This window comes from Triticum urartu, chromosome 1A (genome assembly GCF_056163025.1).
Source record: "Triticum urartu cultivar PI428250 chromosome 1A, HENAU_Tu73, whole genome shotgun sequence".
NCBI lineage: Eukaryota > Viridiplantae > Streptophyta > Magnoliopsida > Poales > Poaceae > Triticum > Triticum urartu.
Window position 1 is genome coordinate 189679698 of NC_141873.1, and position 72089 is coordinate 189751786.

Genomic DNA, 72089 nt, shown 5'->3' on the forward strand with positions numbered 1-72089 from the left:
CCTTGGTTTTACCATTTTCCACCTAGCCTCTTTTTCCCTTGGGTTTCCGGAGCCCGAGGGTCATCTTATTTGAACCCCCCGGGCCAGTGCTCCTCTGAGTGTTGGTCCACCTTGTCAGCCACCGGTGGCCACCAGGGGCAACTCTGGGTTGGCCTACCGGAAGTTTGGACAATCTGAGTGTGCCCTGAGAACGAGATATGTGCAGCTCCTATAGGGATTTGTCGGCACATTCGGGCGGTGTTGCTGGATTTGTTTTAACTTGTCGAAGTGTCTTGAAGAACCGGGATACCGAGTCTGATCGGAACGTCTCGGGTGGAGGTCTATTCCTTCGTTGACCGTGAGAGCTTGTCATGAGCTAAGTTGGGACTCCCCTGCAGGGATTTGAACTTTCGAAAGCCGTGCCTGCGATTATGGGCAGATGGGAATTTGTTAATGTCCGGTTGTAGATAACTTGAACCTTAACTTAATTAAAATGAATCAACTGTGTGAGTTATCGTGATGGTCTCTTCTCGGCGGAGTCCGGGAAGTGAACACGGTGTTGGAGTTATGCTTGCGTAGGTTGTTCTCTAGTTACTCGCTCGCGCTTTGCCTCCTCTTCTCGCTCTCTTTTGCGAACAGGATAGCCACCATATATGCTAGTCGCTTGCTGCAGCTCCACATATTTTTCCCTTACCTTACCTATAAGCTTGAATAGTCTTGATCGCGAGGGTGCGAGATTGCTGAGTCCCTGTGACTCACAAATTACTTCCAAACCAGATGCAGGGCCAGATGACTCCGTTCCAGATGACGCACTTGAGCTCAAGTGGGAGTTCGACGAGGACTCTCAACGATACTACGTGTCTTTCCCTGATGATCAGTAGTGGTGCCCAGTTGGGGTGATCGGGACCGTGTCGCATGTTGGATTATCTTTTATTTTGGCGCCGTAGTCGGTCCATGAGTGTTTGAATGTTGTAATGCTATTTATGTACTTGATTGACGTGGCGAGTGTAAGCCAACTATGTTTCTCCCCTTTTATTATCTATATTACATGGGATGTTGTGAAGGTTGCCTAACTTGCGACATTGCTTTCAATGCGGTTATGCCTCTAAGTCATGCCTCGACACGTGGGAGCTATAGCCGCATCGAGGGCGTTACAAGTTGGTAATTAGAGCCTTCCCCGACCTTAGGAGCCCCCATTGCTTGATCATTTTTAGCAGCCGTTGTTGAGTCTAGAAAAAATGTTTTGAGTCATTTAGGAATTATATATCGGAGAGTTTAGGAATTATTTTTACTTCCCAGTCTCCTCATCGCTCTCGTAAGGCATCCTGACGTATAGTTTTGACTCTTCTCTTCTCAAATTTCACAAAAAAAAATTTAGGATCACGCGGGTATCTTGGAATCGTTTAGATGGTTTTGTGACGAGAACATTGTTCTTGGTGCCTCCTGTCTTTAGGGGTTGTGGCAGTGTCCCGGGGAGTTGAGCTCCGAGGTGTTGTCGTCACAATTTTATCATTGCAATTCCGGAATACCTGAGTTTACTACGCCGACATCGAAAATCTCTTTTATGCAGTTCGTTGGTGAGATAACCTCGATGCCACCCAGTACTAGGGCGGGAGTTCGGGAGTATCGCCATAACTTGTATAACGGATGCTTTTCGAAGGTTGAGGTAGATGGTTTCCGAAGTTTTCTCGGTTATGTGTTGAAGGATGGATACAGCTGGATGTAGGATTTGCTAGATTTGGGTGAGATATTATGCTTCCCCTGTATCCCCAACACCTGATTGCATAACCGGAAAGGTTCGGGAGTTTCATAGGTGGGAATTCTTGTAGCTCTAGTTCTTCTTCCACGGATATTTGGTTTGAGATTGGGATTTCTTACCGAGTATTCGTTCTTGATCCGTACCTTGTTGATTTATTCCTCTACCTAAATTCTAAGTGGCTTCTCAATTTATCGATATGTGACCATTTCAAGAGGAATGCATTCGTTCATTTTGTTCGGATGTGAAGACTATATGTTGCAATTTTCATTCCGTTTGATTCAGCTTCATTTTGTCTGTCAATGTGCTAACGGTTGTCACCCTCTTCAGGATGGCTTCCGCTAAGAGCACCAATCAGAATCAGAATCAGGATCCACCACCACCTCCACCTCCTCCGGAGGCATGGCAAGCTGTGATGGCCGCAACCAATGCAAACACACAGTTGATCATGCAAATTCTTCAAGAGCGCAATCAAGCGAATCAAGGCAACCAAGGCAACAATCAGAATCATTTTGCTACACTCAACCAGTTCCTTGCTAACAAGCCAAAGACTTTCAGCAATTGTGTTGAGGCAACTGATGCTGACGATTGGCTCGTGGATCTGTGCAAGCATTTCGAGTGCAGTAACGTTAGGCCTGAGGACTTTTTCAAGTTCGCTTCCTTCCAACTCAAAGATCAAGCTACAGAATGGTTCCAGCAGTACAAGGATTCCAGAGGAGGCCGTGTGATTACCTGGGATGAATTCCGTCAAGACTTCAAAGCTCATCATATCGCTCAGAGCGTAGTTGAAAGCAAGCGTGAGGAATTCCGCAACCTGAAGCAAGGCTCTTTGTCTGTCTATGACTACAACAAGTTGTTTCAGAAGCTCGCCCGCTTTGCTAAGCAGGACGTCCCTGATGAGAAGAGCATGATATACCAGTTCAGGGGTGGACTCAGAGAAGAAATCCAGCTAGCTCTTGTTCTCTTTGAGCCCTTGAGGTACGATGAGTTCTACAACATGGCATTGAAGCAAGAGGCTGCTCAACTGAGGTGTGATGCTTCCAAGAAGCGAGTCAGAGACACTACTCCTTCTTCCTCTACTCAAGTGGCCAAGCAGCAGAAGTATTGGCTTCCTTCTCCTCCGTTTCGTCAGCCGTATCAGCAGAAGAGCAAAGGTGGTAGTGGATCTTCCCACCCACCCAACCCTGGCTTTCAGAACAAGACTTCGTCTCAAGCTCCAAGATCGAGTGCTCCGTATCACCGTCCGCTTTCAGAGGTCACGTGCAACAAGTGCCAACAGAAGGTTCACTATGCCAATAAATGCTTCAATCAGAGGCGTCTCCCTCCTCCTCCTCCTCCTCCTGTGAGATCGGCAAGTACAGCTGTGGTCAAGCATAACCCCAAGCACGCCAAGGTCAACTTGATGAACGCAGCTCAGGCAGAGGACTCGTCAGATGTCATCATGGGTAACCTTCCTATTAACGATGTTCCTGCAAAAGTTCTTTTTGACACTGGTGCATCGCATTGTTTCATCTCGAAACCTTTTGCATCTAAGCATGAGTTGACTTCCCAAGTTATGCATAAACCGTTAGCAGTTGTCTCTCCGGGTAAATGTTTGCTCGCTAACCACGAGGTTCCGGATATTTCTATCATGATGGGTGATTTCAAGTTTCTGGCTTCTCCAATGGTTCTTGGTAACTCGAATATTGATCTTATTCTCGGGATGGATTGGCTTTCTAAGCACAAGGCTCAGCTTGATTGTGCAGCCAGGCAGATTCAATTGACTCATTCGTCTGAGGATGTAATTGTCTTTGCCGCTCGGGATAATACCATCTGTCTGTTTTCTCTCAATGATAAGGGTGAACTGGATGCTATCTCACAGATTCCAGTCATTTGCGAATATCAAGACGTCTTTCCAGAAGAGCTTCCAGGAATGCCTCCGCGCCGGCCAGTTGAATTCGTCATCGATCTTGAGCCTGGCACGGAACCAGTGTGCAAGCGTCCTTACAAGCTCGGACCTGAAGAGTTGAAGGAGCTGAAGAAGTAACTCAATATTCAAGAGAGAATGGGTCTCATCCGGCCTAGTTCTTCTCCGTGGGGTTGTGGTGTTCTCTTTGTGAATAAGAAGGATGGAACGGACCGACTTTGTGTTGATTACCGTCCATTGAACAAGAAGACCATCAAGAACAAATACCCACTTCCCAACATCAACGAGCTGTTCGAACAACTCAAAGGCGCCCAAGTATTCTCCAAGATTGATCTCCGTATGGGTTATCATCAGATTCGAATCCGTGAGAAAGATATTCCCAAGACGGCTTTTAGGACAAGCTATGGTTCATATGAATACACTGTCATGTCTTTTGGCCTCATCAACACTCCTCCGACGTTCTCTCGCATGATGAACTTCATCTTCAATGCCTACACCAATGACTTCGTTTTGGTCTATCTCGACGACATTCTGGTTTTCTCGAAGAATAAGGAAGATCATGACAAGCACTTGCGTTTGGTACTCGATAAGCTCAGGGAACACCAGTTCTACGCCAAGTTCTCCAAGTGCGAATTTTGGCTTATGAGATTCTTTATCTTGGTCATATCATCTCTGCCAAGGGGATTGCGGTGAATCCTGAGAAGGTGTCTGCAATTGTGAATTGGGAACCACCTCAGAACGTGAAGCAACTCCGTAGCTTCCTCGGTCTCGCAAGCTAGTGTCGAAGATTCGTTGAAAACTTGTCTAAGATCGCGAAGCCTCTCTCAAATCTTCTCCAGAAGCACGTCAAGTACGTTTGGTCTCCGGAGTGTGACATTGCTTTCAACACTTTGAAAGACAAATTGATCATTGCTCCAGTTCTGGCTCCGCCTGATGAATCCAAACCGTACGAGGTCTTTTGTGATGCCTCTCTCCAAGGTCTTGGCGCAGTGTTGATGCAAGAGAAGAAAGTTGTGGCTTATACCTCTCGCCAGTTCAAGCCCAATGAGAAGAACTACCCCACTCATGACCTCGAGTTGGCAGCAGTTGTGCATGCTCTTTTGACTTGGAGACATCTCTTATTGGGAAGAAAAGTGGACATTTTCGCTGATCACAAGAGTCTCAAGTACATCTTCACTCAGCCTAATCTCAACCTCAGGCAAACTCGATGGGTCGAAATGATTCAAGAGTATAATCCGAGTGTCGAGTATACTCCAGGCAAGGGCAATGTGATTGCTGACGCATTGAGCAGGAAGGCTTATTGCAACAGTCTGATTCTCAAGCCTTATCAACCCGAGCTTTGTGAAGCTTTCCGCAAACTTAATCTGCAAGTTGTTCCTCAAGGTTTCCTCGCCAACCTTCAAGTCTCTCCTACCTTGGAAGACCAGATTCGCCAAGCTCAACTTCTTGATGCTATGGTGAAAAAGTTGAAGATTGGGATTGCCAAGAGTCAACCCAAGTACAAGTGCTACCGCCTTGATGACAAGGATACTCTCTTCTTCGAGGATCGTATTGTTGTGCCTAAAGGTGACCTTCGTAAAGTGAACATGAACGAGGCTCATGATTATCTCCTCTCCATCCACCCGGGGAGCACGAAGATGTATCAGGACCTCAAGCAGGCTTATTGGTGGACTCGAATGAAACGCGAGATTGCTCAATTCGTGAATGAATGTGATGTCTGCAGAAGAGTCAAGGCAGAACACCAAAGGCCAGCTGGTCTCCTCCAACCTCTTGCCATTCCAAAATGGAAGTTTGACCACATTGAGATGGACTTCGTTACTGGGTTTCCAAAGTCCAAGCGTGGCAATGACGCTATATTCGTTGTCATTGACAAACTCAGTAAAGTGGCTCACTTTCTGCCTATCAAAGAGTCAATCACGGCAGCTCAATTGGCGGAACTCTATACCTCTCGGATTGTCTCTCTGCACGGTATTCCACAAGTGATCTCTTCAGACCATGGCAGCATCTTTACCTCCAAGTTTTGGGATTCTTTTCAGAAGGCCATGGGCACCAACATCCGCTTCAGCACAGCTTTCCATCCTCAAACTAGTGGTCAAGTCGAGCGTGTCAATCAGATTCTTGAAGATATGCTCAGGGCTTGTGTGATCTCCTTCGGCATGAAGTGGGAGGATTGTCTTCCATATGCTGAATTCTCCTACAACAACAGTTTTCAAGCAAGTTTGGGCAAGGCCCCATTTGAAATTCTGTATGGCAGGAAGTGCCATACCCCTCTCAACTGGTCCGAAACCGGTGAACGTCAGCTTCTCGGAAATGACTTAATCACAGAGGCAGAGGAAATGTGCAAAGTCATTCGAGATAACCTCAAAGCAGCCCAATCCCACCAGAAGAGCTACTATGATAGTAAGCACCGTGATTTGGCTTTCGAGATCGGAGATCATGTTTACCTCCATGTCTCTCCTATGAAAGGTACTTGCCGCTTCGGTATTAAAGGGAAGCTTGCCCCCAGATACGTGGGACCTTTCAAGATTGTCAGCAAGAGAGGCGATCTCGCCTATCAACTCGAGCTTCCTTCAAACTTTGCAAATGTTCATGACGTGTTCCATGTCTCTCAGCTTCGAAAGTGCTTCAAGACTCCTGACCGCACCATCAACTTCGAGGACATTGAGCTCCAAGAAGATCTCTCTTATCATGAGCACCCCATTGCTATTCTTGAAGAGACTGAACGCAAGACTCGCAACAAGTCAATCAAATTCCTCAAAGTCAAGTGGTCACACCATTCCGACCGTGAAGCTACCTGGGAACGTGAGGATCACCTCCGTTCTGAGAACCTGACGTTCTTTCAGTCCTAGATCTCGGGACGAGATCCTTTCGTAGTGGTGGAGTGTTGTAACACCCCGGATGTAATTTACCCAATATGTAATCCAACTCTTGCCGTTTCCGGCCTTAAGTTATTTTATTTTCTCGGGTTCGGGTTTTTGTCTCCGTGTGTTGTTATCATTGTCATGCATCTCATATCATGTCATCATGTGCATTGCATTTGCATACGTGTTCATCTCATGCAGTTGAGCATTTTCCCCGTTGTCCGTTTTGCATTCCGGCGCTTCGTTCTCCTCCGGTGGCCAGTTCTACCTTTCTTTCGTGTGTGGGGATTAAACATTTCCGGATTGGACCAAGACTTGCCAAGCGGCCTTGGTTTACTACCAGTAGACCGCCTGTCAAGTTTCGTACCATTTGGACTTCGTTTGTTACTCCAACGGTTAACCGAGGGACCGAAAAGGCCTCGTGTGTGTTGCAGCCCAACACCCCTCCAAGTTGGCCCAAAACCTACCAAAACCCTCTCCATCATCTAGAGCGTTCGATCACGATCGCGTGGCCGAAAACCGCACCTCATTTGGACACTCCAACTCCCTCTATGCCTATTTAAAGATCCCCCCGAAAATCTCCTTCTTCTCCCCCGTGAAACCCAAAAAATTCGCATCGCCCGCGCCGGACATGTCCGTTCCGGCCAGACATTTCGCCGCCGCCGCCCTTGTCCAATAAGGGCGCGCCATGTGTCTCGGGCCGTTCCCCACTTCCTCGCGCCGCCGCCCGGCCCGCCAGGCCCGCGGGAGGCCCTCCCGGGCCCATCGACCGCGCCGCCCCGCGCCTCCTTCTCCTCCGACGCCGTCCTCCGCATCCTCCATCGCCGGCCGGATCTCGCCCCGGCCGCCGCAGCAGCTCGCTGGAGCCAGGAGCCAGGCGCCAGTGCCGCTCCGCGCCCCTCGCTGCCATTGCCGGCCGGAGCCGTCGCCCTCGCTGGATCAGGACGAGAGGGGGCCGGATCCGCCCCTTCCCGGCCTTCCCCTCGACTTCCCTCGCTGGAGCCGCCGCCACCTCGCCGGAGTTCTACCTCGGTTCGCGCGCCAGCGTGAAACCCTAGATCTGAGAAGGGTTGACCTCCCTCTTTTTCCCCAAGTCCCTAGTTATTTTGGCTATGTTCATCATGTTGTATCTCCTCGTCCGTAGATCCGTTTTGGGCATATAGCATATCAAAATGTTCGTCCCAGAGAGCACATCATTTCATCTCATTGAATCATTTTCATTTGAGTTCATATTGATGCCCGAAATGCTGGTAGAAGAATGTTATTTGAGATAATTGTCAAATCTGCTGCTCCAATTAGATATTTGTCATTTTTTCCATGATTAATGTGTGCATGATATGCCCCTGAGCTCTTCATGAGTTTAGTTATAAGTTTTGCCATCTATCCAGAGGTGAAACCCATGTATTTTTGTGATCTGTGTGGTGACTAGCACAAGCTTGCAAAGTGGTGCATTCGTTAATGCTGATTTGAGGGACTTAGCATTTCCACTAAGTTCTTGATCTGTTTATGTCAATATGCCATATGTTCATGTTGTTTCCTAGTGATCCATGCATCTTTTGAGGATGATCAGTAAGTATGTTTTGTTAATTTTGTAGTGCTCTATCCATCCATGTCTTTGTTTGCAATTACGGAGCACCCTAGCTTGAGTCAATCGACCTCTACTTTTGCTATTTCGTGAATCTGGGCAGATTGTCTACTTGTTAGCGATTTTGCCGGGGATGTTGTAGTTGATCCGTGCATGCTATGTTATTGTTCTTGCCATGTCTAGCTTTTATTTTGTGTATTCTTGATGGATGTATGCTTAGATTGTCATGACTTGCTCTGTAGTGAGTGCATCGAGCTCGTAAACATGCCTACTTGATATCTGTTTCCGCATGCTTCAGTTTTCACTAAGTCTGAGAACTGATTATGTTTTTGCCATGTTCACATGCTTGCAAATGTATTTTCTGATCGCTTTTGGCTCAAGGTCAGTAAGGTACTTTTGTTAATCTCTTTGAGTAGCTCCATGACATGCTTTACTTTTCCATGTTCAGGTCCTGTAGCATATTGTTTTCATGCTCCAAAGAGTGCTATCTGATCTGAAATTTCAGACAAGTGTTAATTTCACTAAGTCTGAAATCTGTTTGTCAAATGCATTTTTGCCATGCTTGTTTGAACCTGTTAATGGATGAATTGGCCGTAGCTCAGTGCTAGTCTTTTGTTAAGCATCATGAATGGATCCCTGCCATGTATTTTGTTGCCATGTTTCGGTGCTGTAGCATGTTCATCTTGTTGCATTTAGATGGCTACTTGCTGGAAATCGCAGACCGGTGTCATTTTTGAATTGCTCGCCATTTCCAAACCGTAACTCCGATTCCGGTGTTCTTTAAATTGTTTTCAAGCAATTTCATCTCATATTTCCAGTGGCACACTTGGATTTCCAGGTTGAGGCCAGGTTCATTCATTCCTTGTCAAATCTTGCATATGCATCACATATTGCATCCCGCATAGCATACCATCTTTGCATCATGTTGTTTGAGTTTGCACGTGGTTGATTGTGTCCTTGTTGCTTGTTTGTATTGTTTGGGTAGAGCCAGGAGACGAGTTGACTAACGAGGAGCCCGTTGAGTTTGCTTTCGAGGATCCAGTCAACTTTGACAACTTTGCAGGCAAGATGATCATACCCTCGAAATCACTACTATCTTTGCTTTGCTAGATGCTCGCTCTTTTGCTATGCCTATGCTACGATGCCTACCACTTGCTTATCATGCCTCCCAAATTGCCATGTCAAAACTCTAACCCACCATGTCCTAGCAAACCGTTGATTGGCTATGTTACCGCTTTGCTCAGCCCCTCTTATAGCGTTGCTAGTTGCAGGTGAAGATTGGAGACCGTTCCTTGTTGGAACATTATTTACTTATTGGGATATCATTATATTGCCTTGTTATCTTAATGCATCTATATACTTGGTAAAGGGTGGAAGGCTCGGCCTCTCGCCTAGTGTTTTGTTCCACTCTTGCCGCCCTAGTTTCCGTCATATCGGTGTTATGTTCCCGGATTTTGCGTTCCTTACGTGGTTGGGTTATAATGGGAACCCCTTGATAGTTCGCCTTGATTAAAGCCTTTCCAGCAATGCCCAACCTTGGTTTTACCATTTTCCACCTAGCCTCTTTTCCCTTGGGTTTCCGGAGCCCGAGGGTCATCTTATTTGAACCCCCCTGGGCCAGTGCTCCTCTGAGTGTTGTTCCACCTTGTCAGCCGCCGGTGGCCACCAGGGGCAACTCTGGGTTGGCCTACCGGAAGTTTGGACAATCTGAGTGTGCCCTGAGAACGAGATATGTGCAGCTCCTATCGGGATTTGTCGGCACATTCGGGCGGTGTTGCTGGATTTGTTTTAACTTGTCGAAGTGTCTTGAAGAACCGAGATACCGAGTCTGATCGGAACGTCTCGGGAGGAGGTCTATTCCTTCGTTGACCGTGAGAGCTTGTCATGGGCTAAGTTGGGACTCCCCTACAGGGATTTGAACTTTCGAAAGCCGTGCCCGCGGTTATGGGCAGATGGGAATTTGTTAATGTCCGGTTGTAGATAACTTGAACCTTAACTTAATTAAAATGAATCAACTGTGTGAGTTACCGTGATGGTCTCTTCTCGGCGGAGTCCGGGAAGTGAACACGGTGTTGGAGTTATGCTTGCGCAGGTTGTTCTCTAGTTACTCGCTCGCGCTTTGCCTCCTCTTCTCGCTCTCTTTTGCGAACAGGATAGCCACCATATATGCTAGTCGCTTGCTGCAGCTCCACATATTTTTCCCTTACCTTACCTATAAGCTTGAATAGTCTTGATCGCGAGGGTGCGAGATTGCTGAGTCCCTGTGACTCACAAATTACTTCCAAACCAGATGCAGGGCCAGATGACTCCGTTCGAGATGACACACTTGAGCTCAAGTGGGAGTTCGACGAGGATTCTCAACAATACTACGTGTCTTTCCCTGATGATCAGTAGTGGTGCCCAGTTGGGGTGATCGGGACCGTGTCGCATGTTGGGTTATCTTTTATTTTGGCGCCGTAGTCGGTCCATGAGTGTTTGAATGTTGTAATGCTATTTATGTACTTGATTGACGTGGCGAGTGTAAGCCAACTATGTTTCTCCCCTTTTATTATCTATATTACATGGGATGTTGTGAAGATTGCCTAACTTGTGACATTGCTTTCAATGCGGTTATGCCTCTAAGTCGTGCCTCGACACATGGGAGCTATAGCCGCATCGAGGGCGTTACAACCCTAGATCTGGAATTCGGAGGCGCAAGTCCCGAATCTGCAACATTTTCATGCCTTGTTCATCATGCCATATCTTCGTGCTCGGTGCTCCAAATCATGCATATGATATATCAAAATGTTCGCCTCGTGATGCTATTCATGTTACTTTCATTTGCATGCGTGTTACTGCACATATTGGTGCCATTATCCTCGTTGCAGAAGTGCTATATGATGTTAACTGCTGTCTGTTAACAGAACTTGATGATTTGTCATTTTTGTTGCATTTTGTGTGTGCATCCTCTGAGCATGATGTCTACCTGTTTTATGATCTCCATCATGCCATCTTTACAGGGGTTCAAGTCTTGTATTTTTTTGATTGATGTGGTGACTAGCCCAAGCATGCAAAGTAGGCTTCATAATGTTGCTGATTTCAGCCACATAGTGTTTTTGCTAAGTCATTTTCCTGTTACATTTTGATGCCATGTAAACTTGTTGCTACCATGAGATCCATGCACATTTTGAGATAGTTCAGTAAGAATGTTTTGTAGATGTGGTATTGCTCTAATCATTCATGCCTCTGGTTGCAATTATGGAGTAATCTAGCATGTCTTTTCCTTGCTCTACTTTTGCTAAATATTGTTCCTGGCAGATTGTTAACAGGATATTCAACATTGCCATGTGTTTTGCTAGTGATGCATGTATCCTATGAGCTTGATCTTGCCATGCTTAGCTTCTTGGATATGTCTACTTCATGTTGCTTGTGCATTGCACCGTGTTTGATTTTTGTTCCGCTGATTGTTTTCTTGCTTTGGGTAGAGCTGGGAGACGAGTACGTGAATGAGGAACCTGTTGAGTACGCTAACGAGGATCAAGCTTTCGACAACTCTGAGTACATTGCAGGAAAGATGACCATACCCTCGATATCACTTCTATCTTTGCTTGCTAGTTATTCATTATATCGCTATGTCGCGCTACCTACCACTTGTTATATCATGCCACCCATATTGCCATGTCAAGCCTCTAACCCACCTTCCTAGCAAACCGTTGTTTGGCTAAGTTACCGCTTTTGCTCAGCCCCTCTTATAGCGTTGCTTGTTGCAGGTGCCTTGCAGGTTGTTCCATGTTGGAACATGGATATGTTGGGATATCACAATATCTCTTATTAATTTAATGCATCTATAGACTTGGTAAAGGGTGGAAGGCTCGGCCTTATGCCTGGTGTTTTGTTCCATTGTTGCCAACCTAGTTTTCGTCATACCGGTGTTATGTTCCTTGATTTTGCGTTCCTTACGAGGTTGGAGTTATGGGACCCCCTTGACAGTTCACCTTGAATAAAACTCCTCCAACAAGGCCCAACCTTTGTTTTACATTTGCCTAACAACCTAAGCCTTTTTCCCTTGGGTTCTGCAGACCCGAGGGTCATCCTTATTTTACCCCCTGGGCCAGTGCTCCTCTGAGTGTTGGTCCGAACTGGGGAATGTCCGGCACCCCCTGGGCAACCAGGGTCTATGCCAACCCAACTTCTTGCGCATCTGGTGTGCCCTGAGAACGAGATATGTGCAGCGCCTATCAGGATTTGTCGGCACATTCGGGCGGCTTTGCTGGTCTTGTTTTAACATTGTCGAAATGTCTTGTAACCACGATTCCGAGACTGATCGGGTCTTTCCGGGAGAAGGAATATCATTCGTTGATCGTGAGAGCTTGTGATGGGCTAAGTTGGGACACCCCTGCAGGGTATAAACTTTCGAGAGTCGTGCCCGAGGTTATGTGGCAGATGGGAATTTGTTAATATCCGGTAGTAGAGAACTTGACACTTGACTTAATTAAAATGAATCAACTGCGTGTGTATCCGTGATGGTCTCTTTTCAGCAGAGTCCGGGAAGTGAACACGGTTTTGGGTTATGTTTGAACGTAAGTAGTTTTAGGATCACTTCTTGATCACTATAGTTTCACGCCATTGAGTAGCTTCTCTTCTTAATCTTATTTGCGTATGTTAGCCACCAAATTTGCTTAGCGCTTGCTGCTGCTCCACCTCATTACCTTATCCTACCCATAAGCTTAAATAGTCTTGATCTCGCGGGTGTGAGATTGCTGAGTCCTTGTGACTCACGGATACTTCCAAACAGTTGCAGGTGCCGATGATAGCAGTGCAGGTGATGCTGTCGAACTCAAGTGGGAGTTCGACGAGGACCTTGGTCGTTACTATGTGTCGTTTCTTGATGATCAATAGTGGAGCCCAGTTGGGACGATCGGGGATCTAGCATTTGGGGTTTATCTTCCTTTTCATTTGGTTTTGACCGTAGTCGGTCTATGAGTGTATTTTGGATGATGTATGAATTATTTATGTATTGTGTGACGTGGCGAGTGTAAGCCAACTCTATTTATCCTTGTCTTGTTCATTACATGGGATGTTTGTGAAGATGACCCTTCTTGCGACAAAACCACTATGCGGTTATGCCTCTAAGTTGTGCCTAGACACGCGGGAGCTATGGCCGCACCGTGGGCATTACAATGTGGCTAAGGATAAAGGCGTGCTGTGGGAAGAGTAAATTTGCAGTTTCTACCCCGTGCGTTGAAGTCATTCACGGGCCATCACTAGAGAGGCCCCACCACTATTGGCTTTATGCCGCATGCGGGAAAACTGGAAACTGGCCCAGAATCAAGGTTGATGAAGCAGCAATAGAAAACTTAAGGGGCTAACCCCTTCAGCAACCTTGCCTGTGTACTTATTAGGCCCTACCCTGATGACGCTCAGCAGCGTGTTCAGGGCAGGTGGGGGGGGGCTTCTGTCGGTGCAACAAACCCTGGGTCTATTGACCAACTGTGCACATGCACAAGATCAAGATTGAAGCACCAGCTTAAGTCAGGGATTAAAGAACCAAGAGATTTGAAGACCAACATGCATGTCAGAGGGCCCAAGATCGAGCCTATGGAGCAAGATATCGGCAATAGAAGGGTCTCCCTTGCCGGGTAGGCGAGCCCAGCAAGGGGCAAGGCGACCACCAGAAGTAAGCAGCCGAGGCTCCCCGGCAGAGCCTACCGGGGCTCGCGGGGGCAGAACCACCCAACCAACCACTCTAGCATGACTCACGTCGTCAATCAGTGCGGTGTCAAGCCGCAAGATGATTAAGTGGGACCCGTTCGCCACATGGCAGCCATTTCCTATAGAAGAAGCCTATAGATGACACCCATCCTGCAACATGTAAAGAGAGCAGGTGCGGAGCTGGCAAGCTAGCCTCGCAGGCTTGCAGAGCGACCGGTGATGTGACACTCGACGGCGCATTTAATGCACCGTGTCAGCCCGCAGAGTTAGGTATGACAACACTTTTCTTTATCATATCAGTGGATAATGACCACTTTGCCACTGTGGTGACCCCTTAATCTTTAAAAGGAGGCCCTTGGCGTGTGGTAAGGACCCCCCCTATCGCCGTCACTCACTCACTTGGCGATGTTTTCGAACGCCGTCGCAGAAAGGGGTTAAAAACCGTTTGTATAGCACCGACGCGTACCAGTGTATGCGTTAGCGATAGTTGTAGAAGCAATAGTTGGCGTGAAGACCTTGACGCAATGACGATACGATGGAGATTAAGGTGTCAACCGGTGACGATGGAGATCATGATGATGCTTTGGAGATGGAGATCAAAAGCAGACGATGATGGCCATATCATGTCACATATTTTGATTGCATGTGATGTTTATCTTTTATGCATCTTATTTTTCTTAGAACGGAGGTAGCATTATAATATGATCCCTTCACTTAATTTCAAGAAAAAAGTGTTCTCCCTGATTATGCACCGTTGCTATAGTTCATCATTTCGAGACACCACGTGATGATCGGGTGTGATAGACTCTACGTTCACATACATTGGGTGTAAGACAGTTTTACACATGCAGAATACTTGGGCTAAACTTGACGAGCCTAGCATGTACAGACATGGCCTCATAACACCAGAGACCAAAAGGTCGAACATGAATCATATAGTAGATATGATCAACATAGAGATGTTCACCATTGATGACTAGCCCATCTCACGTGATGATCGGACATGGGTTGGTTGATTTGGATATCACTGAAATAACTTGAGGGATGTTAATTTAAGTGGGAGTTCATTAGTAATTTTATTAATTTAACTTAAATTTATCATGAACTTAGTCTTAATAGTTTTTGCATATCTATGTTGTAGATCAATAGCTCACAATATAGCTCCCCTATTTTTGATATCTTCCTAGAGAAAAATAAGTTGAAAGATGATAGTAGCAATGATGCGGACTGGGTCCGTGATCTAAGGATTATCCTCATTGCTGCATAAAAGAATTATGTCCTCCATGCACCACTAGGTGATAGACCTATTGCAAGAGCAGATGTAGATGTTATGAACGTTTGGTAAGATGACTACTTAATAGTTTAGTGTGCCATGCTTTACGGCTTAGAACCGGGACTTCAAAAATGTTTTGAATGCCACGGAGAATATGAGATATTCCATGAGATGAAATTGGTATTTCAGACTCATTCCCGTGTAGAGTGGTATGAGACGTCTGACAAGTACTTTGCCTACAAGATGGAGGAGAATAGCTCAACTAGTGAGCATGTGCTCAGAATGTCTGGGTACTATAATCGCTTGAATTAAGTGGGAGTTAATCTTGCAAATAAGATAGTGATTGACAAAGTTCTCTAATCACTATAACCAAGCTACTAGAACTTCGTGATGAACTATAATATTCAAGGGATGACGAAAATGATTCCCGAGCTCTTCGTGATGCTGAAATCGGCTATGGTAGAAATCGAGAAGGAGCATCAAGTGTTGATGGTTAACAACACCACTAGTTTGAAGAAAAAGGGCAAGGGAAAGAAAGGGAACTTCAAGAAGAATGGCAAGAAAGTTTCCACTCTCGGGAAGAAGCCCAAAGCTGGACCCAAGCCTAAAACTGAGTGCTTCTACTGTAAAGGGACTGGTCACAGGAAGCGGAACTGCCCCAAATACTTGGTGGATAAGAAGGATGGCAAAGTGAACAAAGTTATATTTGATATAAATTTTATTGATGTGTATTTTACTAGTGTTCGTAGTAACCCCTAGGTATTTGATACCGGTTCAATTTCTAAGATTAGTTAAAAGCGAGGTGATGATTTGTGTTGGAAATGATTCAAAGGTTGATGTGATCACCATCGCACACTCCCTCTACCTTTGGGATTAGTCTTGAACCTAAATAAATGTTATTTGGTGTTTGTGTTGATCATGAATATGATTAGATCATGTTTATTGCAATACGTTTATTCATTTAAGTCTGAGAATAATTGTTGTTCTGTTTACATGAATAAAACCTTCTATGGTCATACACCCAATGTGAATGGTTTATTGAATCTCGATCATAGTGATACACATATTCATAATATTGATGCGAAAAGATGCAAAGCTGATAATGATAGTGCAACATACTTGTGGCACTGTTGTTTAGGTCATATTCGTGTAAAGTGCATGAAGAAACTCCATGCGGATGGACTTTTGGAATCACTTGATTATGAATCATTTGATACTTGCGAATCATGCCTCATGGGCAAGATGACTAAAACTCCGTTCTCTAGAACAATGGAGTAAGCTGATGACTTATTGGAAATAATACATACCAATGTATGCGGCCCGATGAGTGTTGAAGCACGTGGCGGGTATCGTTATTTTCTGACCTTCACAGATGATTTGAGTAGGTATGGGTATATCTACTTGATGAAACACAAGTCTGAAACATTTGCAAAGTTCAAAGAATTTCAGAGTGAAGTGGAGAATCGTCGTAACAAGAAAAAAATTCCAAGATCTGATCACGGAGGCGAATATTTGAGTTACGAGTTTGGCCTTCAATTAAAACAATGTGGAATTGTTTCACAACTCACGCCACCTAGACCACCATAGCGTAATGGTGTATCCGAATATCGTAACCGTACTTTATTGGATATGGTGCGTTCTATGATGTCTCTTACTGATTTACCACTATCGTTTTGGGGTTATGCGTTAGAGACAGTCGCATTCATGTTAAATAGGGCACCATCTAAATCTGTTGAGACGACACCATATGAACTATGCATTGGCAAGAAACCTAAGCTGTCGTTTCTTAAAGTTTGGTATTGTGTCGGTGCAACAAACCCTGGGTCTGTTGACCAACTGTGCACAGGCACAAGATCAAGATTGAAGCACCAGCTTAAGTCAGCGGTTGAAGAACTAAGAGATTCGAAGAACCAACATGCAGCTCAGAAGGACCAAGATTGAGCCTAAGGAGCAAGATATCGGCAAGAGAATGACGTCCCTTGCCGAGTAGGCGAGCCCGGCAAGGGGCGAGGCCACCACCAGAAGCAAGCAATCGAGGCTCCCCGGCAGAGCCTGCCGGGGCTCGACTGGGCAGACCCGCCCCACCAACCACTCAATCACGACTCACGTCTTCAATCAGTGCGGTGTCAAGCCGCAAGATGATTAAGTGGCAGCCGTATGCCACATGGCAGCCATTTCCTGTAGATAAGCCTACAGATGACACTCGTCCTGCGACATGTCAAGAGAACAGGTGCGGAGCTGGCAGGAAAGCCCGGCAGGCCTTGCCGGGTGCCCAGTGATGTGACACTAAGCGACGCATTTAATGCACCCTGTCAGCCCACAGAGTTAGGTATGATAGCACATTTTTCTATCATACCAGTGGATAATGACCACTTTGCCACTACGGTGACCCCTTAATCTATAAAAGGAGGCCCATGGCACTCGTAGGAGGGGTTAGAAGGTTAGAAAGTTGACAACCCCAAGCCACCACACGAGTGTAGTCACCGCAGGCAAACCTTGCTGGGCAAGTGTACTACGCACCACCACATTCATTCTTCCATCAATCCACTAAAACAGGAGTAGGGTCTTATGCCTCGCAGCGGCCCGAACCTGGGTAAATCGCTTGTGTGATATCTGTCGCGCCGCCGTACGCTGGTCTGCTCTTTGTGCAACACGTCGTCCCCCTGCCGAACCAACAAGGGTCACCCGGTCCCATAGGTGGCTGCGGAAATCCCGCAACATCTTTGGCACGCCACGTAGGGGGAGTACTTGCGCGAACCTGAAAGTGTACGCCGCATGTCATCTTCATTGACATTTTCATCCTCGCCGGCGCCATTGACCATGCGGCTAAGAAGAAATCTGGCACCTCGGCCCATCCATCAACCTCAAAGGCTCCTCCGCTCGCGGCCTCCAACGCCGCGGGGGACACGTGAGCTCGCGAGGATGTGGACGTTGCTGGGGACGTGGTTGGAGCAAGTGGTGCCATTACCACCTCCCCCGCGGCCGACACGGGGGCAGAGCAACCGGAGGAGAACAACATCAGCAGCGTCTCGACCGTCAAGCTCCGCAAGGTGCATGCGAGGGGGTCACTCCGTCCGCACCCCCTCCTCTCGCCGACGAGCACAGCCGCAACGATGGTGCTCGGTTCGGGGTGAGCCATCACCCTCCAGTCGCCCCCATCACGGGTGTTGTGGTTCTAACTCTGACAATAGAATAGGGGTACGTAAGAGGAGGCAAGATCCTAAGTACGATGAGGTTGTGCACGCATGATTTACGAGTTGCACGGAGGCGGTCGACTAGATTATGTGTGAACTTACAGGGGGTGCGAACCCTTGTGCCAGTGGAGGGGGTGGCTTATATAGAGTGCGCCGGGACCCCCAGCCAGCCCACGTTACAAGGGGTTCAATGTACATTTAGGTGAGACGTTACTGATAACGCCAATAATAAAGACATATAGATGATCATAAAGACTACGGAGTGAACGCCTAACCATTGCCATCCTGAGTGACTTTAAACCTTCTATACTCCGAGTGGTTTATGGTATGGTCGAATGATTATATCTTGGTCGAATGGAATTGGGTTATCCGAGTGGAATTGTTGGTCGAGTGGGTTGCACTCTGAGGTGATTTCAGTCGGTAGATGCTGCTGCACTTTTGAATGCCTTAGACTCTAAGTCAGTGTCCTTGGGAAGGGTGTCTAGGTTAGGACTATTACCCTACCCTAGGTACATATCATCATCATTAACCCCCAAATGGATCGAAGTCCGAGTGGAGAAGAGGTTGAAGATGGTTTCGACCCTACTTTTATGCTTTGGAGGCATTTTTACCTAGGTCGGTGAACTATCTTGAAACTCCAACCTCGTTTTCAGTCGCTTTGATCCATTCGGAGTATGTCAAGTGAACTTATACTGATATGCTTCGAGTGTTGGAATGGTATGAAATCTTTGGCGCGATTGGTTGCGCTGCCATTTTTGGATCTCACGGGATTCGAAATTTGGAAAAGCACGCGTGACGGAGAGCACCGTAGTAAACGGAACGGATTAGGCAGGGGTGCCTAGATTCTTGCGCTGCCTTTTTCGCCATGTGTCGAGCATGCGAATGTTGCAGTATTTGACAGTATCGTTTGGGCCCACGCGTCAGCCACTTGGAAGAGAGCCCATAAAAGGCGTTGAGGCCGATGCGTTTGCATAGTGCTTATCATTGCCCTTCTTCCTCCTCTACTTCTCCACCATGCCCTTCTCCACTATCGACACCGCTGCTCCGCACATGAGCAACCAACGACAATGGGGAAGGACAAGACGACAGCCCTGGAGCGCGCCAATAAGGCGACGGCGATGGCGAAGTCGAAGGGCAAGAAGACGCCGGGGGTCGACATCAAGGTCTGGATTGCCACCCGGCTGGATACAGGGAGATAGGATCCAGTTCACAATCCGGCAGGAAGATCTGGATGATCTGACTATAGGGGGCCTGATTGCCCCTGAATCTGCGAAGCTGTCGGGAAACGAGCTCGAGCCGCAGGTGCAGGAGGGTGAGTGCGTCCTCCTCGCCACTCATGTCGACCGCGGTTTCTCTCTGCCTCCCCATCCTTTTTTTTGAGGTTTCTTGAACTTTTTTAGAGCCCAACTTCACCACTTTTCCCCCAACACAATCACATATCCCACCGCGTATGTCTCTTTATGCGAAAACTTCTTGGGTTGTCGACCGCATTGGGGTCTTTTCAAGCACATATTCACCTGCCGCTCTTAGTCTGTGAAGAAGGCCAGTCCGACTAACGATAAGACCTGGTTTAGGGATTCAAACGAGGGGTAGGAGTGCTTTTCCTGCCATGACTCTTCCTAACTCAGTTAGGGGATGGCAATCGACTTGGTTTTACTGCAAGGATGTTTCGACTCCTGGTCAGTCGACCGGTCTTCCTCCCTTCACCATGGATCTAGTTCATCAACCCCCTTCATTGCTCGAGACCCCGGGGTAGAAAGCTAAGGTGCTGATGTTAGTCGACCGGGTAGTTCAGCTAGTTCATGACGGCGTGACTGGTATGGACTTGCTGGAGGTGTTCCTCAGTTGACGCATCCAGCCTCTCCAAGCCCATGACCATCTGAGGTGGATGTACTGAAGCTAGAACGACACCGCTCGGCTCCACCCGGAGGAGGTCACCGAGGAGATGGTGGCGCAGTGGCTGCAGAGCATCACCGGAAATAAGGAGAACCCCGGGGGTCCAGAAGAGTTGCGCCATTCGACTCCAAACATGAATTGGACAAGGTCTGACATTTGATACCAAGTGTCATCTAATTCTGACTTGCAATTAACCTCGAATTTGATTGACGTCTGTTTGACTCTTTGTCTTGTAGATATACACTGAAATGTACTCAATGCTGAACGGGGATCTGGCCCAGGAAGGAGAAGCGAGTGCAGACGTAAGCGCTGAGTGGCAATCAGGGGACTCGGACGAAGAGGAGAGTGGTGACTCAAGCAGCAGTGAAGAGGTTGAATCACCACCCCGCTCTGAAAGACGTTCCACGAAGACACACGATCCAGCAGGTGGACGGGGCAAAGCAGTTGCTCGAGTATGCAAGCCCTGAAGCGCACTCAGACATCTACTCCCAACCCGACCGAGAAGGCTCCAAAGCAGCCCAAGGTTGCGCCTGCAAAGCCTTGGAAGGCTCTGCCTAAAATCAAGGTGGATGTTCCCGTTGCCTCTGCGTAAGTATTTTACTTTATCTCTTTGCTCTTGTGTTGTTCGGAAACTTCTGTATTCCAGTCGACTCATTCTCCAACTTGACCGAGTGAGTCCTGAAAACTTGTAGTGCTGCTACTTCCGGGACTTCCATTTACAAGGACGAGGAGGATGAGGAGATGGAAGATGCGGTCACTTCCAAAGAAAGTATGACTCATGCCATCTTTCCTTCATTCTGTCAATTGATTTATCGGTCGACTGAAGTCTTGTGGTCAAGTATTTTGCAGTGCCGCAGAATGTTATTGAACTTCTAGACGACGATGAAGATATGCCCCAGAAGCCTACGGGAAGGAGGGGTGGGACCTCAGGCAGGAGGGTGCCAGCCAATAAGGTGCCCTTGATGACTCTAGCGTTAGAACCGGTGACCCAGTAGTCCGGAGACCTTAACCGGTGCTCGTGGATTCCACATTTTGGCTCACCCTTGGTTGCACGACCCCATTTCATCTCTTTGCGTGTGTGTTTCCGTGTACCATATGTTGCTTGGTCTACTTGTTGCATTTCAAATTTGCGAATCTTTTCCAACATTATTGAAGCTCACTAACAATTGAATCAAATTTTGTGCCACCATCCTAACCAAGCTCCACCATAAGCTTTTACTTGTGTAGGTGTGACAAACCGACAAGAATTGGTACCAATTGTGCTATTTCCTTGTTCCACATTGGAGTGATCTTTGATCCATCTTCAACATCGGTCAAGGTACATTTGGTATACGTTCTTCTCTTTCTCCCACTCACTTATTTCTTTTGCAATGATGGATAGGCCAAGTACTTCTACCAACCCACTCTTCATTGGGCAAGACGATGACATGAACTCCTACATCACAAAGAGCCACCTCTTTGGTGCACACCATGCTTTGCATCAAGAGCAACAAGCAATGAGTAAACGCACCGACAACCTCGCCACCGACTTGCGACTCTCCGAGAAATGCACAAGGGATTACTTAGACCACAAGCTCGATGACCACGAGCAAGAGAATGATGCAAGAATGGACGAGATTCATGCTTTGTTGCTCAAGCGCTCTTCTTCCACTTCGTCCTCATCAAGACGGAGCCGCTCAAGTTGGCACTCCGACTACACCATCTTCGGCTCAAGTTCACCGACATCAAAAACTCTTCATCATGCCGCGCGCCAAGATCGTCAAGCCAACCGCAACCCTCTACACGACAACAACTCTCAAGAATAATGACATCGTTAAAACCAAGCAACCTTTGCGCAAGCACGAGAACGACAACGACAATGCCAACACGAAGAGGAAGAGCAAGCGCGACTTCACCAAGAAGCACAAGATGCCGAGGCACAACGTCAAGAGCAACAATTGCGAGAAGCTCAAGCACTTGAGGCGCAACAAGCCCTCCGAGAATCAAGTCGAGCCATAGCCAACAGAGGCCGACTAGCATGTGAACATCAAGAAACACTTCGCAAAGAAGTTCAAGAACGAATATATCATGCTTGGGTGCATCATCAAGTCCGACAAGTTCCTCCACAAGCTCACAAATAACATCAAATTCAACAAGAGCAAGAAGACAATGGAAATCCTCCACGGAAAGAGCAAGTTGTGAGGGACAATCCTCCTCATGAAGGACGTCATCATCCCCGACCTGAACACAATGAAGAGAAACGCTACGGCAAGCTAAAGTTCACCATTCCCAAGTTCAATGGAAGCAATGATCCCGAAGAGTACCTTTCATGGGCATTGAAGGTCGACAAAATCTTCCTCTTGCACAACTATGAAGAACAGAAGAAGATCGTGATGGCGTCCCTTGAGTTCCAAGACTATGTCCTCATTTGGTGGGAACAAGTCATCAAGCACCGAGAGGCCAAAGGTGAACCACCCATCACTACTTGGGCGCAAATGAAGGATGTCATGAGAGCATGCTTCGTGCCTACCTACTACAACCGTGACCTCTTCAAGAAACTCCAACTACTCAAGCAAGGAACCAAGAGCGTTGAAGAGTACTACAAGGAAATGGAGATTGCAATGATAAGAGCCAATCTCACGGAAGATGATGAGCAAACTATGGCAAGTTTCTTGAATGGACTCAATCATCCCATCAAGAAGGTCGCCGACTTCCAACCATACTCGAACCTCATCGAGCTAGTGCAGCAAGCTACCAAAGTGGAACGTCAAGTGCAAGAAGACTTCAAGTATGCCAAGTTCTCATCCAAGTCCTATGGTTTCTCCAACACCCAAGATTCAATGACTCCAACACCTTCTACATCAAACAAGCCTTCTACAAGCAACAACGACAAGTCGAGTTACAAGAAAACTTTGAAAACTCCAAGTCATCCTCCTACAACGAGCAACTTCAAGCCGAGAGCTTCATCATCATCTACCCCAACCGATGAGACCGTCAAGACAAGTTCCTTCAAATGCTTCACATGCGGAGGCCGAGGCCATAAGTCCTTTGAGTGTACCAACAAGCGAACCATGATCCTCAATGACGATGGTACATATGACTCCATGAGTGAAGGAGAAACAAAAACACTTGAGCAAGTCTCCATGCACCGAGAAGTGAACGATGAAGAGGAACAAGTCTTTTGTGATGAAAATTCAAGCCCCGCTCTAGTTGTCTCCAAGATCTTGACTCTTCAACATCAACAAGAAGAAGACCAACGATGCCACATCTTTCATACCAAAGCCAACATCAATGGAAGGTCCTTCAAGGTCATCATCGATGGAGGGAGTTGCCATAACCTAGAAAGTGAAGAACTTTGCTCCAAGATCCAATTGCCCAAGGTGAAGCACCCACATCCCTACAAAGTTCAATGGCTAAGCGACTCCGGCACTATTCAAGTCAAGCATAGAGTGCAAGTCTCCTTCAAAATTGGAGCTTACAAAGACACTTTGGAGTGTGATGTCATTCCAATGACCATTTGGCACCTTCTTCTCGGACGACCATGGCAATTTGATAGAGGTGTCATCCACAATGTCCGAACGAACCACTACATCTTCAAGATGAAAGGAAAGGAGTACGTACTTCGCCGTATGTCTCCAAGCCAAGTGATCACCGACAGCAAGCCACCCATCGTGGAGAGAATAGTGAGAGAGCGAACCACCAAAAAGAGAGTGAGCGCCACAAGCCCAAATTGGGTGCCTCCACGTTGAGCGAAAAGAAGAACTTAGTTCTATTTCCCACCAAAAGTGAGATAAGAGGAGTGTGTGAGAACACATCTAGTGTCCAACACTATGTCCTTGTGTGCAAGGATGATGCACCAAAAGCAAACACCTCTCACACTCTACCTTTAGTGTTATCTTCTCTTTTGCAGGAATTCCAAGATGTTTTCCCCGACGAGCTACCTCCGGGACTACCTCCACTATGAGGCATCGAGCACCGCATCGACCTCATCCCCGGAGCACCACTTCCAAACAAAGCTCCGTACCGCGTCAACCCCGAAGAAACCAAAGAAATGCAAAGGCAAGTAAAACATCTCATAGACCATGGACACGTGCGTGAAAGTTTGAGTCCTTGTGTCATTCTGGTCATTCTTGTGCCAAAACAAGACGGTAGCTTTCGCATGTGTTTCGATTGTAGACCTATCAATGATATCCCCGTTCGCTATAGGTATCCCATTCCACGCCTTGATGATATGCTTGATGAACTTAGTGGTGCCACTATCTTTTCCAAAATTGATCTTCAAAGTGGTTACTATCAAATCCGCATACAAGAGGGTGATGAATGGAAGACCACTTTCAAAACAAAGTTTGGTTTGTATGAGTGGTTAGTCATGCCTATGGGTTTATCCGAAGCACCGGGTACTTTCATGCATCTTATGAATTATGTTTTTTGCCCTTACATTGGTGAGTTTGTTGTGGTCTACTTCGACGATATCCTTGTTTATAGCAAATCTCTTAAAGATCATGTCACCCATGTTCGAACCGTTTTGCAAACTTTTCGAAAAGAGCGTCTCTATGCTAACATGGAAAAGTGCCTTTTGGCGTTGATAAGCTCATTTTCTTGGGTTTTGTTGTTTCCTCTAAGGGTGTTCATGTTGATGACTCTAAGATCGATGCTATCAAAATTTGGCCACAACCAACCAACTTGCATCAAGTGCGTAGCTTCCTTGGTTTCGCCGGATTCTACCGTAGATTTGTGAAGGACTTTAGAACCATTGCTTTTCCTTTGCATGCTTTGAGCAAGAAAAATGCGCCTTTTGTTTGGGGACCATCCCAAGACACCGCTTTCAATGAGCTTAAGAATTTGCTTACTCATGCTCCCATGCTTGCATTACCCAACTTTGACAAACCCTTTCAGATTCACTGCGATGCTAGTGGTAATGGCATATGAGGTGTGTTAACGCAAGAGAAGCGCCCCATAGCTTACTTTAGTGAGAAACTTTCCAGAGAGCGACTCAATTACCCCATCTATGACAACGATTTATATGCTTTAGTGCGAGTTTTGCATGAATGGGAACATTATCTTCGCCCTCATGAATTTATCACTCATACCGATCATGAAACGCTTAAATACCTTAAGGGTAAAACTAAGTTGAACAAGTGTCATGCTAAATGGAGTGAATTCATTGAGTCTTTTCCTTATATCATCAAATATATTAAAGGTAAGGAAAATGTCGTGGCGGACGCTCTCTCCCTTATATGCATGCTTCTTCCTCAACTTGAATTGGATGTCATTGGATTTGAGCACATAAAAGACTTGTATGTGCATGATCCTACTTTTGCCATTCCTTATGCCAAGTGTTTGACGCATACCTATTGGGAACTCTATTACATCAAAGATGGATATCTTATGAGAGCTAACAAACTTTGTGTTCCCGAGTCTTCTCTTCGTTTGTTGTTTTTGTAGGAATCTCATGGAGACGGACTAATGGGACATTTTGGATGCGACAAGACTTTTTCTATGCTCTCCAAGAACTATTATTGGACCAAGATGGTTCGCGATGTCAACCGCTTCACCAACCTATGCTCTACATGTCGCAAAGCTAAGCCCAAAGCTCAATCCCATGGCCTTTACATGCCTCTCCCAATTCCATACCAACCATGGGAAGATATTGGCATGGATTTTGTACTTGGATTGCCTAGAACTAGAAATGGAAAGGATTCGATATTTGTTATTGTGGACCGATTCTCTAAGATGGCACATTTCATACCATGCAACAAGATAGACGATGCTTCACATGTTGCCAATCTCTTTTGTAGGGAAATTGTGTGTCTACATGGAGTGCCAAAGACGATTTTCTCGGACCGCGACGTCAAGTTCTTGAGTTACTTTTGGAAGACCCTATGCGCCAAGCTCGGAATCAAGCTACTCTTCTCCATGGCATACCATCCACAAACCGATGGTCAAATGGAGGTGACCAACCACACACTCTCCACTCTACTTTGCGTGCTAATCAAGAAGAACATCAAGGAGTGGGAGGAGTGTCTACCTATCGCCGAGTTCGCCTACAACCGCGCAAGACACTCAACTACCGACAAGTGCCCCTTCGAGGTCGTATATGGATTCAACCCATTGTCCCCTTTGGACATTCTTCCTCTACCACAACAAGAGCGCATCAATATGGACGCAAGTGCACGTGTGAACCATCTCAAGAAGGTGCATGAAGATACAAGGCACACCATCGAGCGCCAAGTACAACAACTTGCGACCAAGCTCAACATCAACAAGCACCCCATGGTGTTCAACATTGGATATCTTGTGTGGCCACACCTTCGCAAGGACCGCTTCCCCCACGAACACAAGTCCAAACTTCGACCATGAGCGGATAGACCTTTCAAGGCACTTGAACGCTAAAACAACAACGCCTACAAGATCGACATTCCATGCGACAAGTACTCCGTGAGCGACATCTTCAACGTCAAAGATCTCTCGCCCTACCATGGTGATGAGGATTTCGATCCGTGGTCGGATCTTCCCCAAGGGAGGGGAGATGATGTGGAGCATCCTTTGGTCATCCCCATGGACCTACCATCGTCTCATGATGAGCCAAGAGGACCCATGACGCGAGCACGAGCTAGAGCTCTCGAGAACGAGGTTTCCTCCTTCCTTAGTGATATCACATATGATCCTCTCGAGACATGGATACTACCTAAGTCCGAGATGTTGTGCATGATTAGGTACCAAGAGGACCCTCCTGACGATGCATGCGAAGACGGACAAGTCGTCAAGTTCACAGATGAAGAGGAACACCGGAAGGAGAAGAAGACATCTCCAGGACCCGGACATCCGGCCGCTGGAGGCATCCACTACAACAGCATCTCAGCCGCCAAACACCTACAGGCCCCGCACATCCGGCACTTCCCGAGGTCCTGGATATCCGGCCTCCAGCCCGGATATCTGGACACCACCGAACCAGAGAGTGACAAGACCGACCCCGCCAGCCCAGACATCCGGCCTCTCCAGCCCGGACATTCGCCCCTCCGCGATGCCCGGACATCCGGCTCGACGCGCGGACATTCGACCTCCCCTGTCTGCGCATAGTGTAAGGGCCCGAAGCCCGTGTACCCCTTCGCCCACCTAGACTATATATACTCTTCTCCTACCTACGTTTTAGGGTTAGCGTTGTGATAGCTCATTTGAGAGATGGAGCCTTGCTCATCCATATCGGATTTACTCCTTGAGAGAGATCGTGGCCCCTCTACGGAGAAGATCCACCTTGGATTCAAGACCCCCTTTTGGGCGGCCCCATCAAGACCTCCTCACGGAGAAGAACCGGTTACCCTTTGTATCGTCCCTTGTTGATCGTGGATCATATATCTTCCTTTGTGTTCATAGATCAAGCATATGTGTGATCGTTCTTGTTGGTTTGAGTGATTCTCTCGTGTTTCCCCTTGTGTTTCCCCTCGGGTTCTTCGCGGGATCTGCTCCTTTCGTGAAAGATTGGCAATCTAGGGTTCCATCCTACATCAAGATCTCACTCGGAAGTGGGATGAGCTGGAAGTTTATCTGGGGGGACTCGCCAAGAAATTGTTCCTTATGCTTGAAATTATTTTTCCTTGTCCGACTAGTTTTCTTTTGTCGACTCGTCATATGGCTGTCGACTCATCATTTCTCTGTGTATGCAGAATTCTACCAAAACTTCAAGGAAGAGACTGGGCGAATTAAGACGAGCTTGGATCCCATCAACTCCCCTGTTAAGGATGAACTTGCCATGAACATGCTCCGACTGGAATCTCGACTTGCCAGCGCCGTGGACTACCTTGCACGACTGAAGGTGGCGGTGTCGCGGATTGACACGACACTCTGGCCTCGAGTCTCTGATGACTCGACTCAACGAGATTCCCGGTCGAGTGCAGGAGTGGAAGAAGTCATCCGCTCGATGTGGTGCTGATGTGGCTCTGTCTCTTGTTCGTGTCCACTGCAAAGAGGCCAAGGAAGAGAAGCTAGCAGCGCTCAAAGTTGCCAACACTAATAAGCTTCACTTCGAGTCTTTCATGGAGATCTTCCTCGAAGTAGCCACTCGCATTGCAGACAGAATCGACCTAGACGAGTTCATCGAGCCTGCCAGCCCTCCCCCTGCGGAGTAAACAAACTTTTACGCTCTGATTAAATTTGCTTGAGAATGCTGAGTGATTTTGTAACCGTTAAACTCCTTTGGGCCTGACGCCCGAGCACTTTTATCTGCGGTTCTGAACCTTGCGAGACTTATCTAAACTTGGTTTTTCTTTGAATATGTTTGTCTTCATCTTTGCTGCTTTAGAATCTCTTGACTCCTAGTGAAACTTGATTCTTCACTCGAAACTGCTATTGAATTTGTGATGCAGCTCTGATGAAAGGGTTGTGGCCATGAGCATTAGGTGCTGCACACGACCTGTACCTCGTCGTCCTTGCGGATCAGGATAGAGCGCACGCTATACTTGTGACGCAGCTCCATCAAGTGGGTCACGAACAAGAGCACTAGGTGCTTTGCACGACCTGCACCTCATCGTCCTTGCGGATCAGGATGGAGCGCACGTAGTAATTATGTTGCAGCTCCGTCGAGTGGGTCATGGTCAAGAGAACTAGGGGTTGTGCACGACATGAACCTCGTCGTCCTTGCAGATCGGGATGGAGCGCACGTTGTACTTGTGACTCAGCCACTAGGAGTGTTTTTTTATCTTAGGCGAGTACGAGACTACAGCTAAGCCTCCGAGTGAGAGGCTTTCTCTTCACTCGGTAGGATTTTTAAAACTTAGGCGAGTACGGGACTACATCTAAGCCCCCGGGTGAGAGGGTTGCTCTTCACTCGGTAGGATTTTTAAAACTTAGGCGAGTACGAGACTGCAGCTAAGCCCCCGAGTGAGAGGGTTTCTCTTCACTTGGTAGGATTTTTAAAACTTAGGCGAGTACGGGACTGTAGCTAAGCCCTTGAGTGAGAGGGTTGCTCTTCACCCGGTAGAATCTTTTAAAACTTAGGCGAGTACGGGACTGCTGTTAAGCCCCCAGTGAGAGGGTTGCTCTTCACTCGGTAGGATTTTTAAAACTTAGGCGAGTACGGGACTGCAGCTAAGCCCCCGAGTGAGAGGGTTGCTCTTCACTCGGTAGGATTTTTTAAAACTTAGGCGAGTATGGGACTGCAGCTAAGCCCCCTAGTGAGATGATTGCTCTTCACTCGGTAGGATTTTTAAAACATAGGCGAGTATGGGACTACAGCTAAGCCCCCGAGTGAGAGGGTTGCTCTTCACTCAGTAGGATTTAAAAAAAAACTTAGGCGAATCAGGTTCGCGGCTAAGTGAAAGCACAAGTGCTCCCTAGGTGGTTTTGGTAATTAATGTCAACATATCTCTTGTTGGACTAACACTTTCACCTAGTATGTTTCAGATAAGTTAAACAATGAAGTGGCATGGACTAGAGGATGTGGAACCCCTTCAAAATGCTAAGGACAAAGGATTGGCTCAAGCTCCAAGCTCAAGACTCTACATTTCCTATTTTAGTGATCCAAGATCACATTGAGTCTATTGGAAAAGCCAATACTATCAAGGAGGTATGAGGTGTTGCTTAATGAGGCTCTTGCTCAAAGTTGCAGTTTTTAATTTCTTAAAGTTGCTTTCCACTCAAATCTTCTTTCCACCAAATCCATATCTTGTGAGAGAGAGTTGAGTGTTGGGGAGACTATCATTTGAAGCACAAAAGCAAGGAGTTCATCATCAACACACCATTTGTTACTTCTTGGAGAGTGGTGTCACTTGGGAGCCTCCGACAAGATTGTGCAGTTGAACCAAGGAGTTTGTAAGGGCAAGGAGATCGCCTACTTCATGAAGATCTACCGCTAGTGAGGCAAGTCCTTCATGGGCGACGACCATGGTGGGATAGACAAGGTTGCTTCTTTGTGGACCCATCATGGGTGGAGCCCTCTGTGGACTCGCGCAGCCGTTACCCTCCGTGGGTTGAAGTCTCCATCAACGTGGATGTACGATAGCACCACCTATCGGAACCACGTCTCAAAAATCTCAGTGTCTCCAAATTGCGTTTGCACACTCCAATCCCATCCTTTTACATTCTTGCAAGTTGCATGCTTTACTTTCCGCAGCTCATATACTCTTCGCATGCTTGCATGATATGTATTGTGTTTGTTAAACTTGTGCCAAAACTCCACTTCAACTTTAAGAAATTAAAAACTGCAACTTTTGGCACTTAGTGTCTAATCACCCCCCTCTAGAAACCTCTTATTGATCCTTTCAATTGGTATCAGAGCATTGGTATCCATTGCTTTGGTTTAAACACCATTGGAGGAATGTGGCACCCCGGCTCAGAGCGGCCAGTTTACTGTGCATTGCCATCCTAGGGACCATATCTCTGGCAACACACAACATCTTGGTACAGAATAACAACCACTTTATTGATGCTAGCGGAACAGAGTCGAGGCCAAGCGGCATGCTCGGTGCGGCTGAACAATATGTACATTATTTAGTGAACATAAAGGGGCCTCGATCCGAACAACTACGTGGCAGTGTAATAAAATCGTGGCGGAAGCTCCATATCACAGGGACACCGATGTGGACACGATCTAGACTCGAACAACGCTCCTCTCCAACGATACTTTCCTGGAATCTGGCATGACACGCCAGGTCAGTAAATTGAATGTACTTGCAAGCTCACAACAGGCATAATCATAATGACAAACAATATCATGATATTTAACCAATTATTAAAAATGCAACACTGTATGTCAACATGTTGTGATCATGCTCGAACGTCCCTCGGGACAGCTTACCAACCGTGATCATCTCTAGATCACAAACACACCACCAAAGTGGTCAGATCACAAACACACCACCAAAGCGGTCTTTCTCAAGAACAACTCGTGATCCTTACGGCGATCACAACCATGACCATCATTTGGTCCCAAATGCCTCGATGGCCTTTCTGCCATCCATCAACAATGAAAACTTCGTAGCTTAGTGTGCAATTTTTATTGAACGTTGATTCATGGTGGGACCTACTACGAGATGTCCATAATCGTGGACTCGGCTATCGATAGATTACACACTCTGCAGAGGTAGCACACTGTACCCACACCATGGAACCCATGGCCTCGCACTCCCATTCGGGTGGACCAACGACATTCCGTCAAAACCCCTCCATTGCCACAGCACTCTCCCGGCCACTCCGACCCAAATCCCCAACGGGCTGGTCCTAGGTGGCCCCGTGTCTACCAAAGACACCCCGACCACCGTCGTGGTCAAAACACTCCCACTCGGGGACTCAGTACCATAATCTCATCAACGAGCACACAAGATTATGTCTGCTTACCGGGCCAGGGCAAGCACGACATAACCTTCCCTAGATGGAGGCACGGACAAGAGGCCGTGTCAATGGACAGAATCAAGGCCTTCCCACAAAGGCAAATGTGGTTGCACTGGAAAGAAACTCGATTCAGCGCCACCATGACCCAGTCAACTGTATATTCAAGTTGAGTTAAATTCAGGTTAACTTTAAACTAAAAATGACCGGTGTCATAGCATGCCATGAAATGCAAAACAACACATGCATCATATAGTGATAAAAATGACCGATGTCATCCTTATACACACCAAACATAACGTCAACAACTAAAATTACTCTACTTGCTCAAATAACTCACAACTTCACCAAAATATTTTGCAACAAGTTTTATTGATTTCTTACGCAAGAAAGTAACTCCGATAAATTTCTCATATGCTTGTCAAAAAGATTTCACTACCAACAACTCTTACTTTCTTTATCACTAAGTTGGGTTCAAACATTCTGTAAGACAAGTAATATGATTAAACAAGTATTTAACAGAACATTTTCTAACAAATTTTTATCAATCTAAAAGGGCAAAAACATAGCTTTAAATAATTGCTAACATGCGTAACAAAATTATTTCTAACATCACCTCAAATAAATCTTATCTTGCTTTATCCACTAAACTAGTTTCACCCATTTTGTAAATCAAGCATAACAACTAACCAATATTTAACAGAATATGATTAACTCCATAATCATTTAAATGCATGGATTAATCATCTCATTCAAGTAAGAAAATCACAAATATTGAAATGGCACCATGAAAATGTTGTTGTGGCTTGCCTTAGTGCAGATTAGGTTCACAAGCCTCCTGGTGACCCTCAAGACAAGCTTCACCTTCTGAAAATAGTTTTAAACACAAAAAGAAAATATCAAGAACACTTTTGAAAATCACCATAAATTCTAGACAACTCAGAAAAATCTCATCTTTGGTGAGCTGCTAGATTTCTTATCAAAGAACACAATGCAAAAAGAATGAATTCATTTGGACTTATGGTTGAAAAGTTATAACTGTTTGAAGTGTTATGTAAATTCAAATGAATTTGAATAAAAGAAATAGACTAGGGGGTGACGTCGAAGGCGTAAATCCCAGGCGCGCCACCACTCGTACCGCTTCGTGTGCGTACTGAGTGGCTGACTAGCGGGCCTCGCTAGTCAGGTGGGGGAAGAGGGAGAAGGAAACAGAGGGGGCTGCGGCTTCGCTAGAGCTCTCACCGGCAACGAGGGCTCCTTGGCCCAAACGAGAGGGAGGGATGGCAAGAGGGGGTTGAGGCGCACCTGCCCGTACGCGTAGCATAGCTAGGGGCGGTCGGACGGCGTCGGAATCAACGTCGCAAGCAGAGGCAGAACGTGGAGGTCGCCGGAGTTGAGGAAGACGGCAAGCAGAGGCCACTCCAGGGCCCCCAAGCGGGCGAGACGGCCTCACGGGAGAGAGGCGGAGGCCCTGGAGGGGTCGCCCAGGCCTGGGAGGGGCTGGAGCTACTGCGGCGACCAGAGGGGATCGCCGGCGAGCTCGAGCTCGGGGACGGCGGCCCGAGGCCTTCCCGGCCGGGCTCCGGCTTCCTACTTGATCGTGGGGTGTGTGTGAGTGATGGATGGTGCTCGAGGAGGCTGGGGAAGGCTCTATTTATAGGCGAGCGATGAGGGTGCTCCGGGCTCCGCCGGTTGACGCCTGTCCATGGCGCCCGGTGCGAGCAGCGTCAGTGAGAGGGGAAGAAGGCGACAGAGGTCACGCGGCCACTGTGGGCGGGCGGAGACGAGCACAGGATCAAGAGGATGGCGAGGAGCACAGTGCGCTCCGCACTGTTGGGCTGGCCGGACCTTGCCCGTGCTCGCTGCGGCGAGCTCCGGCGTCGGCGAGCGCCAGGGAGGAGTTAAGAACGTTGAGACGATGATGGTGACGAGGGTTGGCATGGTTGGGCAGGCGGGGAAGCGAGCACGTGAGCAACAGAGGCTCGTGCGCGTCGGCTGTATGCCAGCAAGCCTGGACGAACGCGGTCACCGCGTGAACTATGACATCAGGTCGATCTAAGCAAAAACTCAATGTCTGGCATGTTGTTCGTGGTAGTTTTGAGTGTTACCATGAGTTGGTTTGGATCCAGGTGCAGTAGAGAAGTTTTCACACACCAAGTAAGTTTCTGATAAGTAACTTGATGATGTTACTGTGGTCAAATGTCTTGGAGTTTGAAGCTGTGCTTTGGAGGCTAGTGATAAGTTACTAAGGTAAAGATGCACAAGAAAGTTCAGGTCAAATGGAGCAAGTAAAATGGTAGTTGTTGTAGAAACCACCATTTCTGTCCAGAATAGAAAAGATTTTCTGTAGCAAAAATATTCCAAAAAGTGATGAAATATTTTTGCTCAGGAAGGTGCACTAGGGTTCACAGAATATTTGTGAATTATCTCAGATGTTTCTGAGCCATAAAAATTGGGGTTGCTTTGAAGTAAACAGATCTGGCTTAGGGTTTTTGGAAAGAAAATGAATATTTTTCATTTAAGAAAATATTCCAAAGATTATTTTTGGGTGGGTCAAAAGTGAAATGATGATTTAGGAGGGAAGTGAAGCACTTGGGTGAAAACCAAGGATGCCCAAGTGTTTAAGTCCATATGAAAAGATTCAGAAACTCCAAGTTTCAAAAAATTTCAAATGAAAAAATCAAGAAAAGAAGAAAGGGCAAAACCCAGGCTGTCACAAACCTCCCCCACTTAGAATGAATCTTGTCCTCAAGATTCGGTTGCTTGGGAAAACCACTCTGGATACTAATCCCTAAGTAATTCTTCCTGCTCCCAAGTTGCTTCTAACTCTGTGTGATGCTCCCACTGAACCTTGTAAAATTTTCTGACTTTACTGCGAGTGACCCTTTCCATCTGATCCAAAATTTTGAACTGTCTTTCTTCATAAGTTAAATCTTTTGCCAATTCTATCTCAGTGGTTGTAGTTCTTTTCTCAGGCGGGGATATGCATCGTCTCAATTGCAAAACATGGAACACGTTGTGTATGTCTGCCAATTCCAGGGGTAGTTCCAGTTGATATGCAACCGTTCCCACTCGAGGCATAATCGGGAATGGACCAATGAATCTGGGTGCCAGCTTTCCACGAGTCTGAAATCTCTTGACTCCTTACATAGGAGTGACTCGGAGGTATGCGTGTTCTCCGGGTTCAAAACTGACCTGACGATGTTTGGCATCATAATAACTCTTCTATCGAGATTTGGCCAATTGCAGTCTGTCTCGGATTTCCCTAACTTGTTTCTCAGCTTCCAACATGAGATCCGTTCCGAAGATACGGCTATCTCCAGTCTGAGACCAATTTAGAGGAGTGCGGCACTTACGGCCATACAGAGCTTCGTATGGTGACATCTTTAGACTGGTCTGGAAACTGTTGTTATAAGAGAACTCGGCATACGACAAGCAGTCTTCCCATTTAGCACCTTTGGCTAGCACACAGGCTCGCAACATATCTTCGAGTATTTGGTTTACCCGCTCTGTCTGTCCATCTGTCTGAGGGTGATAGGCAGTACTATATTTCAGTGTTGTCCCCAAGGCTTCATGGAGACGGTACCAAAAAGCGGAGGTAAACAAAGAACCTCGGTCGGAAGTGATAGTTCGGGGTACTCCATGCAGACTGACGATCCTGGATACATACAGTGGAGAAGTCCGGCTGGCTTCTGATGATCTGCTTTCACCTTGTTGCATATGTCGCAACAGGCTACAAAATAGGCAGTGTCTTTCTTCATTTCATCCCACCAGAATATTTCTCTAAGGTCCTCATACATTTTCGTACCTCCCGGGTGAATGGAATATGCGGATTCGTGGGCTTTTGATAGGATTTTCTTCTTCAAGTCCGGTTGATTTGGCACACAAATGCGTCCACGGAATTGGAGGGTACCGAATTCGTCCTTGGAGAAGTCAGAGGCCTGCTTTGCCATCTGGCCCTTGGCACATCTTTGTAGGTTGGTGTTAGCTGTCTGTACCTTGTAGATCTCCATCTCAAGTGTGGGGGTAACTTCCAAAATATTAGCAAGGTCAGCCTCTATGATGACCAAGTTGAGCTGAGCGATCTCCTCTTGGAGTTTGGTGGGCAATGATTTTAACATGACATTTAAGCTGACGGGCTTTCGACTGAGCGCATCAGCAACTACGTTGGCCTTGCCTGGATGGTAATTTATTCCGAGGTCATAATCCTTGACCAAGTCTAACCATCTTCGCTGACGGAGATTTAAATCTGGCTGAGTGAAAATGTACTTGAGGCTTTTGTGGTCGGTAAAAATTTGGCACCTTCTCCCAATGAGGTAGTGTCTCCAAATTTTTAATGCATGAACCACTGCAGCCAATTCCAAATCATGAGTAGGATAATTTCCCTCATGAGGTCATAGCTGTCGCGATGCATATGCTACTACCTTGTTGTCTTGCATCAACACGCAACCAATACCTTATCTGGAGGCATCGCAGTACACAACAAAGCTGCGATAAATGTCTGGAAGAGTCAATACAGGTGCGGTTGTCAGTCGTATCTTCAGCTCATTAAAAATCTTCTCACAGTCCTTTGTCCACTTAAACTTTGTATCCTTTTTTAGCAGCTCTATCATGGGTTTAGCAATTTTGGAAAACCCTTCAATAAAATGACGATGGTATCCATCTAATCCGAGGAAACTCCGGATCTGTGTCACGGTCGTGGGTGGTACCCAATCGAGAACATAACTTTGCTCGGGTCCACGGCTATACCTTCGGCGGATAGTACATGTCCGAGAAACCCAACTTTCTTGAGCCAAAATTCGCACTTACTAAACTTGGCGTATAGCTGATGGTCGCGGACCCGTTGTAGTACTGCTCAGAGGTGATCCTTGTGTTCTTCTTCACCCTTGGAGTAAATGAGGATGTCATCGATGAAGACTACCACGAATTTGTCGAGGAAGTCCATAAATACTTTGTTCATCATATGCATGAAGAAAGCTAGGGCATTGGTGAGACCAAAGGACATCACGGTATATTCGTAAAGACCGTACCGAGTAGTGAATGCTGTCTTAGGAATATCTTCCTTTTTACTCTTGAGCTGATGATACCCGGTCCGTAAATCGATTTTAGAGAATACCTTAGCCACACTGAGCTGATCAAATAGATCATCAATCCTTGGCAGCGGGTATTTATTTTTGATGGTGACCTCATTCAGCTGGTGGTAATCTATGCACATACGGAGACTACCATCCTTTTTGCCCACGAAAATTGCAGGTGATCCCCACGGCGAAGAGCTGGGATGAATATAACCTTTCTGGAGTAATTCGTCAAGCTGTTTCTTTAGCTCCACTAATTCTGATGAGGGCATCCGATAATACTTCTTGTATAACGGTGCGGTTCCGGGCACAAGGTTTATGGCAAACTCCAGTTCCCGATCTGGTGGCATGCCTGGCAGTTCTTCTGGAAAGACATTAGGGTACTCACTGACCACAGGAATAAATTCCAATTCAACCACATCGGTGCACACTAATTCTGGCCTGGGTATATTCTTGTGAGCATAGAATTTGGTGAGCTGCCCATCCAGACTGGTCAGACTGACTTCTCGGGTTGCGCAGTTTATGCAAACTTGATATTTGGTCAACCAATTCATACCCAATATAATATCCAACTTTCCAGACTCAAGGATTATCAGAGATGTTGGAAAGCGGACCCCGTTGATATTGATCTCCAGATCACGGCAGACCAGATTGCTCTTGATTATGGATCCCGGGGTATGTACCAACATATTTTTGCCCAAAATTGTGCAAGGAAAATTGTTTTGGGCGGCAAAACTCCGAGAAATAAAAGAATGGGAAGCCCAGAGTCAAATAAACTTATGGCAGGTATGTCATTAACGGAAAACATACCAATGACAACTTCTGGCTTTTCTTGGGCTTCATCGGCGGAGATATGATGCACGTGCCCGGTGAAGTTTTTCCTGGTTTGGCCGCGACTCCATAAAATTGACTTGCGGCCGGCTTAGGGCATTCGTCTTGTTGTTCTTGGGGCACTGCTTGGCATAATGTCCGTGCTGCCCGCAAATGAAACAAGAATTATTGCGCTGACGCTCCTCATGCATTGGATTGGTCACAATATTCTTGACTTGAGTGGTGGTCTTGTTAACATTCTGTTGCCAATTTGGCCTGTATTCCACCTGAGTCTGCTGCCAGGTACGAGCCTTTTGCACAGGTGGCCCATCCTTCTTTGGCTCAAACTTGCGCTTGTTGTTGTTAGCAGGCCTATTATCGGATATAAGCTTGTGCTCCTGTTCAGAAATGAACACCTTGTCCACCAGAGTTTGGAAATCCGTGAAATCAAACATACTGAGAGCACACCGAAGTTGCAGATTTAAACCTACAAGAAATCTGTCAATCTTCCTTTCTTCGGTGGCCACGTCATACAGAGAGTAACGGGCCAAATGATTGAATTTTTGCAGATATTCGGCGACAGACTGATTTCCTTGGACGAGCGCGAGAAATTCACGCTGCTTGGCCTTCATAAATCCAGTATAGATATGATATTTTCGGAACTTATACTTAAATTTCTCCCAGGTGATTTCCTCATCAATCGGCCACATGGCCTTTGTATTTTCCCACCATATGGCAGCTGCGCCTTCAAGGTAATGAGTTACAAATGGAACTTTATCATTTCCTTCAGTATGGGCAATCTCAAGCTTTTTCTCCATTGTGCGTAACCAATCATCTCCATCCATTGGGTCAACAATCTGACTGAAACTGGGTGGATTGGTCCTCTGAAAGTCTGACAGCTTTGAGTGATGACCATTCTGATTTCCATTCTGTCCAACCATAGCTTGAACACTTCTCAATATTTCAGTCAGATCATTGTTCATTTTTTCTTCAAACATACGTAGAATTTGCTCGGTGGAGGGAGGATCAGGCGGTGGAGGTGGTGGCTGAATGTACGGCTTGGGAGAATGTCCTGCCTGTCGTGCGGAACGACGAACAGGAGTTCCCTCACGAACATTGCTACTGCTGCCTCCCCGCGTCATCCTATTGTGAATTTTTTCCAAGACAACACAATCGAGATGAGAAACACCCAAAAATAAAATTGGGGAAAAGCCAGCAAGAAATCCAGGAAGAAAGCAGAAGAGCGAAAAAAATAAGGTGAATAAAGTCTCAACATAATTATACATAGACTCATACATGAAAAGTAAACAACATGACTGGTTCACTACTCTCATACAAGCAACAAAACATCATGACTCGTACGACTACATCCATACATCATCCAGACAACTGCGAATACTCAAAGATACTACTGCTCTACTGGTGCTGCGGCGTCCTCCCCTGAAGTGGTCTCGGATCCCGAACTAACGTGGTTAACGAAAACCTTTGGGTTAAAGGTAACACGACGGTGCTGCCTCGAGGGCTCTCCCTTAGGGGCAGGGGTAGGATGAAGATCGGGGCTACAGGGGTAGCGAGAAGTGAGACCCACTCGGCAGAAGTACTAAGAGGGTTCGCGGCCGGGACGCCCGTGCTACTCGGGGGAGTAATCAGCGAAATAGGGGAGCTAGAACTGACTGGGACATAAGAGGTGAATCCCAGTGAAGATGGAGTAGTGGCGGATCTAGAAGTGACCAAAGTAGTGGCTAAAGTAGTACGAGTATGAGTCAGCTCTCGAGCCAGCTCGTGGATCATGAGATAGCTAGCAGTGATATAACGAGCATGGTGGCTAGCAACACTATCAGACTCCGGATCAATGAGAGGGAAACGGACACGAATGTTGTCGTGCAGAGATGGGTAGTAGTATAAACCTGGGTGGTTCTGCATTCGGACCTCATTGTAGCAAAGCTCGACAAGGACCTCGAATGCAGCAAACTGGACAGCCTGAGAAGTGGTGGAGGCATAACCGCTCCGAGAAGTGCGAGTGTAAGAGCTGGAATCAGAACTAGTGCGTAGAGTGACCACTTCGTGATACTTATATACTGAATCAACTAGATGCTCCCGGTACACACGATAGACTGGGTCGTCTTCGAGAGGGTACAGCCAACGCCACACGTTGCGAAGGAGGTGCGGTGACGTGTACGGCATCAGCTGCAACTAGCAGGGATACGGCACCGGAGCCATCTACACCCACAACCATTAGCAGGTTAGCATAAAAATATATAAACTGAATGCATGCAACTCAATAATCAGCACAAATTACTACCAGCACTCAACTAAAACTCGTATCTAGCGCGTCATAGTCTAGCATGGCCTACAGTCAGCGCGGCTCTAATACCAAGCGTTGTGGCACCCCGGCTCAGAGCGACCGGTTTACCATGCATTGCCAGCCCAGCGACCATGTCTTCTGGCAACACACAACATCTTGGTACAGAATAACAACCGCTTTATTGATGCTAGCGGAACAGAGTTACATTACAACAGCTGTCGAGGCCAAGCGGCACGCTCGGTGCGGCTGAAGAATATGTACATTATTTAGTGAATATAAAGGGGTCTCGATCCGAACAACTATGTGGCAGTGGAATAACGTCGTGGCGGAAGCTCCATATCACAGGGACACTGATGTGGACACGATCTAGACTCGAACAGCGCTCCTCTCCAACGATGCTTTGCTGAAATCTGGCATGACACGCTAGGTCAGTAAATTGAATGTACTTGCAAGCTCACAACAGGCATAATCATAATGACAAACAATATCATGATATTTAACCAATTATTAAAAATGCAACACTATATGTCAACATGCTGTAATCATGCTCGAACGTCCCTCGGGACAACTTACCAACCGTGATCATCTCTAGATCACAAACACACCACCAAAGTGGTCAAATCACAAACACACCACCAAAGTGGTCTTTCTCAAAAACAACTCGTGATCTTACGGCGATCACAACTACGACCATCATTTGGTCCCAAATGCCTCGATGGCCTTTCTGCCATCCATCAACAATGCAATGTTCATAGCTTAGTGTGCAATTTTTATGAAACGTTGATTCATGGTGGGACCTACTACGAGATGTCCATAACCGTGGACTCGGCTATCGATAGATTACACACTCTGCAGAGGTAGCACACTGTACCCACACCACGGAACCCATGGCCTTGCACTCCCATTCGGGTGGACCAACGGCATTCCGTCAAAACCCCTCCATTGCCACAGCACTCTCCCGGCCACTCCAACCCAAATCCCCAACGGGCTGGTCCTGGGTGGCCCCGTGTCTACCAAAGACACCCCGACCACCGTCGTGGTCAAAACACTCCCACTCGGGGACACTCCAACTCGGGGACTCGGTACCATAATCTCATCAACGAGCACACAAGATTATGTCTGCTTACCAGGCCAGGGCAAGCACGACATAACCTTCCCTAGATGGAGGCACCGACCAGAGGCCGTGTCAATGGACCGAATCAAGGCCTTCCCACAAAGGCAAATGTGGTTGCACTGGAAAGAAACTCGATTCAGCGGCACCATGACCCACTCAATGGTATATTCAAGTTGAGTTAAATTCAGGTTTAACTTTAAACTAAAAATGAGCGGTGTCATAGCATGCCATGAAATGCAAAACAACACATGCATCATATAGTGATAAAAATGAAAGATGTCATCCTTATACACACCAAGCATAACGTCAACAACTCAAATTACTCTACTTGCTCAAATAACTCACAACTTAACCAAAATATTTTGCAACAAGTTTTATTGATTTCTTACGCAAGAAAGTAACTCCGATAAATTGCTCATATGCTTGTCAAAAAGATTTCACTATCAACAACTCTTACTTTCTTTATCACTAAGTTGGGTTCAAACATTCTGTAAGACAAGTAATATGATTAAACAAGTATTTAACAGAACATTTTCTAACAAATTTTTATCAATCTAAGAGGGCAAAAACATAGCTTTAAATAATTGCTAACATGCATAAAAAAATTATTTCTAACATCACCTCAAATAAATCTTATCTTGCTTTATCCACTAAACTAGTTTCACCCATTCTGTAAATCAAGCATAACAACTAACCAATATTTAATAGAATATGAATAACTCCATAATCATTTAAATGCATGGATTAATCATTTCATTCAAGTAATAAAATCACAAATATTGAAATGGCACCATGAAAATGTTGCTGTGGCTTGCCTTAGTGCAGATGAGGTTCACAAGCCTCCTGGTGATCCTCAAGACAAGCTTCACCTTCTGAAAATAGTTTTAAACACAAAAAGAAAATATCAAGAACACTTCTGAAAATCAACAGAAATTCTAGACACCTCAGAAAAATCACATCTTTGGTGAGATGCTAGATTTCTTATCAAAGAAAACAATGCAAAAAGAATGAATTCATTTGGACTTATGGTTGAAAAGTTATAACTGTTTGAAGTGTTCTGTAAATTCAAATGAATTTGAATAAAAGAAATAGACTGGGGCGGGTGACGTCGAAGGCGTAAAGCCCAGGGGCGCCACCACTCGTACCGCTTCGCGCGCGTACTTTGTGGCTGACTAGCGGGCCCTGCTAGTTAGGTGGGGGAAGAGGGAGAAGGAAACAGAGGGGGCCGCGGCTTCACCGGAGCTCTCGCCGGCGGCGAGGGCTCCTTGGCCCAAACGAGAGGGAGGGATGACAAGAGGGGGTTGAGGCGCACATGCCCGTACCCGTCGCATAGCTAGGGGCGGTCGGACGGCGTCGGAATCAACCTTGCAAGCGGAGGCAGAACTTGGAGGTCGCCGGAGTTGAGGAATACGGCGAGCAGAGGCCACTCCAGGGGCCCCAAGCGGGCGAGACGGCCTCACCGGAGAGAGGCGGAGGCCCTGGAGGGGTCGCCCAGGCCTGGGAGGGGCTGGAGCTACTGCGGCAACCAGAGGTGATGAGGACATCAATACCATTGTTACACCCACAGCCCCTGCTGTTATATATACTGGACCAATTACTAGAGCTCGCGCACGCCAATTGAATTACCAGGTACTTTCGTTTCTTGGTAACGATTCTAATGTTCATAAGAATATGATGTTGCCAAAGTTGGATACATTTGTTTTGCTTACAAATGAAGAGCCTAGCTTGGACAAGAAAGATGAACCTTGGAGCAAGTTCAAGCATTGAGATGATGGCATGCGCAAGGGGAACAAGAACGGAGTTACAAGTGATGATTCCAGGACTTTGAAGCCACCATAATGGGTGCATGAAGCCTTGGACAAAAGATCGCAGGTCCAAAAGATCTTCAAAAACTTTGCTAGGAAGGCCCAAAATCAATTTTAAGTGAAAATCAAGAAGGTTCGCAGTGACAACGGAACGGAGTTCAAGAACGCAAATGTGGACACCTTTCTTGATGAAGAAGGGATTTCACATGAGTTGTCGGCTACGTACACACCTCAACAGAATGGGGTTGTTGAGAGGAAGAACTGGACACTCATCGAAATGGCGAGAACGATGCTTGATGAGTACAAGACGCTAAAGCACTTTTGGGCGGAAGCGGTTGAGACAGCTTGTCATGCAACAAATCGCTTGTATCTTCACAAGCTACTCGGCAAGACGGCGTACGAGCTCCTCACCGGTAACAAACCACAAGTTGGATACTTTCAAGTATTCGGCTCAAAGTGCTACATTCTTGATAAGCATCATCGTTCTAAATTTTCTCCTAAGTCTCATGAAGGTTTCCTACTTGGTTATGGCTCAAACTCTCACACGTACCGTGTCTACAATAATTTCACCCGAAAGGTTGAAGAGACGGTAGATGTGAAGTTTGATGAATCTAACGGTTTGAAAGTAGAGCAATTGCCAATTGATGTAGGAGACAAAGACCCTTTAGAAGCAATCCAATACTTGTCTATTGGCAAGATTCGTCCAACGGAGGTGAAGGAGAGTACCTCGTCCATCCAAGTGGAAGCTTCTACCTCACGACAAGGTGAACCAAGAGTTGACACTGAAGCATCCACAAGTGGGACACACCAACATGAAGAAAACGAGGAAGTGCACCAAGATGAATGCCAACAACCTCTTTCTCCACCACGAGAAGAGAACGACAACGTCAACAACGAAGAAGGCCAAGAAGAAGAACAAGATGAAGAAGATGTTCAACCAAGATCCAAGCAAAAGCTTTCACGAGTTCGAGCAAGAATTGCTAAAGACCATCCTGTCGAGCAAATCTACAATGATATCCAAACCGGGAGAATCACTCGCTCAAAAACTCGTTTAGCTAACTTTTGTGAACACTATTCATTCATCTCTAGCATTGAACCTATGAAGGTTGAAGAAGCTTTGGAAGATCCGGATTGGATAAATGCCATGCATGAAGAGCTACACAACTTTGAGAGAAATCAAGTTTGGACATTAGTTGAGAAGCCCGACAACAACCATCACATCATCGATACAAAAATGGGTGTTTCGCAACAAGCAAGATGAAGATGGACAAGTAGTTCGCAATAAAGCACGTCTCGTCGCCCAAGGCTACACTCAAGTCGAAGGTATTTACTATGGTGAGACATATGCCCTCGTTGCTAGACTTGACTCCATTCGCATCTTACTTGCCTATGCTAATCATCATGATATCACCTTGTACCAAATGGACATTAAAAGTGCTTTTCTAAATGGTGAAATAGAGGAGGAAGTTTATGTTAAGCAACCTCCCAGATTTGTCAATCCTAAGAAACCTAATCATGTTTACAAACTTCACAAAGCTCTTTATGGTCTTAAGCAAGCTCCTAGAGCATGGTATAAATGCTTGACCAAGTTCCTTATTGAAAAAGGCTTTGAAATTGGAAAAATAGATTCTACTCTTTTTACTAAAAGGGTTAATGGAGAACTATTTGTGTGCCAAATTTATGTCGATGATATTATATTTGGATCAACTAACCCGCATTTTAGTGAAAAGTTTGGAAAGCTAATGTCGGAGAAGTTTGATATGTCGATGATGAGTGAACTCAAACTCTTTCTTGGTTTGCAAATCAAGAAAACTAAGAAAGGTACCTTTGTCTCTCAAACGAAGTACACCAAGGACTTATTCTAGAAGTTCAATATGCAAGAATGCAAAGGTATGACTACACCCATGCCTACTAGTAGACATCTTGATTTAACCAAAGTTGGTGAACCGGTTGATTAAAAGGTTTATCGCTCTATGATTTGTTCATTGTTATATCTATGTGCTTCACGTCCCGATATTATGCTAAGTGTGTGCATGTGTGCACGATATCAAGCCGCTCCTAAAGAATGTCATCTTAAGGCCGTGAAAAGGATAGTGAGATACTTAATCCATACACCAAATTTTAGCATTTGGTATCCAAAGAGGGCCTCCTTTGATCTTGTTGGCTACTCCGACTCGGACTATGCCGGTGAAAAGGTTGATAGGAAGTCCACTTTGGGTACTTGTCAATTTCTTGGTAGATCTCTTGTGTCTTGGTCTTCCAAGAAACAAAACTCGGTATCCTTATCCACCGCCGAAGCAGAATACATTGCCGCTGGATCATGTTGTGCTCAATTACTTTGGATGACCCAAACTCTTAAAGATTATGGGATATCTGTGAAACATGTTCCATTACTTTGTGACAATGAAAATCCTATTAAGATTGCTCACAATCCCATGCAACATTCTCGAACTAAGCATATTGAAGTTCGTCATCATTTCATTCGAGATCATGTTGCCAAAGGGGACATTAATCTTAAGCATGTTCGCACTGAAAAGCAGTTAGCTGATATATTCACGAAACCACTTGATGAGAAAGTGTTTTGCAGGTTAAGAGGTGAATTAAACATCATTGATGCTTCAAACTTGGAGTAGGAACTCCATTTGATACATGCAAGGCATGAGCCTATGACTAATCCTTGTTAGTTCTCTTATGTTGACTATCTTATGTCTTGGATATATTTGCACCTTGCATGTTATCTAACCTGTGTAGGTACTTGGATGAATCTAAATCTATGGGATTGCAACTCACTCACATCTTGAGCAATTTCTATATCACCAAGTCTCTACACAATGGTTGCTGAAGACAAGGAAGCACGCAACCATTCAAACATATCCTTTGACAAATTTTATGTTGAGTTTCATGATTGTCATTTTGGATACACAAGTTCTCTTCCTTGCAAAAACTAACCCATGTAGGTAGATGAACTCAAACTCCAAGTGGTGCTCCCAACTCTTGATGAGCTACATCAACCTGGAGCAACCCACACAAGTTCAACTACATGATCATGATCAACGCCACCACCCAAGGTATGTTATTCCATCTTAGAGAAGCTTTACTCCAAGTCATGAGTCAAAGCAACTCGACAAGATGTGAATACATCAAAAAGCTCAAATGAAAAATGGTAACCCCATTTTGAGCTTAAACGATGAGTATGACCTATGATCAAGTGATCTCACTTGACTCCTAAGTCAATATACTCTATCATAGGTGACTTTGTCGCCGACCAATTCTAGATGAAGTTCTCTTGTGTTCTTTTCTATGCTCTTGCATTTGTCTCATGCATATTTGTTTCCCTATTCAAAAAAACTTCATCTAGACTCCTTTTTAGTTTCTTCTCTTTTATTTTCTGTTCTGCATCCCTTGCATCAAATTCATTGCAAATCAGTTAGTTAATTCCTTGCAAATCCTTGTGAGATCTTACTTGTCTAGTGAGATGAGGTGACAAGTGTTTTCTCTGTGATGAACTCGATCTCACCGGTCTGATGCTTTCGGTTCAACCGAATCCTCTCGGTACAACCGAACCATACAACTCGGTATCACCGATTTCACTACAGGAAAGACATCTTGCCACTTGTTTCTACATTCTTTTTGATCCAGCTCCACTTAATGAATATTGTCCTCGACCAGCATCCCATTCAACTTGCTGCTTTGTTCTATGACTCAAGGACCAAACCCATCATGACAAAAATCCAGAAGAACCCTTCTTGGAAATTGATGTCAAAGGGCGAGAGAGAGATCACATCAAAGCTTAATCATATCTATAGGGGGAGAGAATACTCAAGGGAACAAAGAGTAATCATCAAGGACCCCAGATGCTTGGTGTTCAAGAGGAGACAAGTCACATGTCTTCAAGAGGGGAAAGACATGTTCATATTTGCTCATTTGCATTAGCTCTGTTTATTTCCTTTGAGCTCTGATTTTGCTCTGATTTTCTATTCCCTATCTTCTCCCAGTATCCCATGCTAGATTCAGGGGGTGCAAGACATCTAAGGGAAGGAAATCCTTGAATTTATTTCACATCTTTACCTTTGGGGACATGTCTATATATCTAATGTGGTACTTAGTACTCACTCTACATGTCATCCCAGTATTGGTACTCTTGTGGTTTCTTTTGTTTGCTCTGGCCAGTAGGTGTATCTGTGTTATCTAACCTTGTTTACGCAGGTTCATCCCATCCTAAGCCAACTCAAGACCACAAGGTAAGTATATGCATCACAGTCATGTGTATGAGAAATTCTTGCTGATGTACATACTGTTTGCAAGAAGGACTCATGAGCATGAAGGTACATTTCTCATATTCACATCATTTGCTCTGATGCATATAGCCAAGATACATGTAACACATTGCTTACTCTGTCATGTTTATGCGTTCACATGCTTCTATATTCCATATTCACACGATTGCATACATGTAGGGGGAGCCTATGCATGTTACATGTCTTTCCAAAGCTTTACTTACTATTCTCTATATATTTATCTAAAGCTTTGATGTATGTTGTCATCAATTACCAAAAAGGGGGGGATTGAAAGCACAAGTGCTCCCTAGGTGGTTTTGGTAATTAATGTCAACATGTCTCTTGTTGGACTAACACTTTTACCTAGTATGTTACAGATAAGTTCAACAATGAAGTGGCATGGGCTAGAGGATGTGGAACCCCTTCAAAATGCTAAGGACAAAGGATTGGCTCAAGCTCCAAGCTCAATACTATACATTTTCTATTTTATTGATCCAAGATCACATTGAGTCCATAGGAAAAGCCAATACTATCAAGGAGGGATGAGGTGTTTCTTAATGAGGCTCTTGCTCAAAATGCTTAGCAATATGCTCCAAAGCCCTCAACTACTTTCTCACATCCACATATGACCTAAACCAAAAGTCAAACTCGGCCCCACCGATTCTTTCTATCCGGCGCCACCGAGTTCAGATGTCATAGCCACTGCCAAAAACCCTAGGCAAATTGGTCTCACCGATAGGGATCTCGGTCTCACCGAGATGGGATTGCAATCTCTCTGTATGGATCTATTACCAAAATTGGTCTCACCGAGTTTGCGTAATCGGTCCTACCGAGATTGCAATGTAAATTCTCTGTTTCCTTTTCGTAACATTTCGGTCTCACCGAAATGAGCGAATCGGTCCAACCGCGTTTACTTGACCAACTCTCTGGTTAGCTTATTACCAAAATTGGTCTCACCGAGTTTGTGTAATCTGTCTCACTGAGATTACATTACGCCCTAACCCTAAACATATCGGTCCTACCGAGTTGCATGTCGGTCCCACGGAAAATCCTAATGGTCACTAGATTTGCTGAATCGGTCCGACCGAGTTTATCAATTCGGTCCCACCGAGATTGGCAAGTTGTGTATAACAGTTAGATTTTGTGTGGAGGCTATATATACCCCTCCACCTCCTCTTCATTCGTGGAGAGAGCCATCAGAACGAACCTACACTTCCAACTTACTTTTTCTGAGAGAGAACCACCTACACTTGTGTTGAGGCCAAGATATTCCATTCCTACCATATGAATATTGATCTCTAGCCTTACCCAAGTTGCTTTCCACTAAAATCTTCTTTCCACCAAATCCATATCCTGTGAGAGAGAGTTGAGTGTTGGGGAGACTATCATTTGAAGCACAAGAGCAAGGCGTTCATCATCAACACACCATTTGTTACTTCTTGGAGAGTGGTGTCTCCTAGATTCGCTAGGTGTCACTTGGGAGCCTCCGACAAGATTGCGGAGTTGAACCAAGGAGTTTGTAAGGGCAAGGAGATTGCCTACTTCGTGAAGATCTACCGCTAGTGAGGCAAGTCCTTCATGGGCGACGGCCATGGTGGGATAGACAAGGTTGCTTCTTCGTGAACCCTTCATGGGTGGAGCCCTCCGTGGACTCGTGCAGCTGTTACCCTTCGTGGGTTGAAGTCTCCATCAACATGGATGTACGATAGCACCACCTATCGGAACCACGTCTCAAAAATCTCTGTGTCTCCAAATTGCGTTTGCACACTCCAATCCCATCCTTTTACATTCTTGCAAGTTGCATGCTTTACTTTCCGCTGCTCATATACTCTTTGCATGCTTGCTTGATATGTATTGTGTTTGTTAAACTTGTGCCAAAACTCCACTTCAACTTAAAGAAATTAAAAACTGCAACTTTTGGCACTTAGTGTCTAATCACCCCCCTCTAGACACTTCTTCTCGATCCTTTCACTAAGCCCCCGAGTGGGAGGATTACTCTTCACTCGGTAGGATTTGAAACTTAGGCGAATCAGGTTCACAGCTAAGCCACCCACTAGGGGTTACAACGATCATTTAGGAGAAGGTAAAACTGCGTCTTTGATAAACAAACTGAAAAGGTACTTCTTATTATATCTCATCAGTCCGAATGCTTAAGTACAAAAATGGTGGAGTAGCTCCGCATTCCAAGTGCGTGGCTCATCTTTCTTCTGTTCCACATTGTAGAGGTGATACGCTCTGTTGTGGAGCACTTTAGTGATGATGAAGGGACCTTCCCAAGCAGGGGCAAGCTTGTGAGGCCGTTGCTGATCCACTCGGAGCACAAGGTTTCCTTCCTGAAATGCTCGACCTTTCACGTTTTTGGAATGGAACCGACGGAGATCTTGCTGATAAATGGTCGACCAGATCAATGCCAGCTCTCTTTGTTCTTCCAGAAGGTCAACAGCATTTTGTCGAGCTTGTTTTGCTTCAGCTTCTGAGAAAAGTTCTACTCGGGGCGCGTTGTGAAGAAAATCACTCGGCAGCATGACTTCAGCCCCATAGACCATGAAGAAGGGAGTCCAGCCAGTCGATCGATTTGGTGCTGTTCCCAATCCCAAAAGGACTGAGGGTAACTCGTATACCCAAGCACATGCCGCATGCTCGAGGTCACGCATAAACCGGGGTTTCTGCCCTTGGAGGATCAAACCATTTGCTCTCTCTGCATGCCCATTCGACTGTGGATGCGCGGCAGACGCGTAGTCGACTCGAGTTTCTTGGGAGGCGCAGAATGCTCTGAACTCATCAGAATCAAAGTTGGAGCCATTATCTGTGATAATACTATGAGGGACTCCATATCTGAATGTCAGCTCTCTGATGAAACTAATGGTAGTGCTTGAATCAAGATTCTTGATAGGCTTGGTTCGATCCATTTAGTGAAGTTGTCGACCGCTACAAGCAAATGAGTGAAACCACTTCTGTCGGTCCTCAGGGGTCCAACCATATCCAATCCCCAAACAGCAAACGACCAAACGAGTGGAATGGTCTTCAGGGCTGATGCTGGCTTGTGAGACAAGTTGGAGTAGAACTGACAACCCTCACACTTGTTGACTATTTATTTTGCCATTTCATTTGCTCGCGGCCAGTAGAAACCCGCTCGGTATGCTTTGGCCATGATGGTCCGAGAGGACGCATGGTGACCACAGGTCCCTGAATGGATATCATTTAGAATCATTCGACCTTCTTCTGGAGTGATGCATCGCTGAGCAACTCCAGTAACACTCTCTCTGTAAAGTTTTCCACCTATCACGGTAAAGGCTTTGGATCGTTGAACAATCTGATGGGCCTCATCTTCATCCTCTGGAAGTTCCTTCCTGAGTAGATAAGCAATATATGGCACTGTCCAGTCGGGAGTGACGACTAAAACCTCCATGATCAAGTCGACCACGGCTGGGACTTCGACTTCAGTCGAATCAATAGAAATTTTTGGTTGTGGGGGCTCTTCTGTGAAAGGATCCTCTTGAACTGACGGAGTGTGGAGATGCTCCAAGAACACATTGCTGGGAATAGGCTCGCGCTTGGAGCCTATCATCGCCAGATCATCAGCTGCTTGATTCTTGACTCGGGGTATGTGTTGGAGCTCTAACCCCTCAAACTTCTTTTCCAAATTCCTCACTGCATTGCAATAGCCAGTCATAGATGGGCTCCTGATGTCCCGTTCCTTCATCACTTGATTGACCACTAAATCTAAGTCATCGTAAACCATTAGGCGACGGATGCCGAGTGAAATGGCCATATGCAATCCGTATAGAAGTACCTCGTATTCAGCTTCATTGTTGGAGGAATCAAAGTGAATATAGAGAACATAACTGAGTTTGACACCTCGTGGGGATACGAGGACTACCCCAGCACCAGAACCATTCAGCATCTTGGACCCATCAAATAACATAGTCCAATGTTCCGAGTGAATTTGAGTCGGTTGTTGCTCCTCACTCCACTCAACGAGGAAATCTACTATTGCTTGGGACTTGATTGCTTTCTTTGCCTCAAACTTGATATCCAACGAAAGGAGTTCAATCGCCCACTTCGCCACTCCACCAGTTGCATCTCTGTTGTTCAGAATTTCTAATAATGGAGCATCACTAACGACTGAAACCGAGTGAACCGAGACGTAGTGTGCAACTTTCTTTGTCGTCAAATAAATTCCATGAACAAGCTTCTGATAATGCGGATATCTCTGCTTGGACGGAGTCAAGACTTCAGAAATATAGTACACTGGGCGCTGAACTTTGTAGGCTTTGCCTTCTTCTTCCCGCTCGACCATGAGCATTGTACTGACAAGTTGTCCAGTGGCTGCAGTATAAAGCAGTAAAGGCTCTTTGCTGATTGGGGCAGCAAGCACCGGCTGGGTGGAAAGCAGAGCTTTGAGCTCTACAAACGCTGCATCAGCTTCAGGAGTCCACTCGAACTTGTCAGATTTCTTCATCAATCGGTAAAGAGGTAATGCCTTTTCACCGAGACGAGAAATGAATCGGCTCAATGCAGCCAAACAACTAGTAAGCTTATGAACATCATGCACATGCACGGGGTGTTTCATTCAGAGAATGGCACCAAATTTCTCTAGGTTTGCATCAATCCCTCATTCGGAAACGAGGAAACCGAGTAACTTTCCACCTGGGACCCCGAATGTGCACTTCGATGGATTAAGCTTCATATCATATCTTCTCAGATTGGCAAAGGTTTCGGCGAGGTCAGTCAGTAGGTCAGAACCTTTACATGACTTGACCACGATGTCATCCATGTATGCTTCCACATTCTAACTGATTTGAGTGAGCAGGCACTTCTGAATCATGCGCATGAATGTGGGACCAGCATTCTTGAGACCAAAGGGTATGGTTACATAGCAAAAGCACCCGAAAGGGGTGATGAAAGCTGTTTTTATTTCTTAGGGTCCATACAGTCGCATCTGATGGTACCTGGAATAAGCGTCCAAGAAGGACAAATGCTCACATCCCATAGTCGAGTCGATGATTTGATCGATGCGGGGTAGAGGGAAATGATCTTTTGGGTAGGCCCGATTGACATGCTTGAAGTCGATACACATGCGAAGTGAATCATCTTTCTTGGGGACCATGACAACATTGGCGAGCCACTCGGAGTGGTATATCTCGCGGATGTACTTAGCTGCTAGAAGCCGAGCCACCTCTTCACCAATTTCCTTCCTCATCTCCACGGCCGACCGACGGAGATGCTCTTTGACAGGTTTTGCTTTCGGGTCGACTCGCAAACAGTGCTCAGCCAGTCCTCTGAGTACACCTGGCATGTCAGAAGGCTTCGATGCAAAGATGTCCCAGTTCTCAGAGAGGAACTGGATGAGCGCTTCTTCCTATTTGCTGTCGAGTGTTGTTGATATATGAGTCAGAGCAGCATTAGGATCGGTCGGGTGAATGTGAACTTGCTTTGTTTCACCAGACGACTGAAATGCGGATTCTGAAGCAGGCTTCTTGGCACGTAACAAATCACTCGGATCTGCGTTCTTCTGGTACTCTTGCATTTCCACTGCTGCCATCTGTTCATCGGCAATCTTTGGGCCGTTCTGGAGACACTCTTCCACTCTCTGCCGATTACCAGTGATCGTGATCACACCCTTGGGACCAGGCATCTTTAGCTTGAGGTATACGTAACATGGTCGAGCCATGAAGCGGGCATATGCAGGTCTGCCTAGAATAGCATGATAAGCACTATGAAAATCCACAACTTCACATGTCAACTTTTCTTTGCGGTTCGAATCACCGAAAACCACGTCAGGAGTGATCTGGCCGAGTGAATCAACTTTTTTCCCAGGGATAACACTGTGGAAGCGCATATTGCTTTCATTGAGCTTGGACATGGGAATGCCCATCTCTCAAAGAGTCTCAGCATACAAAATATTCAGGCCACTGCCACCATCCATCAGAACTTTGGTCAACCGAGTGCCCCCAACGACTGGGTCGACCACCAATGCTTCCCGCCCTTGGGTAGCAACACGTGCCGGATGGTCAGATTGGTCGAATGTAATGGGAGTCTTAGACCACTTCCAATATGTTGCCGTTGCCGGGGCAACCATGTTTACTTCTCTATTGAGGACTTTCAGTTGACTTTTGCTCTCAACGTCAGCAAAAATCACCAAAGTGGCATTAATATTGTGGAAACCATCACCCTCCTCTTAGTCCTCATCCTTATCAGATTCCTTCTCTTTCCCACTGGGTTAGCCCTCTCAGAATTGCTGGATAAGGTGTCGACACTATCGAGTGGTATGCTTGGGATAAATTAGGTTCCCCTCTTCATCCTTCTTGGTGTGTATATGACATGGCAAATCTAGCACATCATTTCCTGCTTGATCTTTCACTTTCTTGGGGATCCATGGCCCCTTAGGCTTTCCCTTGAACTTTCCTTGGGTTACAACTATGGATTCACCAGGTCCCGCAGGCTCAGCTTTGCGCTTCTGTTTCCGTCTGGAATTCCATCCTCCGGTGTCTTGGGTGACTGGTTTGTTCTTGCCACTGCGGAGTCGGTCTTCTTCTTCACCGTTAGCGTACCGAGTGGCTATTTCCATCATTCAGGCCGGGGTCATATCTCCTGTCCGACCGAATTTCAGGTTAAGATCTCTGTACCGAACGCCCTCCTTGAATGCGCAAACTACCTGGTGCCACGACACATTTTCCACTGTATGATGGAAAGTGGTCCATCTATGGATATAATCCCTCAAAGTTTCATTCGGTTTCTGAATGCAATGCTGCAATTCTGTCAGCTCCGCGGGCCGCTTGAAGGTGCCCTCAAACGTCCTAACAATCACTCAGGCCAACTCTTCCCAATTGAATATACTGCCAGGAGCCAACTGATTCAACCATGCCCTGCCTAACCCTTCCAACATCAGAGGAAGATGTTTCATGGCTACATCATCATTACGACCACCAATCTGAACAGCCACTCAGCAGTCCTCCAACCAAGTGTCAGGTTTGGAATCACTAGTAAACTTACTTACCCCAGTCGCCAACCTGAAGTAGGGAGGGATTTCCGCGGCCCTGATGGCTCTGCTGAAACATTCAGGTCCAGATACATGCAATCGGCTGCTTGTTGGACAATCTTTGTCCTGTCCTTCTCGGTGAGCTCTGTTTCGGTCGACCAGACCCTATACCAAAATTGACCTTGCATCAAATCCGGGTTCTCTGGGGTCGACTGGAAGTCTTCGCTCGTCACCATATGGACGCCTGTCATCGTGTTGCCGGGCTGCAAACAATCCGCCCCTCGGAGGGGGCCTGGGCACTCGATGGCGGTCTTCACGGCCGAACCAATGATCATATTGCTCATGGTTTCGACCCAGGTACTTCTCTTGACGGTTCCCACGTCCCTCATGCCGCAGAGGCGATATTGGGCTGTGAGCCGATTGGACTGTATCCGCCACTACATACCTGCTGTGGATCCTGTTGTGAGACTGAGATACGGATGTGTTCTGTTCTCCTATTGCCCGGAGCAACCTCGGATCTGCATCAAACCCCTTCCAGCCTCGGATTGGGACGAATGAATCGACTCTACTATACGGGCAGCAACTATAAGATTCCGAATCGGAGTGTGGTACACCTGAGGTTTAGGCGGGAACAATTGTCGCGGTCGTCGACTGGACTCAGGGATCTGTCGTCGAGCACATTCGTCGAGTGAATACTGAAGGTTCTCCAGCCGTGTGCGCTCAGCCAAAGTGGACAGGCGCGCAACCTCCAAGGCCCAAGCCTCGGAGGTCTCCCCGACGATGGGAGTGTGGAGTGCCTCCATGTTGTGACGGTGCAGTTCAGCCCTGTGTTCCGAAGTGAGGGCTTTGGGATGGTATTCCTCGTGAACACGTGACGGATCATTGCTGCCATCGCCACCGTCGTCGTGACGGATACCAGGCGGGCTGCGCGGCATGTCGACCATCAAGACTTCCGCCGTAGGGTCACTACTGTCGCACTCAGACAAGGTCCCAATGGAGCCAATCGACAGGTCGAAAAGCCCCTATAAAGATTCATCGGGCTCGATTGCCGCGACTTGAGGGGTGGCTGATTGACGGGTGACCACATGCTTTACCCACCGCTGAAGCCGTGATGGACCAGATCACTTGCGGCGACGAGCAGCGGGGAGCGAAGACGCTGCGGGAACCGACTGATACTGGGTTGACAGCTGCCGCAGAAGGACATCGAGGACACACGCCCGAAAGTGCATCGCCCCACGGACGGGGAGCATCTCGACGTCGAGGGGGGGCCTCTTGGAGCCAGGCGGAGTCGTCGGCGATGAAAACAAGCGCGCCGAGACGGATCTCGCAGCCCTCAGCCAAACCACCGCCATAAACCATGATGATGGGATCGGAAAAATGCAACCTCACTAGAAGTCGCTAAGACACCTGCCCCATGGTGGGCGCCAACTCTCGTGGTTCTAAGTCTGAGACTAGAATAGGGGGTACGTAAGAGGAGGCAAGATCCTAACTACGATGAGGTTGTGCACGCAAGATTTACGAGTTTAGGCCTTTCTCGGAGGAAGTAAAAGCCCTATGTCTCGGTGCCCAGAGGCGGTCGACTGGATTATGCGTGAAGTTACACGGGGTGCAAACCCTTGTACCCTTGCGCCAGGACCCCCAGCCAGCCCATGTTACAAGGGCTTCAATGTACATTAAGGTCAGACGTTACTGATAACGCCAATAATAAAGACATATAAATGATCATAAAGACTAGGAAGTGAACGCCTGACTGTTGCCATCTTGAGTGACTTTAGACCTTCTGTACTTCGAGTGGTTTCTGGTATGGTCGAATGATTATATCCTGGTCGATGTGGACGTTGCTGGGGACGTGGTTGGAGCAAGTGGCGCCATTACCACCTCCCCCGCGGCCGACACGGGGACAGAGCAACCGGAGGAGAACAACATCAGCAGCGTCTCGACCGTCAAGCTCCGCAAGGTGCATGTGAGGGGGTCACTCCGTCCGCACCCCCTCCTCTCGCCGACGAGCACAGCCGCAATGATGGTGCTCGGTTCGGGGTGAGCCATCACCCTCCAGTCGCCCCCATCACGGGTGTCGTGGTTCTAACTCTGACAATAGAATAGGGGTACGTAAGAGGAGGCAAGATCCTAAGTACGATGAGGTTGTGCACGCAAGATTAACGAGTTGCACGTAGGCGGTTGACTAGATTATGTGTGAACTTACAGGGGGTGCGAACCCTTGTGCCAGTGGAGGGGGTGGCTTATATAGAGTGCGCCGGGACCCCCAGCCAGCCCACGTTACAAGGGGTTCAATGTACATTTAGGTGAGACGTTACTGATAACGCCAATAATAAAGACATATAGATGATCATAAAGACTACGGAGTGAACGCCTAACCATTGCCATCGTGAGTGACTTTAAACCTTCTATACTCCGAGTGGTTTATGGTATGGTCGAATGATTATATCTTGGTCGAATGGAATTGGGTTATCCGAGTGGAATTGTTGGTCGAGTGGGTTGCACTCTGAGGTGATTTCAGTCGGCAGATGCTGCTACGCTTTTGAATGCCTTTGACTCTAAGGCAGTGTCCTTGGGAACGGTTTCTAGGTCAGGCCTATTACCCTACCCTAGGTACATATCATCATCAACGGGAGTGGCCGCGGCGCATGCGCCTCCTCCCGGACAAGCCGACCAGGCCGCTACACTCAACGGAGCCACTGATCTTCGAGCACCACCACCGCGCGACCCTGCTGCCCCGGCGGTCGTTCCACAGCAGCGTGGGTGGGGCGCCGCCGCCGCTGGCACCATCCGGAGCTAGGCAACGGTGCGGTCGATGTCATCGACATCCATGCCAAGCACGGCCACGGAGGCCATGGCACGAGCTCAGCTATTATTGAGGTTCCCACCTGCAGCCGAGCAGATGGATGATTGGCGTGCCACCATCCAAAGCCTCCTTGGTTTCGCTGAATCTGGGGGCTCGCGACGAGCTTGCCTACTACATACTCCCCAAGCAACAGCCACCGCCCGTGCCGATAGCCGTACGAAGGGGGCCGTCCCCACGGTTCAGTCCCTTCCACGGCAGTCGGCGAGGGCGCAACAGAATCAAGATCCTGACGATGTCTCCATGGCCTCTTGTGACCCTCGAGCACGTCCAGGACAACATCGAACCCCGGAAGATAGGAAATGGGGGGACGCACACATCGTCGCCGAACAACACCGCGACAATCCCTGCCGGACCGACGGGTGCGACGGCCTCAACGTCGACGAACCTGCGCTCGGTGTTGGCGGGTGCCTCCCCTTCGAGGTTGGCTGCCCTGCCTTTACACAAGAGTTGTGGCAAGTCCGTTGGACGTCCGTTCGCACGTTCAAGCTAAAGATACCTGAGAAGTACGACGGGAGGCTGAACCCGGCAGAGTGTCTGAGTATCTACACCATCGCTGGTTAGGCTGTCGGGGGAAGAGATGATAAGGTGTTTGCCAACTACTTCCCTTTGGCCCTCAAGTCTAATGTGAGGTCTTGGCTGATGCACCTGCCAGTGAACTCCATTTCGTCATGGGCAGACCTATGCCACGAGTTCATCGGTGCCTTCACCGGTGGCCACCAAGAGTCCGGTAGGCCCAGCGACCTGTGGCATCTCCAGCTAAAGGAAGGGGAAACCCTCCGTAAGTATTTGCAGAGATTCAGTAAAGTTCATAGAAATATTCCAAATATCCATCCGGTAGATGTTATAGAAGCTTTCTGGTCCAATGTGCGCAACCACAACATTTGTTCCAAAATGAACGTGCGGTTGCCCAAGACTATGAAAGAACTATATACACAGGTGGATAAATGTGCCCGGATGGAAGAAGGAAGGAAATTGCCCGGCAAGGAAGATTGCATTAATGTTGATTCAGTGGATGAGGATGAATCTACCAGTCAGAGGAAGGGCAAGAAGCGCAGTAAGAAGCCAAGAGATAGGGTTGTGATGACTATAGAAGGATCGGGCACACATAGTACTGGAAAGAAGGCCAAAGCTGTGGCCACCGGCAAGGAAGCTGTCGTGTGCACTACTTGCCGGGAAGCCGTTGCCGCAGAAAAAGTTGGGAAAGGTGACGGGCCATACTGCAAGATCCATCGGACCAAGAACCAGAGGGCAGAGTATGATAAGTGTGATAAGGAAAAGGGTCAGAATGCTGCTGGTGGAAAGGGCCGAGGCGGTGAAGCAAATCGCCCCAACAAACCCTTTTGGAACCAAGGAAAACCTGCCAGGGGCCAAGAGAAGGAAACCTGTGATGATGACAATGATGGAGGGGATGAAGAGGAAACTAGTGAGCAGGAATTTCAGAAGGCCACTGACGCCCTATGCATTGATGGAGGTGCACCTTTGCACACCTCTCATCGCCAACTCAAGCGATGGGCACGAGAGGTCAATGCTGTGGAACCAGCGTCAGAGGCCTGGAAGCCTCTCAAGTGGTCCTGCATGCCCATCATCTTTGATGAGGAGGATCACCCTTGCCGCACCACAGCGTAGGGTGTTTGCTGTTGTTGGTCTCCCCAACAATTCGCAACCTCAAGGTAACAAATATGTTAGTGGATGGTGGGTCCGGGTTGAATCTGATTTCCCCAGTAGTTATCAGCAAGCTTCAGATAGGAGAAGAGGAGCTAGAGGCCACCGGCACGTTTCAAGGAGTTAACCCCAGTAGGAATCATCCTAGGGGGAAGATCACATTGCCGGCGACGTTTGGGGGAGAGTTGAACTTTTGAACTAAGAAGATTGTGTTTGATGTGGTTAACCTCCCCCTGCCGTACAATGGGATTCTTGGACGACTAGCCCTGGCCAAGTTCATGGAAGCATCCCACTATGCTTACAACACCCTAAAAATGCATGGGCCATTGGGAGTCCTCACTATCCCGTCAGATGAGAAGGATGCAATTATCTGTGTGGATAAGATGTATCGGGATGCAATGGCAACAGAGGCTGCAGCGGTAGTAGTTCCCGCCAAGGAAAGCAAAGGAAAGAAGAGGGATTATAGGACCTCCGGCAAGGAGTCCGAGAAGCATGCCCCCTCCGAGTGCACGGCACCCGTTGACGATGTGCCGAAGTGTTCCAAGAGCAAGAGATCCAAGGTTGCTGCACCCCAAGTAAAGAAGGTCCCAGCAGGGTTGGCTGGCGTTGATGGCACTTTCACTATCAGTGCCACCCTCGATGATAAATAGGAAAGCGCACTCGTTGCCTTCCTGCGGGCGAATGACGATGTGTTAGCTTGGCAACTATCTGATATCCCCGGTGTTGCCAGGGAGGTAATTGAGCACCACCTTGCTATTTGCTCACATGCCCGACCCGTCAAGCAGAAAGTATGGAAGCGGGCCTTGGAGAGGCAGCAGTTCATTGCCGAAGAGATCAAGAAGTTGGAGGCAGCTGGTTTGGTCAGAGGAGTACTGCATCCTTCATGGTTGTCAAATCCATTAGTGGTCCGAAAAGCTAATGGGAAGTGGAGGCTTTGCATTGATTTCACGGACCTCAACAAAGCTTGCCCGAAGGACCCAGTTCCCTTGCCGCACATCGACCAAATCATGGATTCTACTTCGGGATGTGATTTGCTCTCCTTTCTGGATGCATACTGAGGATATCATCAGATCTTCATGTCCAAGGAAGATGAAGAGAAGACATCACTCATCACTCCATGTGGTACGTACTACTTTGTCCGCATGCCGTTCAGATTAAAGAGTGTCAGGTCCACTTTTGCATGGGCAGTCCAGATTGGGTTTGAGCCATAGTTGCACAGAAATATAGAAGCTTATATAGATGATATTGTGGCCAAAACCAAGGATAAGGCCACCCTTATCCAGGATTTGGAAGAGACATTTGCTAATCTGCGCAAGATCAATCTGAAAGTTAATCCAGAGAAATGTGTATTTGGTGTTCCCTCCGACAAGCTACTTGGGTTCTTCATGTCCCATCGGGGGATCGAAGCCAACCCCAACAAGATCAAGGCCATTGAGCAGATCCAAGTGCTAAGGACAATTAAGGATGTGAGGCGCTTGACGAGATGCATTGCCGCACTGAGCAGATTCATGTCCAAGTCTGCCGAGCATGCCCTATAGTTCTTCAAGGTTTTGAAGAAGGCGGGACCTATGAAGTGGACCCCAGAAGCAGAGGCAGCTCTACAAGAGTTGAAAGCCTACCTATCGTTTGTGCCCACCTTGGTTGCACCCAAACCCCAAGAACCATTGTTGCTATACTTAGCGGCAACCAACCAAGTGGTCAGTGCGGCTTTGGTAGCGCAGCGAGAGATGGATGAGGCAGAAAGTGGCCAGATCATGGTAGAGTTAGAAAAGGATCAGGACAGCAATGAGCACGACAATAAGAGAACCCCAAGGACACAGCAAGGAAGAAAGTGGTGCAGCGCCTAGTGTACTTCGTCAGCTCCTTATTAAAGGGGGCTAGATCAAGGTACTCTGGCGTGCAAAAGTTGATCTTTGGTCTCATTATGGCCTCAAGAAAACTGCACCACTACTTCTAAGCCCATGAGATTACGGTTGTTACTCGTTTTCTGTTGCAAAGGATACTCCAAAATCCTAAGGCAACTGGCAGAATAGTGGAATGGGCTTTGGAGTTATCTAGCATTGGTTTGAAGTTTGAGAGCACTTCAACTATTCGGAGCAGGGCATTGGCAAAGTTTATTGCATAATGGACGCCAACCCCTGATGAGGAAAGGACAGAGACAGCTCTCCCCGGCAAGGAATCAACCCAAGAATGGATTATATATTTTGATGGTGCTTTTTCCCTACAAGGTGCAGGGGCTGGCGTGCTTCTTGTTGACCCCTCTGAGGAGCACTTGAAGTACGTCATCCAAATGCACTTTGCTTGGGAAGAAGCCACCAACAATACAACAGAGTATGAAGGGCTCCTTGCCGGGCTCAGGATTGCAGCAAAATTGGGAATTAAGAAGCTGATCATTCGAGGAGATTCACACCTCGTGGTGAGACAAGTCAACAAGGATTGCCAAAGCCCATTGATGGAAGCATACATTGAGGAAGTAAGGAGATTGGAGGAGCACTTTGATGGGTTGCAAATAGAGTACGTACCCCATGCGGAAAATAGCATAGTTGATCACCTGTCAAAGTGTGATGTGTAGAAGCTTCCTGTGGAACAAGGAACTTCTGTTCTCCATCTCTCCTACCCTCCGTATCACCAGTCACAATGGCCCGGAAGAGGAGAAAGTTGGACTACGGTAAGCCTCTCCCGGCAGAGACCCAGCCGGAAACAACTCCTCATAGCCTGCCGGACCACCCCCTCCAGCCGGGCCTATGGACCCCGTGAACGAGGCTGGTGCTCCCGCAGCCGACGAGGTGACGCTAGTCCTCGTTGTCGAGCCCCAGGCTCCAACTTGGGCAAGGCACATTGTCCTCTTCCTACAAACCGGAGAACTCCCTAGCAATCATGATGAAGCTGATAGAGTAGCCCGGAGGGCCAGTATGTATCCGTTTGTCGATGACACTCTGTACAGAAGGAGGCCCAACGGTGTGAAATTGAAGTGTGTTTGACGGGAGGATGGAAAGGAACTAATGGCTGAGATTCACAGAGGAATGTGCGGCTCACACATTGGATCAAGGGCATTAGTTGGGAAAGCATTTCGACAAGGATTCTATTGGCCCATAGCCCTCCAAGATGCAGTTGAGCTCGTCACGAAATGTGAAGCCTGTTAGTTCTATTCCACGAGAACACACCTGCCTACCCAAGCTCTTCAGACAATCCCTCTATAATGGCCATTTTCGGTCTGGGGGCTCGATACCCTCGGCCCCTTCCCCCGAGCAATCGAGGGCTTTGAATTCTTGTTCGTTGCCATCGACAGGTTTACAAAGTGGCCGGAAGTGACTGCCGTGAGAAAGGTGACTGCTGAGTCAGCTATCAAGTTCATAAAAGAATTAGTGTGTCATTTCGGAGTCCCGGCGAGGATCCTCACAGACAATGGCACCCAGTTCACGAGCCACGCCTTCATGCAATATCTTCACACCCTGGGATGCAAAATCTCATTTGCTTATGTGGCACACCCTCGGAGCAATGGACAAGCTGAGAGGGCGAACACTGAAGTGCTTCGTGGACTCAAGACAAGAAATTTCGATATGCTGTAGAAGCACAGTAGGCGGTGGATCGAGGAGCTGCCGGTAGTTATCTGGTCCCTCAAAACGACACCTAACCGAGATACCGGGCAGACTCCCTTCTCCCTAGTCTATGGGACATAAGCAGTTATCCCCATGGAACTCATTTATGGGTCCCCTCGAGTGATTGCCTACGATGAAGCAGTGCAAGATCAGCACCGGCGTGACGATGTTGTGCTACTTGAGGAGAACCGTCTCCGGGCTGCTATGCGTGTTGCATGCTACCAGCAAGCCCTGCGTCGCTATCATAGCTGTAGGGTTCATGCCCGGTGTTTTGAGGAAGGTGACCTTGTGCTTAGGCGCGTTCAGTTCGCCAAGGGTACAAACAAGCTATCACCAAAGTGGGAAGGCCCTTACCGGGTGGTACGAGTCATCATACCTAGCGCAGTCCGTCTGGAGACCGGAGATGGCACACAGTTGCAGAACTCATGGAATATTGGGCATCTCCGTAAGTACTGCCCGTACAACCACCCTTTTGTATAGGCCTTGCCTCAGTTGCATGTAACCCCTTGTAAAAAGTCGGGGCGATGACCCCGTGCAAGATAAAATAAGGAAGCGATGTGGGGGTTCCCCGATCGAGATCGCATGCATGCACGAGCACACATAAGCATTTCATGAGCATTTTCATATGCATATAGATAGGATTGCATCCTGCATTCATTCTCATCTACATGGAGTTGCAGGTTCTTGCCGTGAACTTGGCTCCGACAAGGGACGAGAAGATTGCACGGCACCGTGGTCCTCGGCAAGCCAAACAGATAAGTTTACCTCTTGTCCATTAGTGTTCTGTAAGCTATAACTTGTGCCTAGAGAAACCTCGCTGCTCTCTTGAAACTAGGGTGCTCCCATACTTGGTTCGAATGTTGCTTTGGACTGGATGGTCGCAGTGGCCCTTGGTGAAAAGGGAGTGGGCGGGGGGCTGGCGCCTTAGTCTGTTCCCCGGAAGATTTGGTTCTCCGGCAGATGAAAGGGGTGCCGACAGGATATCCTGCCAGGAAAATTTGTTTAATTACAGTAAAGAGGCACTCCACCTCTACATGGACGTATACATACACGAGCTCTCAGCAAGGTTTATTTCTTTCATTGACATGTAGATACAAGTACAAGCATTATAGAACACAACCATGGATGAAAGGATTACATTATTTGAATTAAAATTTGGCGTTTGCCTACAAGTTTAAGATTGAAAAAAGATAAGTGCCCCGTGATCTCCTCTTTTCGTTTTCCCTCCTTCAGCCACTGTGGCGGAAGGAAGAAAAGACGAGAAAAGGAGCAACCAAGCAGGAGCCCACCCCGGTCTTGTCAAGGCCCGTCGGACATGGCCTGACAAGACCGGGAGTGGCGAGGCTGCAAAGGAGGAGCGCGGGGTATGGGAGGGCGCCTTCTGGTCGCCACCTCTAGATCCAGCAAGAAGCCCCGGATTGAGCGCCGGTGGTGTCATCAACCAAAGCTCAGCCGGAAGACTGCTGGAGGTGAGGAGAAGGCACCAAAGGAACATCCCTCCCTGGCTATCACCCGAAGAGGCTGGTGATGACGATGTCAGGGAGGGAGGGGAGAGCGGAAAGGCGAGGCGGTAGGTCGACGGCTGAAGGTGAAGGCATCCACGCCATCGTACTCTGACCTGACCCCTTGCCACCCGCCTTCTCCGTCTTCCCTCGCTTTCTCCTCACAACCGCTGCTCCCGGGAAGCGCCAAGACTACGGTCTGGCGCCTCCAGCGGAGAAACAACAAGCAGCCGGAATGACCAGGAGGCACGAGCCACACCGCGCCCCACCTTGGCGGGCAGGAAGGCGCGCCTCTCGTTGACGACAACTCCAAGACGTCCGGGAGGGGCGATGCTGGGATTACCAATGATCTCCAGCCCCGCCTCCCGGACGAGCATCAGAGAGATCAAAAGACTCGCCATGCCAAGGACCATGCTCGCTCCCCAGGCATCGGCACCAGCATGAGGCGACATATGCCACGAACCAGAGCCCGAGGGCTGGCCCAGGCTTATTTCTCAAGCATGACTAGCAGAAATAGAAGATAAGGTGAGGAGGACCACGGAGATGGATGACTCCGCCCTTCTCCACTCCTTCCTTTTATAGGCCGGGCAAGGAAGGGCAGCAACCCCATTCACGGATGACCACCACCGTCCTCCGCCAATTCAAGATGGGCGGGCCCTTACCAAAGGTACCCTCCCACGCCACGCGCCTCCGTTACCTACCCCGCGCGATGCATGCTGCATACGTGGCTAAGGATAAGGGCGCGCTGTGGGAAGAGTAAATTGGCAGTTTCCGCCCCGTGCGTCAAAGTCATTCACGAGCCATTACTGGAGCAACCCCACCACTATTGGCTTTATGCCACATGCGGGAAAATCGGAAACTGGCCCAGAATCAAGGCTGATGAAACAGAAATGGAAAACTTAAGGGGCCAACCCCTTCAGCAACCTTGCCTCTGCACTTATTAGGCCGTACCCCGACGACACTCGGCAGCATGTTCGGGGCAGGCCCAGGGGCTTCTGTCAGTGCAACAAACCCTAGGTCTGTTCACCAACTGTGCATAGGCACAAGAGAAGGGCGTCGCTTGCCAGGCAGGCGAGCCTGGCAAGTGGCAAGGCCACCACCAGAAGCAAGCAACCGACGCTCCCTAGGAGAGCCTACTGGGGCTCGAGGGGGCAGAACCGCCCCACCAACCACTCAAGCACGACTAGCGTCATCAATCAGTGCGGTGTCAAGTCGCAAGGTGATTAAGTGGCAGCTGTTCGTCACATGGCAGCCATTTCCTACGATGAAATAGTGCAAGATCAGCACCGGCGTGACGACGCTGTGCTACTTGAGGAGAACCGTCTCCGGGCTGCTACGTGTGTTGCATGGTACCAGCAAGCCCTGCATCGCTATCATAGCCGTAGGGTTCATGCCCGGTGTTTTGAGGAAGGTGACCTTGTGCTTAGGCGTGTTCAGTTCGCCAAGGGTACAAACAAGCTATCACCAAAGTGGGAAGGCCCTTACCGGGTGGTACGAGTCATCATACCTAGCGCAGTCCGTCTGGAGACTGGAGATGGCACACAGTTGCAAAACTCATGGAATATTGGGCATCTCCGTAAGTACTGCCCGTACAGCCACCCTTTTGTACAGGCCTTGCCTCAGTTGCATGTAACCCCTTGTAAAAAGCCGGGGCGATGACCCTGTGCAAGATAAAATAAGGAAGCGATGTGGGGGTTCCCCGATTGAGATCGCATGCATGCACGAGCACACATAAGCATTTCATGAGCATTTTCATATGCATATAGATAGGATTGCATCTTGCATTCATTGTCATCTACATGGAGTTGCAGGTTCTTGCCGTGAACTTGACACCGACAAGGGACGAGAAGATTGCACGGCACCGTGGTCCTCGGCAAGCCAAACAGATAAGTTTACCTCTTGTCCATTAGTGTTCTGTAAGCTATAACTTGTGCCTAGAGAAACCTCGCTGCTCTCTTGAAACTAGGGTGCTCCCATCCTTGGTTCGAATGTTGCTTTGGACTGGATGGTCGCAGTGGCCCTTGGTGAAAAGGGAGTGGGGTGGGGGGCTGGCGCCTTAGTCTGTTCCCCGGAAGATTTGGTTCTCTGGCAGACGAAAGGGGTGCCGACAGGATATCCTGCCAGGAAAATTCGTTTAATTACAGTAAAGAGGCACTCCACCTCTACATGGACGTATACATACACGAGCTCTCAGCAAGGTTTATTTCTTTCATTGACATGTAGATACAAGTACAAGCATTATAGAACACAACCATGGATGAAAGGATTACATTATTTGAATTAAAATTTGGCGTTTGCCTACAAGTTTAAGATTGAAAAAAGATAAGTGCCCCGTGATCTCCTCTTTTCGTTTTCCCTCCTTCAGGCACTGTGGCGGAAGGAAGAAAAGACGAGAAAAGGAGCACCCAAGCAGGAGCCCACTCCGGTCTCGTCAGGGCCGTCGGACATGGCCTGACAAGACCGGGAGTGGCGAGGCTGCAAAGGAGGAGCGCGGGGAATGGGAGGGCGCCTTCTGGTCGCCACCTCCAGATCCAGCAAGAAGCCCCGGCTTGAGCGCCGGTGGTGTCATCAACCAAAGCTCAGCCGGAAGACTGCTGGAGGTGAGGAGAAGTCACCAAAGGAACATCCCTCCCGGGCTATCACCCGAAGAGGCTGGTGATGACGATGTCAGGGAGGGAGGGGAGAGCGAAAAGGCGAGGCGGCAGGTCGACGACTGAAGGTGAAGGCATCCACGCCATCGTACTCTGACCTGACCCCCTGCCACCCGCCTTCTCCGTCTTCCCTCGCTTTCTCCTCACAACCGCTGCTCCCGGGAAGCGCCAAGACTCCGGTCCGGTGCCTCCAGCGGAGAAACAACAAGCAGCCGGAATGACCAGGAGGCACGAGCCGCACCGCGCCCCACCTTGGCGGGCAGGAAGGCACGCCTCTTGTTGACGACAACTCCAAGACGTTCGGGAGGGGCGATGCTGGGATTGCCAATGATCTCCAGCCCCGCCTCCCGGACGAGCATCAGAGAGATCAAAAGACTCGCCACGCCAAGGACCATGCTCGCTCCCCAGGCATCGGCACCTGTGTGAGGCGACGTATGCCACGAACCAGAGCCCGAGGGCTGGCCCCAGGCTTCTTTCTCAAGCATGACTAGCAAAAATAGAAGATAAGGAGAGGAGGACGGCGGAGATGGATGACTCCGCCCTCCTCCACTCCTTCCTTTTATAGGCCGGGTAAGGAAGGGCAGCAACCCCATTCACGGATGACCACCACCGTCCTCCGCCAATTCAAGATGGGCGGGCCCTTACCAAAGGTACCCTCCCGCGCCACGCGCCTCCGTTACCTACCCCGCACGATGCATGCTGCATACGTGGCTAAGGATAAGGGCGCGCTGTGGGAAGAGTAAATTGGCAGTTTCTGCCCCGTGCGTCAAAGTCATTCACGAGCCATTACTGGAGCAACCCCACCACTATTGGCTTTATGCCACATGCGGGAAAATCGGAAATTGGCCCGGAATCAAGGCTGATGAAACAGCAATGGAAAACTTAAGGGGCCAACCCCTTCAGCAACCTTGCCTCTGCACTTATTAGGCCCTACCCCGACGACACTCAGCAGCATGTTCGGGGCAGGCCCGGGGGCTTCTGTCAGTGCAACAAACCTTGGGTCTGTTGACCAACTGTGCACAGGCACAAGAGAAGGGCGTCCCTTGCCGGGCAGGCGAGCCTGGCAAGTAGCAAGGCCACCACCAGACGCAAGCAACCGAGGCTCCCTAGGAGAGCTTGCCGGGGCTCGAGGGGGCAGAACTGCCCCACCAACCACTCAAGCACGATTAACGTCGTCAATCAGTGCGGTGTCAAGTCGCAAGATGATTAAGTGGCAGCTGTTCATCACATGGCAGCCATTTCCTACAAAGAAGCCTATAGATGACACCCGTCCTGCACGTGTCAAGAGAACAATTGCGGAGCTGTCGAGAAAGCCCGGCAGGCCTTGTCGGGCGCCCAGTGACGTGACACTGTGGGGCACATTTAATGCACCCTGTCAGCTCGTAGAGTTAGGTATGGTAACACTGTTTGCTATAATATCAGTGGATAATGACCACTTTGCCACTGTGGTGACCCCTTAATCTATAAAAGGAGTCCCATGGCACTCGTAGGAGGGGTTAGAAGGTTGGAAAGTTGACAACCCCAAGCCACCACACGCGCATAGTCACCGCAGGTAAACCTTGCTGGGCAAGTGTACTATGCACCACCACATTCATTCTTCCATCAATCCACTAAAGCAGGAGTAGGGTCTTACGCCTTGCGGCGGCCCGAACCTTGGTAAATCGCTTGTGTGCTCTCTACCATGCCGCCGTACCCTGGTCTGCTCTTTGTGCAACGCGCCGTCCCCCTACCGAACCAACAAGGGGCCACCCGGTCCCATAGGTGGCCGCGGAAATCCCGTGACAGATTGTGACACTTATGCCAAAAGGCTTCAGCCGGATAAGCTCGAACCCAAATCGGAGAAGTGCGTCTTCATGGGATACCCTAAGGAAACAATTGGGTACACCTTCTACCACAGATCCGAAGGCAAGATCTTTCTTGCCAAGAATGGAACATTTCTAGAGAAGGAGCTTCTCTCGAAAGAAGTGAGTGGGAGGAAAGTAGAACTAGATGAGTTAATTGTACCTTCTCTCAATTTGGAAAGTAGCACATCATAGAAATCCGCTCTCATGATGCCTACACCAACTAGAGAGGAAGTTAATGATGATGAACATGAAACTTTGGATCAAGTTACTACTGGACCTCGTAGGTCGAACAGAGCACGTTCCGCACCAGAGTGGTACAGTAATCCTATCCTGGAAGTCATGTTACTAGACCATGATGAACCTACGAACTATGAAGAAGCTATGATGAGCCCAGATTCCGATAAATGGCTTGAGGCCATGAAATCTGAGATAGGATCCATGTATGAGAACAAAGTGTGGACTTTGGTGGAGTTGCCCGATGATTGGCAAGCCATTGAGAATAAATGGATCTTCAAGAAGACAGACGCTGATGGTAATGTCACCATATACAAAGCTCGACTTGTCGCAAAAGGTTTTCGACGAGTTCAAGGGGTTGACTAAGATGAGACCTTCTCACCCGTAGCGATGCTTAAGTTAGTTCGAATCATGTTAGCAATTGCTGCATTTCATAATTATGAAATTTGGCAAATGCACGTCAACACTGCATTCCTTAATAGATTTCTTAAAGAAGAGTTGTATATGATGCAACCGGAAGGTTTTGTCGATCCTAAAGGTGCTAACAAAGTGTACAAGCACCAACGATCCATCTATGGACTGGTGCAAGCATCTCGGAGTTGGAATATACACTTTGATGAGGTGATCAAAGCATATGGTTTTATACAGACTTACGGTGAAGCCTGTATTTACAAGAAAGTGAGTGGGATCTCTGTAGCATTTCTGATATTATATGTGGATGACATATTATTGATCAAAAATGATATAAAATTTCTGGATAGCATAAAGGATACTTTAATAAGAATTTTTCAATGAAAGACCTCAGTGAAGCTGCATATATATTGGGCATCAAGATGTATAGAGATCGATCAAGACGCTTGATAGGACTTTCACAAAGCACATACCTTGGTAAAGTTTTGAAGAAGTTCAAAATGGATCAACCAAAGAAAGGGTTCTTGCTTGTGTTACAAGGTGTGAAGTTGAGTAAGACTCAAAACCCGACCATGGCAAAATATAGAGAGAGAAGGAAAGTCATTCCCTATGCCTCAGTCAAAGGTTCTATAAAGTATGCCATGCTGTGTACCAGACCTATTGTGTGCCTTGCCATGAGTTTGGCAAGGGGGTACAACAGTGATCCATGAGTAGATCACTGGACAGCGATTAAAATTATCCTTAGGTACCTAAAGAGGACTAAGGAAATGTGTCGAGGTTATGGAGGTTATAAAGAGTTCGTCATAAAGAGTTACGTCGACACAATCTTTGACACCGATCTGGATGAGTCTCGATCTGGATACATATTGAAAGTGGGAGAAATTAGCTAGGGTAGCTCCACACAGAGCATTGTAGACATAGAAATTTGCAAAATACATACGGATGTGAATGTGACAGACCCGTTGACTAAACCTCTCTCATAACCAAAACATGATCACACATTAGTACTCTTTGGGTGTTAATCACAAGGCGATGTGAACTAGATTATTGACTTCAGTAAACTCTTTGGGTGTTGGTCACATGGCGATGTGAACTATGGGTGTTAAATCACATGGTATTGTGAACTAGATTATTCACTCTAGTGCAAGTGGGAGACTGGAGGAAATATGCCCCAGAGGCAATAATAAAATTGTTATTTTATATTTCATGATAAAGGTTTATTATTCATGCTAGAATTGTATTGATCGGAAATCTAAATACATGTGTGAATACATAAACAAACACCGTGTTCCTAGTGAACCTCTACTTGACTAGCTCGTTGATCAAAGATGGTTAAGGTTTCCTAACCATGGACATGAGTTGTCATTTGATAACAGGGTCACATCGTTAGGAGAATGATGTGATGGATAGGACCCATTCGTTAGCTTAGCATAATGATTGTTCAGCTTTATTGCTGTTGCCGAGACTATGCACACGCACGGGGATCAGATTGAAGCACCAACCCAAGCCAAGACATTTCTGAGGTACAAGGAACCAAGAGATTCAAAGGACCAACATGCATAAAAGAGGCACCAAGATCAAGCAAAAGAAGCAAGACACCATCAGGATAAGGGCTTCCTTTGCTAGGAAGGCAAGCTCGGCAAGGGGCGAGGCCACCCCCGGAAGAAGACATCCAAGACGTCCTGATAGGGCCTGCCGGGAAACACAGAAGCAAAACCTACTCACCAAATACTCCGCCACGACCCACGCTGTCAATCAGTGCGGTGTCAAGCCGCAAAGTGACTAAGTGGTAGCCATTCGCCACAAGACAGCCTCTCCCTACAGGAAATACCTGCAGATGACACCCGTCCTGCGATGTGTCAAGCAAGCAGGCATGGAGCTAGCGAGATAGCCCGGCAAGCCTTGTCGGGCAACCAACAATGTGACGTCGAGTGGTGCATTTAATGCACATTGTTAGCCTGCAGAGTTAGGTATGATATCACTGTTTGCTATCTTATCAGTGCATAATGACTACTTTGCCATTGTGGTAACCCCTTGATCTATAAAAGGAGGCCCATGGCAACCGTAGAAAGGGTTAGAAGGTTGGATAACTCACACCCCCATACGCGCGTGGCCACTGCCACCCTGAGGCAACCCCTGTCGGGCAAGTGTACTACACTCCATCACCACCTTTCCACCATCAATCCACCAAAGCAGGAGTAGGGTTTTATGCCTCGCGGCAGCCCAAACCTAGGTAAAAATGCCTGCGTGATCTCTGTCGTGCTGCCCCACACTCGTCTGCTCTTTGTGCAACACGACGCCCCCTGCCGAACTAGCTAGGGGCTTTCTGGTCCCATAGGTGGTTGTGTTTTCCCGCGAAATCTTTGGTGCACCAGTTAGGGGGATCGCTTGCGCGAACCTGAAGGCATGTGCAACGCGTCATCTTCATCACCATCTTCCTCTTTGATGGCGCCATTGACCATGACGCCCAAGAAGAAAACCGGTTCTTCGGCTCATCCATCCACCTCGAAGGCTCTGCCGCCCACAGCCTCTAACGCTATGGGAGCACAGAGAGATGCGAGGAAACGAACGCCGCTGGGGATGTGGTCGGAGCAGGAGGCACCGTCACCACTTCCCCGCGGCCGTCGCGGGAGCAGGAGACATCGGAGGAGAGAAGCATCAGCAACACCCCGGCGGCCATGCTCCACAAAGTCCAGGTGAATGGGGTTACTCCATCCGTGCCCCTTTCTCCCACCGATGGGCACAACCGCAGCAATGGTGCTTGGACCAGGGCAAATCGCTGCCCTTCGGCCGCTCCCACCATGGGTATGGCCATAGTGCGTGCTCCCCCCCAGGACGGGTCGACCAACCCGTTGCGCCCGACGGAGCCGCTGGCCCTCGAGCACCTTGGCCGCACCACCCTGTCATCCAGGTGGTCGCCCTGCAGCAGCGGGGGCGCAGTGTTGCTACTGCTCGCCCCGTCAGGAGCCAAGCGACAGTGTGATCGACTTCATCATCACCCATGCCAAGTATAGCCTCAGAGGCCATGGCATAGGCTCAGCTGCTGTTGAGGTTTCCGCAAGCGGCCGATCAGATGGACGAATGGCATGCCACCATCCAAGTTCTGCTTGGTTTCACCAAAGCTGGGGGCTCATAGCGAGCTGTCCCACCGCGGCCTCCCCAAGCGACAGCAATGGCTCATGATGCTGACCATACGGAAGGGGCCATCCCCACAGTGCAGTTCCCACCACGGCAGCCAGCGCGAGCGCAACAGAATCAAGGATTCAATGATGTTTCGATGGACTCTTCTGACCCTTGGGCGCGTCCAGGTCAACGACGAGCCCCGGAGGATAGGCGGAGAGGAGACATGCGCGTCATTGTCGAGCAACGCTGCGACGACCACCGCCGGACCAATGTGTGCGACGGCCCCGACATTGATGAGCCCACGCTCGGTGTTGGCGGGTGCCTACCTTTCTAGGTTGGCTGCCCTGCCTTTACTCGTGAGCCGCGCCAAGTCCGTTGGCCGTCCATTCG